At 42.9% G+C, this 72,089-nt stretch overlaps 1 long non-coding RNA gene across 1 annotated transcript; it reads left to right on the top strand.

Annotated features, from left to right (window-relative positions):
- The first annotated feature begins 16,060 nt into the window (after positions 1–16,060).
- LOC139185160 (uncharacterized) lies at positions 16,061–54,789 on the top strand. The gene is made up of 3 exons (XR_011568688.1): positions 16,061–16,235; positions 44,381–44,598; positions 54,672–54,789. It is a non-coding gene; the product is annotated as an uncharacterized lncRNA (long non-coding RNA).
- Positions 54,790–72,089: the final 17,300 nt, after the last annotated feature.

Here is a 72,089-nt window from a genome sequence, read left to right as displayed (position 1 = left end):
TAATTCTCCATGTGGCACTAATCACTACCTGAGAGTCTGTTAATACATTTGCTTCTTGAATTTTCACGTGACTTGATCTGCTAGAAGAGGAGCAGGGACACTGCCTACCCAGTTCACCTAGAACAGGTGCTTGGTGTGCAGTGAATGCTGAACACACAAGTATGGAAAACATGGGGTTTGTGCACTGGCCCCACTACTTACTAGTCAGTTGGCCTTGGGAAAGTTATTTAACTTCTCTATGCTTTGGTTTCTCATCACGAAAATGTGAATAATTATAGTTCTTAATTTCTGAGAATTAGACAGGATCATCCTTGCATAGCCCTTCACAGAGTGCCTGGGAAAAAGCAGGACTCAGCAAACACCAGCTATTATCTCTATCAACATGTTAACCTATAAGCACTTGGTCACTTCCCAATATTCACTAGTTTCTCAGCTTGGCTGGGTCCTAAAAGAATGGACCAGCTCATGAAACCAGGCCAGAAAGTAGTGCCTCCTCTTCATCAAGTAAGAAGTACTCCTTTTAGAAGGGTCCTTTCTTTCCCCCTTCCCTTTCTCCTCCTGTCCCTACCAACCCCACAGGACTCAACTTGGCCCTGTACTTGTCACGGAGCATAGGGACCAGAGGTCAGAGTGATGCTCCATAGACAGGACAGCCTAGTGCCCCAACCAGGCTGTTCCACCATCTTGCCTGAGGCTAGGGTCAAGTGGCAGCTCCCTCCTATCTGTGCCACCTAAAAACGGGGCAGGAAAAATGTCCAAGAAGTCACATAATTCGATTTTAGGTATGACAAGAAGAGGAGAAAGGCTAATTTCCTTTGACTGTGCCCACAGTTCAGTATGGACTCAAGCCTATGAAACAGTACAGTGTCAACTCAGAGTTAATACTATGTACACCAGGGAACAAAGCCAGTGGGCCCCCTACTTGGCATTTCCTCAGAGATAGTTTCTCCAGGCACCAAAGGGAATGAGGGACACCAGTCTTCACAAGGAAAAGAAACTGTGTGCCCCTCCAGACCAGAGATTACCTCGGTCATACCCTCTCCTCCCATCCACCCCAGCTGAGAGAGCACTACAAGTCCCTCTCCTTTCCAAAGCAGCCAGCTGCTTGGAACCTCCCACCAAGACCCAGCTGATGCTCTTAGCTGATCCAGACACCACCTGGTATTTCCATACATGCAGTGGGGGTTGTTCTGGTGGCCCCTGAGGCCAACACTTGTCCTGTGTCACTGCCAGGGAAGAGCAAATGCTGTTTCACAATAATATTGACTCTGCAGGTCAATCTGTTTCCCCATCAAGTTGCTATTCTTACTTCGTCTACCTTGTGGCACTGTACTCTCCCACTGCAGAGAAGTTCAGCCCCCACCTGGACAGACATGTATCTGTCTACCAACAGCAGAGAGAGGAGAAGGCTCTGGACCTCAGCAAGTGCTCACAGGTCAGACATGTGACCCTGTGAGCCCTCCACAGTGGTTCTAACCACCTCCTCCATCTTTCAGACACCCTATCTCTGGCAGGAAAAGACTAGACATTTGTCAAGTCTAATTTGGGTTTCCTTATGAGGCTGAGACCAGGATTTGAATTCAAGTGTTTATTTGGAGATGACCAGCACACAGCGGGGGCTTCCCCGGGAGCTCAGTGGTAAGAATTCACCTGTCAGTGCAGGAGATGTGGGTTCAATTCCTGAGTCAGGAAGATCCCCTGGAGAAGGGAATGGAAACCCACTTCAGCATTCTTGCCAGGGAAATGAACAGAGGAACCTACTCCATGGGGCCACAAAAAGTCAGACGTGGCTAAGCGGCTGAACAGCCAGCAACAAGCATACACTGTGACAGAGCTGGAAATTGAAACCATCAGGCAGTAAGCCAGTTAAGGGGCATCACTGAGAAATTTATGACTGCACATAGCTGAGGCTCCACCCCACGGGGACCATCTTCAAGACTATGTAGAAACCACCTCAGAATTGGTCATTGTAAGCAAGGAAGCTAGGGGAGTCACCCACCAACTCCTGTCCCTCATTGGCTGAGGGTTGTTCCTGGAGTGTTAATTCCTCAGCATTTCAAGTCTTCCCCCAGAAAGCACTACCAGAGAATGTTCTCTGGCAGAAAGCCCAGACGCCACAGGCCTGCACAGGATCTTTCCGTGGGCAATGTTCAGGGTGGGGAAAGGAGGTTTGGGCCCAGCCGAACAATTCCTGCTCCATCAAGCTTTCTAATGACCAATAATGGGCTTCTTAGAACAATGCCCCGTGGGTAGAGGCATTTGAAGCAGGGCAAAGGCTAATAGAGTTCTACCAAGAGAATGCACTGGTCATAGCAAACACCCTCTTCCAACAACACAAGAGAAGACTCTACACATGGACATCACCAGATGGTCAACACTGAAAACAGATTGATTATATTCTTTGCAGCCAAAGATGGAGAAGCTCTATACAGTCAGCAAAAACAAGACCGGGAGCTGACTGTGGCTCAGATCATGAACTCCTTATTGCCAAATTCAGACTTAAATTGAAGAAAGTAGGGAAGACCACTAGACCATTCAGGTATGACCTAAATCAAATCCCTTATGATTATACACTGGAAGTGAGAAATAGATTTAAGGGACTAGATCTGATAGACAGAGTACCTGATGAACTATGGACGGAGGTTCGTGATATTGTACAGGAGACAGGAATCAAGACCATCCCCAAGAAAAAGAAATGCAAAAAAGCAAAGTGGCTGTCTGAGGAGGCCTTACAAATAGCTGTGAAAAGAAGAGAAGTGAAAAGCAAAGGAGAAACGGAAAGATACACCCATTTGAATGCAGAGTTCCAAAGAATAGCAAGGAGAGATAAGAAAGCCTTCCTCAGTGATCAGTGCAAAGAAATAGAGGAAAACAATAGAATGAGAACAACTAGAGATCTCTTCAAGAAAATCAGAGATAACAAGGGAACATTTCATGCAAAGATGGGCACAATAAAGGACAGAAATGTTATGGACCTAACAGAAGCAGAAGATTTTAAGAAGAGGTGACAAGAATACACAGAGGAACTGTACAAAAAAGATCTTCATGACCCAAATAATCACAATGGTGGGATCATTCACCTAGAGCCAGACATCCTGGTGTGCGAAGTCAAGTGGGCCTTAAGAAGCATCACAATGAACAAAGCTAGAAGAGATGATGGAATTCCAGTTGAGCTATTTCAAATCCTAAAAGATGATGCTGTGAAAGTGTTGCACTCAATATGTCAGAAAATTTGGAAAACTCAGCAGTGGCCTCAGGACTGGAAAAGGTCAGTTTTCATTCCAATTCCAAAGAAAGGCAATGCCAAAGAATACTCAAACTACCGCACAATTGTATTCATCTCACACGCTAGTAAAGTAATGCTCAAAATTCTCCAAGCCAGGCTTCAGCAATATGTGAACCATGAAATTCCACATGTTCAAGCTGGTTTTAGAAAAGGCAGAGGAACCAGAGAGCAAATTGCCAACATCCACTGGATCATCGAAAAAGCAAGAGAGTTCCAGAAAAACATCTATTTCTGCTTTATTGACTATGCCAAAGCCTTTGACTATGTGGATCACAATAAACTGTGGAAAATTCTGAAAGAGATGGGAATATCAGACCACCTGACCTGCCTCCTGAGAAACCTGTATACAGGTCAGGAAGCAACAGTTAGAACAACAGACTGGTTCCAAATAGGAAAAGGAGTACATCAAGCCTGTATATTGTCACCCTGCTTATTTAACTTATATGCAGAGTACATCATGAGAAACACTGGGCTGGATGGAGCACGAGCTGGAATCAAGATTGCCGGGAGAAATATCAATAACCTCAGATATACAGATGACACCACCCTTATGGCAGAAAGTGAAGAGGAACTAAAAAGCCTCTTGATGAAGGTGAAAGAGGGGAGTGAAAAAGTTGGCTTAAAGCTCAACATTCAGAAAACGAAGATCATGGCATCCGGTCCCATCACTTTCATGGAAAATTGATGGGGAAACTGGCTGACTTTATTTTTCTGGGCTCCAAAATCACTGCTGATGGTGACTGCAGCCATGAAATTAAAAGACACTTACTCCTTGGAAGGAAAGTTATGACCAACCTAGATAGCATATTCAAAAGCAGAGACATTACTTTGTCCACAAAGGTCTAGTCAAGACTACAGTTTTTCCAGTGGTCATGTATGGATGTGAGAGTTGGACTATAAAGAAAGCTGAGCACCAAAGAATTGATGCTTTTAAACTGTGGTGTTGGAGAAGACTCTTGAGAGTCCCTTGGACTGCAAGGAGATCCAACCAGTCCATCCTAAATGAGATCAGTCCTGGGTGTTCATTGGAAGGACTGATGTTGAAGCTCAAACTCCAATACTTTGGCCACCTGATGCGAACAGCCAACTCATTTGAAAAAACCCTGATGCTCAGAAAGACTGAGAGCAGGAGGAGAAGGGGACAACAGAGGATGAGATGGTTAGATGGCATCACCAACTCAATGGACATGGGTTTGGGTGGACTCCGGGAGTTGGTGATGGACAGGGAGGCCTGGCGTGCTGCGGTTCATGGGGTTGCAAAGAGTCGGAGACTGAGTGACTGAACTGAACTGGATTTCAAATTTCTCATCACTTCCTATAAATCCTTTCAATAATCCTTAAATAGTCATAGTTATAGAAATCAGACTCTTTATGATATCTTTGAAAAAATAATTAATAGACATGAAGTAAAGTTGTTCAAACAAGTGGCCCAAGATCCATTCTCCCTGGACTCACATCAGGTCCACAGCGCTCTGAGTAGATATTTTGCTGTGGACACTTTGGAAGGAGGTCAGACCTCATCAGTTTTCCATGGAGACCAAGCAGGAAAAAAGATACAGGAGCCTGCTTTGTAAAGCTTTGAAGTTCAGATTAAAAGCTCAGCAGGGAGGCACACACCCTTCTCCCAACTATAGGGCAAAGTGAGCTCAGGAACTAGTGGAATAAACTGGCTCTTAATGAGAAAAAAATAATCTCTCCTCCCAAGTACCTCTCCACCCACCCATCTGGACATGCCCACTCTCATAAGCCCTGGGCAGGAACAGGCTTACTTTGAACAATAGAAATCATATCAGGGGAAATTTTCCTGGAATTCAGCCATGGAAAAATTCACCCAACTACTATGTGATACCTTGATCCATGGAGCTCCCACCCACCTCAGGCACTCTGTAACTCCTATAAAGTCTTTGGGGAACATCCTGCTGTAGCTAAATACCATGTTTTCTCTGCCGACAAAGAAGAATTTTCCACAGGCATTGCTGACTCTGTTACATTCTCAAAAGTGGCAGGTGACTCAGCAGGGAAGGTTCCAAAAGAAAAGGAACAATCTCCTTATTCCTATGCTATAGCCCAAACTGAGGGTCAACTCTTTATCAAAGAGATACAGGAAGTCAAGGAATTTTCTGCAGTTTAGCCTGGAACAAAATTACTTACCATCAGCTCACCCAGGTGATGATAAGAGGGTCACAAGATGCACACCTAGGAAGTCAAGAGTCTTGTGTTCTGGTGACTCTTACTAACCAATTTTATGGCTTCAGATGAATCATTTGACCCTATCAAGACCTGTAAAATGATAGATAAGTCAGAGATGGCAAATAGAGTCAGCTGCTAGAACAATGCCCCTGCACCTAGAATAGAGACTTGGCAACCGATTGTTACCTGCTAAATTATGTCTGCTTTTTTGTAAAATGAGAACAAGTGAAGTGAGTCACTTTCCTGCTGCATATGCAAAGCATGGAGGCATAGATGTTCCCTCTGGCCAAAAAGTTAGTTTTCAATACATTCATCTACTGTTTATTATCTCTCAAGGCTTGAACTTGGAGACATAAATCTTCAGAAATCTCTAGGCATGAAAAGATGAGGTCTGAATTCATAGCAAGTAGCTCTAGTTGTTGGGGGTTGGTGGGCCAACAATACTTTATTTGTCCCAACAGCTTCTAGGAGGCCTTAATTGTTATTCAGGCTGGCTTCAATTAAAACCCCCAGGGCAGTAAATAACTACATCAGTGGATTTAACAGGAGCCTATTGGGCTTCCCCGATGGCTCAGATGGTAAAGAACCTGCCTTCCAATGCAGGAGACCAGGGTTTGATTCCTGGGTGGGAAAGATCCCCTGGAGAAGGAAATGCAGCTCACTCCAGTGTTCTTGCTGGAGAATTCTATGGACAGAGGAGCCTGATGGGCTATAGTCATGGGGTCGCAAAGAGTCAGACATGACTCTTTAGGAATCAAAGAATCAGAGAGGTTGCTATAGAAGGAAGGGGGATGGTTTCATCTAAGGGCTCCCCCAGTGCTGAAAGAACTGCTCCTTCAGTTTAGTTTCCCCACCCAGTGCTCCCACATCCTCTGAGAACTGTCCGCCTGGGGGAGCAGAGACCGAATGCAATTATTGGCACCCTATTGACACAATAGTGTCATGCTTTTTTACTAGCCCAACTTCCCTCAGGAAAGGAAATGTGAGACAAAATGCTAACTTGCCCAATCCAAGTAAAGACACTGTTGGCAAAAGAAAGCTCTTTGTCAGCACCAGGCTGACCACAGAATTGTTCTTGTCTACGGCAGACAGAGCCTGCTGCATACCAAAGAATTTGCTCCTCCCTGTAGTGTAGACTTGTTCCTAGGAAGTGGCTGTCTAGCTGGAGACAACCTGGTGATCTAAAAATCAAAGAGCTCGGCATAAGTGCAGAGGGTTTTCAGTTAATAGTCGCCCAGTTCAAGAAACTCATCCTCTTGCCAAAGGGGGCCAATCAAGAACATGAGAGGGATGGATGTGGTTCAAAAGCAGATGTGCTTCTCTACTTGTTCTTCCCTTATTTACTGGCCTGGTATCAATGGTAAGGCCATGTTCAGTTCAGTTCAGTTCAGTCGCTCAGTGGTGTCCAACTCTTTGCGACCCCATGAATTGCAGCACACCAGGCCTCCCTATCCATCACCAACTCCTGGAGTTCACTCAAACTCACGTCCATTGAGTCAGTGATGCCATCCAGCCATCTCATCCTCTGTCATCCCCTTCTCCTCCTGCCCCCAATCCCTCCCAGCATCAGAGTCTTTTCCAATGAGTCAACTCTTCGCATGAGGTGGCCAAAGTATTGGAGTTTCAGCTTTAGCATCATTCCTTCCAAAGAACACCCAGGACTGATCTCCTTTAGAATGGACTGGTTGGATTTCCTTGCAGTCCAAGGGACTCTCAAGAGTCTTCTCCAACACCACAGTTCAAAAGCATCAATTCTTCGGCGCTCAGCTTTCTTCACAGTCCAACTCTCACATCCGTACATGACCACTGGAAAAACCATGTTAGGACCCATATAATGAAAATTACCAGAGCTTCTGTCAACCTGGATCTCTAAATGCCTACAGGAGATAGAGCCACCCCACTTTTAGCCAATCAGAGGGAAGTCCTAAGAAATAAAATGTTTGCATTAAATGGCTAGTTTGTTATAGCAGCTAGATTACTCTAACTAACCCACTATTCTTGACCAGAAGAGCATGAACTCATTCAGTATACTCATGGCAAACAACAGCACACTTTCCTCCCCAACTAACATTTCATCCTAAAAACTCTAAAGAGCCCCAGAATTCAAGATTATTTCCATAATAAGCTTGATCAATATGTGCTTTTGCTTCCAGGAATGCATTCTATCTAACCTGTCACCCAAACTGAGATGGGTCAGCCCTCCAGAGGAGTGGAGACTTCATTAGTTTAGGTTTACAAAGTTTCTGTTTGTAAGGATGCCAACTTGCCAGACATCTTTGCTTTTCTCCTTAACATGCATCCTATAATCCTTTGACCTTAGCTGTGTGACTCTGACCTTGTCAAATCTGCACACACATCAGGCTGTAAGAGATAGTGTCTGAGTCTTTCCAAGTGGCCTCAATGTGCCGACAACTTCACACATGGTCAAAATTTCCTCTCCCGAAGAGGCTTACCTTGGACTCACAGCCACCCCTCCACTACTCTCCAATAAATCCCTGTGCAGATCCCCAGCCCTAGCTGCAAGCTCACAGTTTGGTATCTTCTATGCTGAGTTCTCAAGAGGCAAAAGGGCCAACAGAGGTACCAAGCTTTGAAAATTCACACCAGGAAACCCCTTCCTCCCTGAGCAGTCATGCTAGAAGCTACCTACAAACTCTGCTGAGTCTTGATGGTGTAACTATCCTGTAAAGACAATAATATGCCAGAACCCATTCCCTCATCTTGAGATAACTGACTGGGTGCATCTCTTCCCAACTCCATATTCAGTGATATCACACCGATGGCTTTAAGTCAGCCCTGGGGAAAGCACACCATGGATGTTAGCACACACCACATTTCAGGGCTTTTTATGTCCCAGAGGACAATTATTAAACATTTGCAGAACTGCCCAGCCAACAAAGAATCAGTGGAATGAGTTCTGTCTGGCCACCCCCTTCTTTCTCGGAAAGGACACAGACAGAGCACCCGTCTCCAGAGCAGTGACAAGGCCCTGGTGGCTGTGCTCAGTGACATTTGCAGGGCCTTGTTCTGTATCTGATGAGAAAGGAGGCTAAGGGACGGTGACCTCCCATGGCAAATCGTGGACAGAACAATGCTGAACCAGTGCAGACAAAGGGGCTTCAGGAGGCAGACTGGTCATTCTGGATGCTACAAAATGGATCCTATCTCAGTAATCAGATTCTAATTACTCACTCTGCCACTCACCTGGCCACTCTGCAGCTCTGCTGAAGGAGGAGGAGGAGAGAAGAGGACCAAGCTCATTGTCAAGCTGTCAAGCCCAGGGCTGGGCATTTCATGTGGGTTAATGAAGTTGACCTTCACATGGTCCCACGTCTTAAAGTTAGAATACCCATTTTTTCAAAGCAGGGAAATGAGGCGTCAGGAGGTCAGAACAGTAACCTGCCCAGGGGCACACGGTGGTAAGGAGCCTGGCTACAGATCTGGGTGTGTCTGACTCCGGTGCCTACATTACTTCCATTACACCACACTGCCCGCGAGCCTTGTTTTATTTATCTGTGGAACCACAGGAAAAGAAATACTCACCCTGCCTCAGGGGAAATTAATGACAGATCTGTATTTTTTATTAACAACTTTGTTAAGATATAATTCACATACCATAAAATTCTCCCCTTTAAAGTGTACAATTTGGTGGTTTTTAAGATCTTCAGAGTTGTACAACCATTGCTATTATCTAATTCGAGAGTATTTTTGTTACTCCAAAAAGGAAACCCCACACCCATGAGCAGTCACTCCCTCTTCCCTCTCTGCAGCCCCTGGCAATCACTAATCTGCTTTCTCTGTGTGTGGACCTGCCCCGCTCTGGACATTCATATGAATGGAATCACACCATATGTGGCCTTTGGCATCTGGCTTCCTTCATTTAGCATAATATTGACAGATCTGTTTTTTAAAGTTCATGGAGGCTACAGATGCAATCCACCAAGTTGAAAGGCAAACATATGCAGCTGTTTTCAAATACCAATAAGAACAGAAGCAAGGCAGTGAATGTGAAGTATTGGCATCAATGTGTTTTTTAATTCAATTGTATAGCATTAATTGACTGTCTAGTTTATGCCAGGCACAACACAGACACAACCCCTGCCCTCAGAGAGCTTACATTAATGGTGGGGAGAAACAGACCCAAAAGTAAATAAATAAACACAATAAAATTAGAAATATTAGACTATTTCAATTGTGCGTACAGAAAAGAACAGATTTGGAGGAGGCCTTCTTAATGGCCTCCAGAGTACGTTATATGTTTCTTCATTTATCACTTCTCTCTTTCTCTCCCTCTCTCCTTCCCTCACTAAATGCCCAGCTGTGACCCAGATGCTGTTCTAATGCCCTCTGTGTGACCACATACCCAACAGCAGAGTATTCCCAACTGCCATGCCACTGTCCACCTCTGAAGGTCAGTGGGCATCCTTCCCACCATGGACAAGAGACCATCAGGCAGCCACCTTCACTTATGCTACGAGAGGTCCATCTTCTCCTGGGCCAGGCTCGCTTCCTCTCTGAAGTCCTGAGGTCTTCAGAGGTCCCCTGAGGAGAGAGGGGAGAAGTTCCTTCTTCCTCATCTCTTCCTGCCAGAGCAGCCCTGGAAACACCATCGCTCCTAGCTCCATCCTCCCCAGGCCTCCTCACCCTGCCCGGCATACATGCATCTATCAGTGACCTGCATGGGTTCTTGCCAAATATCTCCAGGCATAACATTTGCCTCAGTCTAAAGCTTTCTGGAGCCTGGTGAGGTTTCCCCTCACCTCCACAGCCTGCCATTTAACAAATTACTATCTACTTCAGGTCTCCTGCCACTACTGAAGCTGTCTCTAAAATACTAAACACTTTCCTTAAGCCTGCCTTTATTCTTATAACTAGAAACATTGCAACTTTTCTTCCCAGGTAACTTCACCATCTCAAATACCAACAAGAGTTATTAGGCCATAAGAACCTACACTTGAGTGTAGGTGGAGCCTAAAGAAATCCTAGTTTTCTTCCACAAGGAATATATTGCTTTTTCTACCACATACATACTGCTATATATATAGTTAATCATGGTTTCCAAATAGCTTTTCTTATCATAGAAGTGCTTTGGATCATTAGAGAGAAGATAGAAAATATTGATGAGAAAAGCTGAGACTCCTTTTCTAGTGGTCAGGTTCTAAGAGGGCCCAAAGCTCCTTCCTCCTGGCAGTCACATCTTTTGAAATTCCCTCCATGACTATGGGCTGAACCTAGAGAATCACTTATATAGAGCAGAATATAGAAAAAGTCATGGATATCACTTCCCAGATTAGATGTGCAGAAAAGAGTTAATACAGCTGGCCTGAGACTGTCATCCTTAGAAAGGGCTGCTTGCAAGTCTGGCCCTTGGCCAGCATCTGGGAGCCTGGCTTTCAGGAGGAAAGGTTCCTACTATTCCCTGATAAGAAGGGCTCACTGTGACTAAACTGTTTGTGCAAGCAATATTTTTATGCTAAGCATCAGCCTCCCTTCCAAGAGTCTGGACTCTTGATATCAGCCTGGCAGAGGGCGGCTACTTGACTAGCCCTCAGTAAAAACTCTGAGCATCGAGACTTTACTGAGCGTCTCTCACAGGCAGCATTTCATACTCACTGTCACAGCTGACTACTGGGGGAATTCAGGGTGTCCTGCATGCCTCCACTGGAAGAAGACTCTTGAAAGTGAGAACGTGTGCCTAGTTTCCTCCAGACTTCATGCACATTTTCCCTTTGTTGATCTTGCTTTGTAGCCTTTCACTGTAATAGTTTACGGTCTATAACTATAGAGAATACGACTATGTGCTGAGTCCTGTGAGCCCTCCTATCCAATCATCAAACCTGGGGTGGTCCTGGAGACCCCCAACGTAATAGGCTACCAAAAGACTAATATTTCTTTTCCTCTCACACACACGTGTACACACACACATACATTCTTCCCTTGTTGAACCCTGAGATGACTAAGACCCAGCCACAACCTTAACTGCAGCCTTGTGAGCAACCCTGAGTCAGAGGACACCCGGTTAAGCTGCATCTAGATTCCTGACCCATAGAAACTGAGAGATAATAAATGCTTACTGCCTTAAGCTGCTAAATTTTAAGGTAATCTGTTACACAGCAATAGATGGCTAATATACCTGCCATCTAGAGGTCATTGCTGATTATATCTTGCTAAGTTGCTTCAGTCGTGTCCGACTCTGTGCGACCCCATAGACGGCAGCCCATCAGGCTCCACCATCCCTGGGATTCTCCAGGCAGGAACACTGGAGCGGGTTGCCATTTCCTTCTCCAATGCATGAAAGTGAAAAGTGAAAGTGAAGTCACTCAGTTGTGTCCAACTCTTAGCGACCCCATGGACTGCAGCCTACCAGGTTCCTCTGTCCATGGGATTTTCCAGGCAAGAGTACTGGAGTGGGGTGCCATTGCCTTCTCCGGATTATATCTTAGGGTATGTCTCTTCAAGGGGTTTAGATATATATTTTTATATATATCATATATATACATGTTATGTAGTTGAAACTGAATTTTTTTTGAAACATTCTTTGTAAAGAGCAAAGACATAGGGCAGAGGTATAATATTTCCTATTATTACTACAAGGAATGTTTGCATTACAGAATGATAACTGGTGTTCGAATTGTCTCTGTTCTGGGGAGTAGGGGAATAGAGGAAAGGGTCTCTTCAATGGCCTTTTGGTCATGCAATAATAAGATCTCATCCTGAAATGGGGAGGTTTCTGACACGAAGTTAAATCACTCAGCATAATAGTCTAAATGTTGTTATCCTCAGGGTAGGTGCAATTAATTTCTACAAAGTATATTTCCTATAGCTAAGGCCTCAGAGGGATTGGTGGCAAGGACTCCTGGGAGGGGAGATAAGCTTAAGGACACTCTAAAGAAGAAGTAATAGCTAGTCCTTGCAAAATGGTAACCATTAGGAAGAAAAGCAGAGAAACAATCAATAAAGGATACATGGATACACAAGTGAGACTGAACCAAGCACCAGTTTTCTGGGAGCAAACATCTAGTATTCTAAGTTTTCCTTTCTTGGCTTTGCCACTCCCGTATATTATACCCAAGTGTTCAGGAAAGTTGTATTAAGCATCAAAGCTCAGTATTACTTATGTTTGAGGGAGTTAAGGGAACCAATTATTGCCCATGTTTCTGCAAATCTTCATGAGGGAAGAGATATCAGCCTGGCAAAGCTGGCTTCCAACAGACAAGGGAGTCTGCAAAGGGGTGAAGCTCCAAACTTAAGTGATGCAAGACAGAGGAGGGAATTTCCTAGAAGAGAGATCTCTTACAGTCAACTGGATGGGGGCTAGAATCACAGGATGTAAAAGCATATGTAGCTTCTTGAGGGTAGAGAAAGTTGGAAAGTCAAAGTTATAACAGGTTGCAATCAAATTGAATACACTTTATAGCCTGCTTAAACTTCTTAGCAATGTACTGTATCCAAAACTTTGTCTACAATGCAATTTGTATGGCCTGCTAAGTACTCTGTCATATGGGGAAAACATAATTTATCTTACCAATTTTCTATTGTTTCACATGTAGGTCATTTTCAGGTTTTCATTACTATTATAAACAACACTGTAATGAACATCCCTGTACTAAATAAATCTCTGTCCATAAGTATATCTTTGTTTTTTAAGAATGCATTGTTAAAAATGGAATTGTTATATCAAAGGATACGTACATTTATAAGTTTTTGATGTATCTTTTCAAATTGTTTTCCATAAAATTTTACCACAGCTCCCACAAAGCCATCAGAGAGAACATAGGCCTGCCAACACCTCAATTTCAGGTTCAAGCCCCCAAAAGTGTTAGAGAATAAGTAACTAAACTAATTAATAATAATTTTGTTGGTTTAAACCACTCAATTTGTGGTACTGTATTATGGCAGTTCTAGGAAACTAACACAGACAGATTCCTAGTTAGGGATTAGTATGAGAGCTGAAGTTGTAGGAAATGTACAGATATCCTTCAAGAAGACTCAGAGAGAAGGGAGGAAAGATCCAAATCTGCATGACAGCAAAGAGCCACATGTGATAAGCAAGCCAACAAGCCAGAGAGGGACACTGGACAAGAGATCAGGAAAAGGGAAGGAGCATTTGGTTTGAAAAGAGGACAAGGTACGCAGAGATGGAGGGGAGATTGCTGGTCTGGGTGGTGGGTGGATGGAGGACAATGTTAAGAAATCAAAGTGGGAGAACTGTGAAGAGGATTGGGTTGTCAATAAAGACAGATGCTCTCAAAATATTGAACAAGATGCAAAATCAGAGAAACTCTTACAAGCCAAGTGACCACCACCATATCCCCCCAAAAAGAAACTGAATATCAAAAAGGTCAAGTGCCATCTCCAATATCAGTTAAAAAGTTATTGACTCCAAGATACATTAAGTGAAAACACTAAATTCCAAGTTAACATATGGAAACTCAGAATATACACCAAACTAATGTAATGATTCCCTTGGAGGTGACAGGATGGCTTTCATGTTCTACATTACATATTCTGAAATAGGTGACGTTTTTCTTCAACCACATTCATTTTGTTACCTCCAATTTTCTCCCCAAATAAAATTTTATTTCACTAGAGGTGGTAGCCCCATTTTTACTACTTTTTGGACGTGTATTCACAAGAGATGGTACATCTTTCCTGAAGTACTTCACCTCCCTAAGAGAAGGCCTCACATGCTAGGTGGCCAGGCTTGAAGAAGGAACCATGGGAAGGAGATGTTGAGTCCCCTGGTTGAGAGATAGTATAAGAAAGCAGAGCAGTGTCCCATAGAGCACAGGTTCAGGATGGAGCTTCATTTTTTTCCATTATTTTAAAAAATTGTTGTTAATTGTTAAAATGGATATATTTTCTTTTATGATGATTTTCTAGGGGAAAATATACAAACTTCTGATCATGCACCACCTCCTATAATGTCTGCAATATTCTTGCCAAAAATTAAAAACCTTAATTTAATCAGAAGGAGATATCAGATAAACCCGAACTCTTGTACATTCTATAAAATAACTAGCTAGCAATCTTCAAAAGTATCAGTCTTGCAAGACAAAGACTGACTCCAGGTTCAAGGAGGCTAGGGAAATATGACAACTAAATGTGCTTTGGGATTCTGGGCTAGATCCTGGACCAGAAAAAGGACATTAATGGGACAACTGGAAAAATTCCAATGACTTGCTTTTAAATTAAATTTGAATTTAATTCTATGAAATTAACCTGTAGATTAACTGATGATATCATATTGCTGTTAATTTCCTGGTTTTGATCTTTGGGCTATGGTTTCTAAGTTACTAATATAAAAAGCTGAGAGAGGGATATAGAGAAACTTCGTAAGATTTTTTCAACTTCTTTGTAGTCTGAAATTACTTCAAAATTAAACAATAAAAAAAAATAAAGATGTAAATATTTATCAAGTAGGGATGCCTGTTTTCCTCCACCACCCCCTTTTCTTTCTTCTTCAAGGTACCACCTCTGTCCAGCTATCCTGGCTTCTCAGAAGAAGGATAGTGTAAGGGAGGTATTGACAAAAGAAAAGAAATAGTTTTGTTTTTTTTTTTAGGCCAGGACGTCCTCTTCTGGGGAGGAAGAAGAAGACAAGGATTTTAACATGCAGTTGCCTCCTATTAGGGGGTGAGGGAGTGAGGTGGGAACAGAGTGGGCCTCTGTGACAGAATACATCATTGGAGCTGACCAGAATATTCCAGAGTGGTTTATTAGAATTACATTTCTGGGGAAGGTCAAAACTACAATTAAGTCAGGTATTAAGTCCAGATTTGGTATAGGCGTCAATTCAAGTGATATCAGTTTGGCTTTGTGGTTTTTCTTGTTAACACCAACCTTTCAAGAATAAACAAAGGCAAGTACAAGCTTTAGGGATACATTTACCATCATCCAAAGGCTGTGGAGAACAAGCTAGGGTGAGAGGTGCCCCCCTCTCTTCTTGGGGACATAGCCGCACAATCCCAGCAACTCCAGTGGGCCTTCTGTCTTCAGAACTCTCTAGACTACTCTGCAGGCACCAGGCTTTATATCCCCACTTACTCCCTTTAGGGGCTCAGGTTGCCCTTTCTAAGGACTCCTTCATCATGCTGAATTTTGGTGACCGCACAGGATGGGCCTGTTGGTTCTGCCACTCAGAAAACCTCCAGCGGCTAGTTTTCCTTCTCATGCGTTCCCAGCATCAAAGAAGAGAGGGCTTCTCTGGTGGCTCAGACCATAAAGAATCCACCTGCAATGTGGCAGACCTGGATTCAGTGCCTGGATTGGGAAGATCCCCTGGAGAAGAGAATGGCTACCCACTCCAGTGTTCTGGCCTAGAAAATTCCGTGGACAGAAGAGCCTGGCGGGCTATAGTCCATGGGGTTGCAGAGTCGGACATGACTGAGTGACTTTCACTTTCACTTTTCAAAGAAGGGAAAACGTTCCATTCCCCATGGTGAGCTATCTGCTGCCCAGCATACACATGGCCTGAGTACCAGGAAAACCACTCCTCCTCTTGCCTCCTAGTCCTCATCCCAGATAGCCTTGGGAGGGGCCACTGAGAGGGCACTGGGGGATGGCAAGCCCCAATCTGCTGCTTCTTGAGAAACCTGGCACTGAGGGTCTGGCCCAAATCTTCAGGAAGCACTGCTTAGCTTCTTGTTTCAGACTTGGGCCATGGCCATCATTCAAGACCACAAGTCCTACTCTATGAATGAATGAGCTTTGGCATCACACAGAACTGGATTCCAAACCTGACTCCTCTACTTACTGTGTAAGTCACTTAACTTTTCTACCTATAAATTGTCATTCCTTCTGTTCTGGCTTCTAGGGAACCCTGAGCTAAGTCTATGATCATATCTAGGAACTCTGCCAGTGTGCGTGCATTTCTGATGACTTAATGTTGGCTTAAAGCTCAACATTCAGAAAACTAAGATCATGGCATCTGGTCCCATCACTTCATGGGAAATAGATGGGGAAACAGTGGAAACAGTGGCAGACTTTATTTTTGAGGGCTCCAAAATCACTGCAGATGGTGACTGCAGCCATGAAATTAAAAGACGCTTACTCCTTGGAAGGAAAGTTATGACCAACCTAGATAGCGTATTCAAAAGCAGAGACATTGCTTTGCCAACAAAGGTCCATCTAGTCAAGGCTATTGTTTTTCCAGTGGTCCTGTATGGATGTGAGAGTTGGACTGTGAAGAAAGCTGAGAGCTGAAGAATTGATGCTTTTGAACTGTGGTGTTGGAGAAGACTCTTGAGAGTCCCTTGGACTGCAAGGAGATCCAACCAGTCCATTCTGAAGGAGATCAGCCCTGGGATTTCTTCGGAAGGAATGATGCTAAAGCTGAAACTCCAATACTTTGGCCACCTCATGCAAAAAATTGACTCATTGGAAAAGACTCTGATGCTGGGAGGGATTGGGGGCAGGAGGAGAAGGGGACAACAGAGGATGAGATGGCTAGATGGCATCACCGACTCGATGGACCATGAATTTGAGTGAACTCCAGTGAGTTGGTGATGGACAGGGAGGCCTGGCATGCTGTGATTCATAAGAGTCAGACACAACTGAGCGACTGAACTGAACTGAATGTTTCTTCCATGCTTTGCCGTCATTCCTTGTCTCTGCATCAAGCTTTACTGTTTTCCTTTTGAATCCTAATCACTTTTGTTAACTACCTCCAATCCTTTAAAAAACAGCAGGGAGTGAAATAAATAAACTGAACTTCCCTGAGACTGTATTTCCTCATCTAGAAAAGATGGTGATAATAATCCCTACTTCACAGGCTCACGGTGAGGATAGGTTAAGTCAGCCCACATGATGGCCCAGCAGAGAGCTTGGAAAAGGGCAGGGAGGGTCTCACCAGGGGCTGGGCCCTCCCCACCAACCTTGCCTCCTTTCAGCCACATAGAAAGACCTTGAGCACTCAGGTTGTATTTCACAGAAAAATATTTATTGCCGATTGCTTTTGCCCAGAATAGACTGCTAGGGTGTGAGCTTGTTGGACAGTCCTGGGTTGACCATCTGCGAAAGGCCGGCATGAGCAGGAGAGGGGCAGGGGTGTAAGAGGAGAACATTAGCGCTGTGAACCCAGGGTGAGTCCCACGAGGGTGTGGGTACATTTCCCAGTATAGATCGCCCCATTTAATCATGCTGCAGAAGTAGTCACAAATCTTACTTCCTACTATTTATTGACGTGGTCCTCCACCCTGTTTTCAATACTAGTTAACCTTTTTGCCATCGGACTATGGGCACAAGGCCCAGAATTCCTTCCACAGCAGGTCACAAGGCTCTGTAAGGCCTGTTGCCCCGGAATTCTCAGGGCTAGCCCTCATGTTCTTTCTGGAAGGTGCCCTGGTGTGTGACGTGGAGGGAGGTGGTGGGGAAGAATTTCTTCTGGGTTTTGCTTATAAGCAAACTGGAGATAGGAGAGGGGTAGGAAAAAAAAAAAAAAGGAGAGGGGTAGGAGGGGAGGCCTGGAGGAGACAGTGCCACATCCACTTCCGTACCTACAGGGTAGTTTGGGAGTTGATTTCCCCGGGTTCCTTTTCTCATAAAATTGCACAAAGCCTGGAATGAAAACGTTCCTCCCTCTCCAAGCTCTGAGCTGACAGGTATTGTCCTAAAACTCAGTGGCCCAGACATCACCCAACCACGTCAGCCACCCCAGCTTCAGGAAAGGCCTGAATAAACAGGTGAAGCAAGCTTCATAGGGACAGGAAAGCTTTATAGGTTTTTCATTAAGCGTGTTTAAGTGGGGTAGGATACACGTTTCTTTCATCCACAGTGGAGCTAAAAATCTCCTCCCCTGTGATGTCATCTTCTGACTCTTGTCATCCTCCAAGTACAAACTAGAGGGGGCATCAGTGACTTAGGCGACAAGAAGCCGGCAAGGCCTCCAAAGATGCAATGAAGCTGCAGTGGTTTTCTCTTCATCTGGGCTTCCTGGTAGAAAAACATTCTGCACATTTAAACACTTATCACTTAATCACATTAGCAGGTTGGGACTTTATAAAAGTGTAAGGTCACTCCTGGGCCATCCTGAACTGTCTCAACAAGGAAAATAATCAAAACATGTATTAGCCCTACAGACTGGCCGTCCAGGGTACAGCCTTATAGGAACATCCTCCCTGTAACTCATAAAGGAGAATTCTTAGACAGATGTGGGCTAAAACACCAGTGGGTGTCTTGGCGACATTATAAACTTAAGACAGGGCTCCAATGGCCTGTGAAGTCAGCAGACAGGACAAGGAGAATTACAGCCCATCATTCAAAGCCCAGCAGGTTGACCATCTGTTATTGCCCTTCGCCATAGGGAGCCCAACAGCTGAGGTTTTTTAAAATCATACTCACCTAAGCCTTCCATTCTGCACTAATTCTTTAGCACTCAGCAATTTATAAAGCCAGAAGGCAGCTTAACATCCCCATGGGCCCCACTTTCAAGTGCAAGAAACTTGAATGCCAAGAAGGGCTAGCCACTTTGCCAGGTTTCTATCACAACCTCCAAATTCTAGCTCTGTGCCTGGTGTACGGGGAGCTCTGAGTCTTTGGAGAAATCTAAGAGCAATGAAAGCAAGTGAAGGGCAAGCATACAGGACAGGAAAGACAATCTGCAAGAGAGATGCTGAATAACTGTGGAAGGAGGAAGAGACTAACTCGTCTGGTAGATGTACGGTTGCTGCTGATATGGGGAAGACCTCCCAAGTGAAGGGCAAGCTTACAGGACAAGAAAGACAACCTGCAAGAGAGATGCTGAATAACTGTGGAAGGACGAAGAGACTAACTCGCCTGGTAGATGTATGGTTGCTGCTGATATGGAGAAGACCTCCTTTGTGCAAGTGCTGTTAGTCCTGAGCAGGGGGCTGTTAGAGTCAGAAAGGCTTTTAAGAAAGAGACAGGCAAACACTTTCTGGAGCAGTTGAAGCTCAGACCACAGAGTCTAGAAACTGGTGCATGCCACCTTTTCAAGACTCTTAGGAGTCCACAGTTACTGATCTTAGCTTATGGTTTCCTATATAAAAACAGAACAAAGAAAACAGCCCTTAAAAAAAAACTCAGCAATAGCTTAAAGATGGAAATAACCCAGATGTTCATCAACAGAGGAATGGATAAACGAATTGTAGTATATCAGTAGAATGGAGTATTATTCAGCCATGAAAAATAATAGAGTACTACTGGGCCTTCGCTGTCAGTCCAGTGGATACAACTCTACCTTTCCATTGAAGGTGGCCTGGGCTCCATCCCTGGAGAACTAAGATTTTGCATGCCACACAATGCAGCACAGTCAAAATAAATAAAGTACTGTTATATGCTACAATATGCATAAAGCTTGAAAAAATTATGCTAAGAAACCAAACACAAAAGAGCATATATTGTATGATTCCATTTCTATGAAATATCCAGAATAGGTAAGTCCATAGAGACAGAAACACGAGATTAGTGTTGTTGCTGGGCACAGGAGATGCGGGAGGTGGGAGGGGGGCAGAGAATGGGAAGTGACTGCTTAAGGGGTATAGGGTTTCTGTCTGGGGTGATGAAAATGTTCTGTAACTAGATTGAGGTAATAGGTACACAACATCAGAAATGTATAAATGCCACAAAGTGTAAACTTTTAAATGGTTGTGTGTTATATGAATTCACCTTAATTTTTTTTAAAATGTTATAGCACCACTCCCATGATCTTCATGTTTTAGAGAGAATAGCTGCTAGAGCAGAGGAGGGAGGTGTGATGGAAGCAGGAGAAATTCAAGCATCTGATGACACTAAAAGCATCAGAGGCCACACTGGGCAGAGGGGCGCTCAGTACAAATTTCACAGGCTCTGTGGTCCAGAAAAAGGCCCTGGGCATATTCAGTGAAAAGACTATTAGCAGGTCTTCCCTTGCTGGGTAAGGGCTTGAGAAAACATATTTTGGCCTAAATCCAGACCCTTTCTCGGTGACCCAGCCAAAGAAGGGGTGGCCCTGACTGTCAACACTCAGGACAGCTTTGCTAGACAGAGACCTCACTTGCATAACACCACTGAAGAAACAGATAGACCATACAACAGGTGGGGCAGAGCCCAGAGGAAGCTCCAGCCCCTTCTCAACTTCCTGACGGGGAGGAGGACATGCCACTGCCTGGACCGGGCCTCTCCCCATATTCAGAGCACACAGCTCAGCAGAACCTGACTCGCCCCACCCCACACACACCATCTCTTACAGGGTCAGGCATCTCCTCTTCCCTGTCTGCCCCACGAGCCATGAGCACCCACCCCAAAGCACCAGAGAACAGTGGCAGTAACTGAAAAGTTATTACAGGGAGTTTAAAGTCATCTGTCTCAAGATGCTTTATGGTCTTTATTTGATTTCATTTTGAATGACTTTTTCTTTAAAAAAAAAAAAAAAGATTTTAGGTAGAAAATGTCAAGCTCTTGTCTTCTTGGCAGTGTGCTTTCCATTGAAATAAAAAGCCTGAGTAAATAGATGCAGTTATTTTAAGAGAAAATGTTACAAAACAACATTTATAGCTCTAAAAATAATTTAAAATATTTATAAAATCTGACATATACATAGACCCAAAATGTCTGAAATGAATAATCTGACTTTTCTATGTTCTCCATGGCCACGGCTGGGAAAAAAACTGTTTAAATAATGAATATAAATGTTTGGAAAGTCAATTTTATGACTCTGCTAGACTAAATTTCATAAATGATGAGAATTACTTAACAATTCTCAAGAGCATGGAGTTTAGTAACTACACAGTGTATTGTGCCTAGATTTTATCTGAGGACTTTCCTGTTATTTGCCAGTTGAGTGGCTCTTGTTTTCCACTGCTGATATAGCAGGGATGTAGGTAGATGCGTAAGTGGGTAGATTGATGATGATAATGACAGTATAGATATTTTTAGGTTCTTCAAAAATTCTAGTTCTTGCCCTTTTACAACTGCTTATTTTCCCTCTAACTTTCAGGGAATGCAAGTTCTCCTTAGACTAAATTAAATGCTAGATGCAAAGAAGAAAGTAGAGTAGCTGAGATTGTCATGGTCAGGTCAACCTGACCACTTCATGTGGCAGACACTGTTGATCTTGGAGAGAAGAGAAAAAGGAAGGGAAGAGGCAGAGAGAGGTAAGAAAAAGACAGAGAGACAGATGGGAAGGAAGGAATGGAAGGAGCAGCGGTTTAGTCACTAAATCCCCCTTTTGTGACTCCAGTGACTGTAGTCTGCCAGGCCCTTCTGTCTACGGGATTTCTCAGGCAAGAATATTGGAGTGAGTAGCCTTTTCCTTCTCCAGGGATCTTCCAGATCCAGGGATCGAACCACGACTCCTACTTGGCAGGCAGATTCTTTACCACCAAACGACCTGGGAAGCCCAACAGAAGGAGAGGCGGAGAGAAAAATACTTTATTTTCCCCTTGGAGTCATGTTAGAACCTCAGAGCTGTGATGACCATTTTGTCATCTTGACAAAAAAATGCCAAAAGAATTAAAGAATCACCAACTCAAGGGGTTGAGTTGCTCAGAAACTGCCAGCCACGAACTCCTTATTAAGATTAAGTTTGCCTTTGTTTTAAACAGCTCAGTCTGGTTGACCGGCAGTTTGCAGACAAAGCAGCCCACCCAGTGGGCGTGGGCAACATGTGTGACACAGGCTTTGAAAGGAATCCTCAGAGCTTTTCTTCAGACTGTGCCAATGAGTGTCCTAAGGAGCAAGAAAGAGAATCAGGGCTGGCAAAACTAGGGAGACTTCTCTGTCTCTGTCCGCTGTGGTTTGTAGTTTAGATATTAAAATATATTCTTCTGTAGCTACAATTTTTCTGCTTTGGTATTTCTACTCCTATTTCTAAGGCACACATGTATGCTATTATAGAAAGTATAGCTCATTTAATGAGACCCAACAAAATCTGCCTGCCGTGAAAAGCCTTCTGTGTTCCTACAGAGTCAGGGAGGATGTGAGAGGAGTGTTTGTAAGTATCCCCAGCTTTTCAGAGTGAAGAGAATGTCGTCCTGCTGAGTCTACTCAGGAGGCCTTTGCCCACAGTTGCTTCCTGTCTCGCTTTATCAGCACCTCTATGGGTGACAGGCAACAACAGTTGCTAAAAACTGCCCACCTGATACATCCTGCTGCTGCTGCTAAGTCACTTCAGTCGTGTCCAACTCTGTGCGACCCATAGACGGCAACCCACCAGGCTGCTCTGTCCCTGGGATTCTCCAGGCAAGAACACTGGAGTGGGTTGCCATTTCCTTCTCCAATGCAGGAAAGTGAAAAGTGAAAGTGAAGTCACTCAGACGAGTCTGACTCTTCATGACCCCATGGACTGTAGCCTTCCTCCATCCATGGGATTTTCCAGGCAAGAGTACTGGAGTGGGGTGCCATTTCCTTCTCCATGATACATCCTAGGGCTTCGCTATTTAGTTATTTTATGACTATATCAGATTGATGTCTAACTTGCAGGTGAGCCCTTGAGAAATCTATCAATAGTTTGGCTCAGGGACTCCTTGGAATGGGACACAGTCCTACCCCTCAAGGAGTTTATATTCCATGGAGGAAAAAGTATCTACAATGTATGGGACATAGATTACATACCCTGAACTGTGCTGAATTTAAATATATAATCTCATTGTAAGTAACCTGACTCAGTGTCTTATGCAAACACACAGCACGAGAAATGTGCAGAAATGTCACCTGAGCCAAACTAATCAAGGCACACTCACCAGCAGTGAATTTGTACAATCTCAGGGTAAGACCAGCTTCCCTGGTGGCTCAGATGGTAAAGAATACGCCTGCAGTGCGGGAGACCTGGGTTCAATTCCTGGATTGGGAAGATCCCCTGAAGAAGGGAACAGCTACCCACTCCAGTATTCTGGCCTGGAGAATTCCATGGACTGTAGAGTCCACGGGGTCGCAAAGAGTCAGACACAACTGACTTTCACTTCAGAGTAAGACCAAGGGGTATAATCTGGCTGGGCCATTCTCAGATGGCTCCATAGGAACAGCAAGAATCTGATCTGTAGCAAAGTGGACTCTGCACTGATGATGAAGTGGAGGGCTAGAGAATGGCATCTAGAGAGACTGCCTGAGCAATGGTGCTCACGGGAGGAGGGAGCCACCACGGGGGTCTCAGAGGAGGCCGTGGGCCTGGACAGAAATGAGAAAGAGCCTAAGTTAGTCTGAGAAACTTTTCCTCTGAAGTTCTGAAGCACCATATCCCCCAGAGAAATTTCTTTCCCTTGTGTGTGAGGCCCAAAGGGCAGCTGCCTCTAAAATCATCAGGAGAGTTGATAAATATATGGATTTCTGAAGCCTTTCTCTGACCTACCAAATCATAACTTGGGAGGTTTGAGCCTGGAAAGACTCTAATGAGCCATCTTGGTGAACCTCATGCAGGCTAAATTGAGAACCCCCACCCCAGATGATGGCCCAAGCACCAAGTCAAACATTTATTCATTCAACAAACATTACTATACACCTCCATGTGCTAAGCCTAGTGCTGGGAAATGAGTAATACAAACTACTCTCATTATCCTCTCTGCCATGAGCAATAAGAGAATCAAGCATACGTCTATTCTGGGAATAAACTATATTTCCAAGGTCACCGAAGTTTTGGAGAAAAACTATTCTAATTATGGCTTAATTGATAGAAGGAAGACCTGGGACCCTCATGGGCTCAGATTCAAACACTAAAGAGGTCCAAGTGAATAGCTCTGGAGGGCTATTCTGAGCTTCATTAAAGGACGCCCCTGCTGCAAAGAGTTTGTCTCTTTTTCTCTCCTTTAAAAGTGTGAACACAAAGAAATATCAAGGAAATGCAACTGGGAAAATGAGACTGTTTTTAAAAGTCATTTGCAGAACTGGACAAAAACAGAGGAAATTGTGTGACCGAGTCCACCCCTGTACTGCAAATCCCTGCTCATTTTCCTTCTGATTTCTTCCTCAAAAGTAATATTGCGAGGTAAGGACAGAGTCCACCTCGCTGTAGATGGTCCTGGTGTCATCCCTGAATAACACACTTGAGCAAACCAGAAGCATTCAGGCAGGCAAAATGAATCCCAGGAGGTGGCCTTCACAGTTGGGAACAAGTCTGACTCATCCAGTAAAAAGAAATATCTAACCTAAAACATATGCATTTAGATACAACTCTATAAAGCCAATGCTAATTAATCCTCCTGCTCATATAAAATGGCAAAGGAATTAACAATATTGCCAAGTCTGAAAAAGTCTTTTAATTGCACTGCGGTTCTTTCCAAGCAGCAGGCATCTGAGTCACACGTGGCCGTACCCCCCACACCCAGGCGGCTTCGCCCTTCATGCAAAGCACTTGGCACTCAGGCTCACAACCATGTTTTGTTGAAGCCTGGTACACATCTCCCCCACAAACTGCTCAGAAACCAGCAAGGTAAGTCCTGTTTACCTTTGTAAAAGATCAACTGCTGAACATTGCAGGTACCCTAGGAACCCCTTCAAGTCCCCTCTGGCATTTACCTTCCTGTGAAGTTATTTTTGTTTGTTCTTCATGCTAGGAAAGGAATTGATTTGGATTAAAATTGTGGGCTATGGGCATTTGCCTTCCATTTGGGAAAGGTCATTAAATACGTTCTTAACGTCGAATTGACTGAACTTTCCTTTTTGATTCCAAGACTAAAATGAAAAGCAAGGTTAAGTTAGATTCTCTTTAAACACAAACTCTGGAATAGACTCCTGGGCATACTGGATGGAACATGCTGGTGCAGCACTCAGACCACTGCTGCTGAAGGTGAAGGAGGTCCCAGGAAGCCCACAACCCTGTCTTCCACCCCTGCTCAGGCAGAGGGCTTCAGAATCTCACTGGGATGTGAGGGCACTCTGACACCGGATTTTCCATCTTCCCCAGCTGAGAGCCTCCAGATTGTTCCAACGCCCAGAGACAGGGTTATTCTGCCGGAGAATTAGGACTCAAACCTTTCTGGGAGACCCCAGCTAAAAAAGCTCTGACTCATCATCACATGCATTCTGCAAATTACCAGGTTAAATGACAGAATAAATAGTTATTGAGCACCTAGTGTATATGGGGCAGTGCTGTTCTAGGGGCACTGGGAGGCACGGATGAATCAAAGATTCTGTTCTCAGGGAACTTAAATTCGGAAACAAAGAGGAAGAAGGACAAAGGGTATTTGAATAAATACACATTATCACTACGTTTGGGGTGGGAGGGTAGCATTGATGACACTCGAGCTTTCCAAGTTATTCATCACATTTGGAAGTTTCGACAACATGAAGTTTCTGGACTTCTTCCCAGGAACAAACAACTAGTTTTGAAGCCCTCAAGGCTTTTGGAATCCATGTTCTGCAGTGATGGTTCTGTTTAAAAAATACAGGGCTGCTGCTGCTGCTAAGTCGCTTCAGTCGTGTCAGACTCTGTGCGACCCCATAGATGGCAGCCCACCAGGCTCCCCCATCCCTGGGATTCTCCAGGCAAGAACACTGGAGTGGGTTGCCATTTCCTTCTTCAATGCATGAAAGTGAAAAAATAAAGTGAAGTAGCTCAGTCGTGTCCGGCTCTTAGCAACCCCATGGACTGCAGCCTACCAGGCCCCTCCGTCCATGGGATTTTCCAGGCAAGAGTACTGGAGTGGGTTGCCATTACCTTCTCCGAAAATACAGGGCTAAGGTTCATGAAACTTGAAAGTCCTGAAGCTCCCTCCCTCTAGACCGCCGTCATGGAATTTAACTAGGGAGCAAGGAATTAAACAGAATCCACTGTCTTCCTCAAACCTGCCTCCCCTACCATTATTCTCCTGGCCCCCACTCTGCCCCTAACCCAGATTATTTTATAAGATAAATCAAAGGGGAAACCACATTAATAGGAAGCCCCATCTCGGTCAAAGCCACCGTATATAGTTGTATTCAACTTCGTCTATGTGGATGGTGACCCTAGAGCTGTTTTGGATACAACCTGCCAGTGTACATGCGTCCCCCAAAGGAGCAACTTGTTCTCGGGCCATTCCTGGCCATGGTTTCCACAAATTGGATCAGACAGAGTTGGTGAAGCTCTCAGAAACTTAAGGAATCCTTAACCTGGGGAAGCCCAGCAAGAAGAAGAGCTCTAGGAACATCTCAATTGTCCAGACTGGAGCTGTCCTCAGGGACTGGAGCTCAACTAGGCCTGTTGATATTTTCTCAGATAATCTTGAGTTAAAATTTTTAAATTGCTCCATTCTTCTGAGAATTATTTCTTGACCTTCTTAGCTAGAGGAGCTTCTCCCCACCCATTTTTCATTACTTTATACCATCCTAGTTTTGCTTCCTTTATAATACCATAATTTCTTAACAACGTATTTGACTATTTAGTTGCATTCTTCAGTCTCTTTCCTCTAGACCTTGATGGCGAGCTCCATGTCTGCCTTGTTCTCTGCTGTGTTCTCAGCTGAAAACAGTTCTGGATGTGTGATAGGTACTCAGAAAAATGTTTTCTAATTAATGAATGACTGATAGGAAAGGACAAAGGAGATATGCCATAAGGGTCAAGTTACCCTTCATTCAGACATGAGCCCAGCAGAAATGGCAAAGTATGAGCACAATAGTCATATAGTTTGCATAGATGGGTTAATTTAAGTTTTTAAACATATATGTAATTTTGTATCAAAAACTCCCAACTAAACATTTCTTCACCGTCATCTAGTTGAAGGAATGAACTGAACATCCTCTGAGATCCCTTTTGGCGCTAACACAGCATGACCTATGATACACATTTGGTGAACTAATCCATTTCCTGTCTCTGATCTTTGATCTCTTTAAATCAGAAACAGGGCCAGTGCTGCAATCAATTGGAGAGAGGAATAGTTTATTTCTAAGATAACTGAAAACAGGTCAATACTGACATTTTTGAGAAGCTCCTTGATAAGACTGCTCTGACTTAGATACACACATTATAATTTCCTTATAATGTCTAAAGCAGGATGTGGTTCAGCTTAGGTATGTGTCCTTGGAGATGTCTATCAGTGAGCTCTGATTAGATCGTTACATCATGTTCTCCCAATAATTGTCCTTTGATGGGTCATTATTCATTGGCCACAGTGACCCAAAGTACTTTTCTCTCCACCTGTTGCCTGAGCATGCTGCCTCTTTCCCCTCATGTAGTGGGCATTTTTTGTTTGGACCACTCAGCATATATTTCCTTTATCTCTTGGAAAGAGAAGTTTAATTCTCATTCAACTATCTACCTCCACCATATGCATGGGAAAAACTGGCCATACTCCTAGCTCTATGAGTGAACCTTCACTAATTTAAACAACACACTGACTGAATGTGCTCAGAATGGATAGGGACATTCCTGGTTATATCATCCTGCAGTTCTAGTGAGAGGAGGGAGATGTCTTCCCTAGTGAGTTACTGTTGCTCCATCCCTGACAGCTAGATTTCAGATCTGCAGAGTTCAAAGCAAAGATCCAAATCCCAGTCCTAAAGACCAGAGAGCTCTACCCCTTGGAATGGTCAGTTTGATAGTAAAGCCTGAATCTAGTCTCAAGGTTCATGGGATAAGGCAAAAGAAGTAACAATTCCTAGAAGAGAACACCACCAAAAATACCCCATCTTAGTGTTTTAGTGTTAGTCACTCAGTCGTGTCTGACTCTTTCCAACTCCATGAACTGTAGTCCACCAGGCTCCTCTGTCCATGGAATTTTCCAAGCAAGAATATTGGCGTAGGTAGCCATTCTCTTCTCCAGGGGATCTTCCTGACCCAGGGATCAAACCCCAGTCTCCAGCATTGCAAGCAGATTTGTTACCATCTGAGCCATCAGGGAAGCCCCTATCTTAACCACTCATAAAAATCAATTCAAAATGGATTAAAGATTTAAATATAAGACCTCATAGCTATAAATTCCTAGAAGACAACATAAGGAAGAAGCTCCATGACACTGGTCTTGGCAATAAATTTTTTGGATATGGCACAAAAAGCACAAGTAACCAAAGCAAAAATCAACAAATAGGACATCAAACTAAAATCTTCTGCACAGCAAAAAAAAAAAAAATTAAAAGGAACCTATGGAATGGTATAGAATATATGCAAGCCATGTATCAGATAAGAAGTTAATGTCCAAAATACATAAAGAACTCATACATGGTACATGGTCCAGTGGTTAAGAATCCACCTCCCAATGAAGGGGATATGGGTTCCCTCTCTGACCAGGGAGCTACGATCCCACATGCCATGAGACAACTAAGCCCACGCGCTGCAACTACTGAGCCCACGCACCACAAATAGAGAGCTGTTGTGCCACAACCAAAGATCCATGTGCCACAACTAAGATCTTACATGGCCAAATAAAAAACATTTAAAAAAAAACTCATACAACTCCATAAAAAGAAAAAATATCTGATTAAACATGGGCAGAGGAACTGAACAGACATTTTTTCAAAGAACACATCCAAACAGCCCACAGGTACAAATATCACTAATCATCAGAAAATGCAAATCAAAACCACAATGAGACATTTCCTCACACCTGTTAGAGTGACTGTCATTAAGAAGACAAGAGACAAGCGTTGGCAAGGATATAAAGGGAATCCTTCCACACTGGTGATAGGAATGTAAATTTGGTATAACCACTATGGAAAATAGTATGAAGTTTCCTCAAAAATTAAAAATAGAACTACTATATGATCCAGCAATCCCACTTCTGTATATATATCCGAAGGAAATGAATACAGGATATCTAAAGGATATCTGCACTCCCATGTTCCTTTCAGCATTATTCACAATGGCCAAGCCATGGAAACAGCGTGTCTGCCAGATGAACAAAGATATGGTATATACAATGTATATGTGTGTATGAGCTTAGTTTCTCAGTCGTGTCTAAATCTTTGCGACCCTGTGGACCCTTCCAGGATCATTTGTCCATGGTATTTCTAGGCATGAATACTGTAATGGGTTGCCATTACCTTCTCCAGGGGATCTTCCCTACCCAGGGATTGAACCCAGGTCTCCTGCATTACAGGTGGATTCTTTAACATCTGAGCCACCAGGGAAATCCATATAATGTGTATACACAATGGAATACTATTCAGTCATGAAAAAGAAGCAAATCCTGCCATTTGTGACAACATAGTTGGAACTTGAGGGCCTTATGATAAGTAAAATAAGTCAGAGAAAGACAGAAAAAAAAAGAGCAAGACAAATACTATATGATCTCACTTATATGTGGAATCTAAAAACACAGACAAATAAAGAAAGAAATAAAACTAAAATCATAGACACAAAGAGTAGAATGGAGGTTACCAGGGTCTGGAGGTTGCAGGGAATTGGGAGGTGTTTTTTAAGGGTACAACATTACAACCAGTAGATTAAAAAGTCTTGGAGATCTAATGCACAGCATAGTCATTATAGTCAGTTGCTGCTGCTGCTGCTAAGTCGCTTCAGTCATGTCCGACTCTGTGCAACCCCACAGATGGTGGCCCACCAGGCTCCCCCGTCCCTGGGGTTCTCCAGGAAAGAACACAACAGTAAGATAAATGATAAACTTCAAAGTTGCTAGGAGACTAGATCTTAATTGTTTTTACCACATAAAAACAAAAGAAAATTGTGACATAATAAATGTGTTAACTAACACTACAGATGTAATCATATTGCAATATGTAAGTATATCAAATCAACACAGTGTAAATCTTAAACTTACACATTAAAAAAAAAAAAGAAATACTTATCCCCCCCCCAAAAAAAAGCCTCACAGAAAGACAAAACAGCCAAAGTCAAAAAGGGAATGAAACTAACATATAAAGATGCTCAATATCACTAATTATTAGAATAATGCAGATGAAAACTGCAGTGAGATATTACCTCACACCAGTCAGAACGGACATGGTCAAAGAACCTATAAACAATAAATGCTGGAGAAGATGTGGAAAAAAGGGAACCCTCCTACCCTGTTGGTGGGAGTATAAACTGGTACAACCATTATGGAGAATAGTATGGTAGTTCCTTAAAAATTCAAAAATAGAGCTAGCATATGATCTTGCAATCCCACTTGTGTGCATATACCCCAAGAAAACCATAATTCAAAAAGATACATACACCCCAATGTTCACTGCGGCACTATTTACAATAGCCAAGACATGGAAGCAACCTAAATGTCCACGGACAGAGGAACAGACAAAGAAGATGAGGTACATATATATGCACATATAGTGGAATATTACTCAGCCATAAATAATGAAATAATGCCATTTGCAGAAATATGAAGGGACATAGAGACTGCCATACTGAGTGAAGTAAATCAGACAGAGAAAAATAAAAATCTTATGATGTCACTTATATGTGAATTTTTTTTTAAATGGTACAAATGAAGTTATTTACAAAATAGAAATGGAGTCATAGGTGTAGAAAATTCAAGTTATGGTTAGGGGGTGGGAGAGGCAAGGAGGAATAAATTGGGAGACTGGGATTGACATATAAACACTTCTATATATAAACTGATGACTGAAAAGGATCTACTATATAACACATGAAACTCTACTCAATACTCTGTAATGACCTATATGGGAAAAGAATGTTTTAAAAAGTAGATATATGTATAAGTAATTCACTTGTGGTATAGCAAAATTAACACAATATTTTTTTTTTTAATTAACACAATGTTTTAAATCAACTATAGTCCAGTAAAAAATTTAAGAAGAAAAAATTAGATAACCAACAAGGATGGTGCTACTGTATAGCACAGGAACTCTACTCAATAATTCTGTAGTAACCTAAATGGGAAAAGAATTTGAAAAAGAATAGATATATGTACATGAAAAAAAGTAAACCTACTTTTGAGATGCTTAATTAAAAAAAAAAAAACCTAGCATATAAAGGGATAGCAGTGAACCTTGCCTGGCTGCGTGCCCCCACAACTATATTAGGTCCCCCAGCTCCAGATTCCCCTTGCCTTCACTTCTCAGTATTTATCAGTATATTGTAAACACAAAACTTTCCCTCCATTCCTTCAGTTCCTAAGGATTTTGGACTCCACATTGACTCTTCTTTTTCCCTCATCCTATACAAATAATCCATTAATAAATCCAATTGGCTTTATTTTAAGCATATGTTCCAAATATCACTAGCCATTTCTCTGTAACTCACTACAACCATCTCAGACCAAGCCAGTATCGTGCCTGAACTAATAAAATATCCCATTAAATAGCGTCCCTGAATCCAAACAAACCCCCTCGTTCTCCACATAGTACTCGGGGTAACTATTTCAACACTTAGGTCAGATCCTGTTACTTTTCTGCTCAAAGTCTCTCAAAGTGCTTAACAATGAGAGAAAATTTGAAATCCTCCCCATAGCTCCCTAAGACTATTGTTCTGACCTCATTTTCCCTTCACTCTTTCTGTCCACTCGTGCTGGTCTTGTTGAAGCCTAGAATGCCCTTCTCCCAAACATTGACGTGGCTTGCTCCCTGGCTTCATCTAGATCTCTGTTCAAACACTATGTCCTCTGTGAAGAGCCCCTTGATCAGTTTATCTTAAAAGTTCATTTCTTAGACTTTCTTGGTGGCACAGTGGATAAGAATTCGCCTGCCAATTCAGGGGACACAGGTTCGAACCCTGGTCTGGGGAGATCCCACATGCCTCGGAGTAACTAAGCCCAGGCAGCACAACTACGGAAGCCTGCGTGCCCTAGAGCCTGTGCTTCGCAAGAGAAGCCTCCGCAATGAGAAGCCCACACACCTCAACGAACAGCAGCCGCTGCTCACTGCAACTAGAGAAAACCCACACGCAACAATGAAGATCCAACACTGCCAACAATAAATTAAATAAATAAATAAATATTACTTTTTTAAAAAATGCACAAAGCCCTTTTCTAAAAAGGTTCTTTCCTTTCTATCCTCTTATCTGCTTCACTTTCCTTTAAAGTGTTTACCATTTGTTTGTTTCCTACCTGTCTCCTCCTCCTCCTCCTCCTCCTACTAAGTTGCTTCAGTTGTGTCCGACTCTGTGCGACCCCATTGATGGCAGCCCCCTAGGCTCCCGCATCCCTGGGATTCTCCAGGCAAGAACACTGGAGTGGGTTGACATTTCCTTCTCCAATGCATGAAAGTGAAAAGTGAAACTGAAGTCGCTCAGTCATGTCGGACTCCTAGCGACCCCATGGACTGCAGCCTATCAGGCTCCTCCATCCACGGGATTTTCCAGGCAAGAGTACTGGAGTGGGATGCCATTGCATTCTCTGTCTCCTACTATTAGAATTTAATTCCCATGTGGATGGGGATCAGTGTCAAACTCTGCCTTTTCCCAGTGACAGTTGAAGTGTCAAAGGAATAAACAGTTTAAGACCATGGATCCATTAAAATATAAGTTCTTTTACTACTTTCTCCTTCTTAAATTTGGGCAAATGAACATCTTTGTCTCTGTATTTTCTTCCTGTAACGCAGATGAGATAAAAATGTATTTTACAAAATGAAAAGATGAGGCTTCATCTTTCTAGCTTCGTTATTCAAGGTCTGACTTAACATCTATTAACATTATTTGATCCATCCAAAAAAGTTAATGGGTTATAAAATCTTTTTATAATGAATTTATTTGGAGGACTTTCCTGGCAGTTCAGAGGTTAAGACTCCACGCTTCCAATGCAGGGTCATGGGTTCAATCCCTAGTCAAGGAACTAAGATCCTACATGCTGCATGGCCAACAAGTAAATTAAAATATGCTTTGGAGCCTAAAATAGTTTTATTTTGGCCCTTTACTTTCCTTTTCTCTTTGTGCATTAACTTACCATTTGTATTTCTTCTCCTGCAAAATATTTATTCATGCCTTTTGCTCATTCTAAATTTTGTTACCCATTTTTCTGATATTGAAATATAGTTATTTATTTGCCTATCACATCTTTTTCAGATCTAAACTTTTGGGGAAAATTTTTAATATAAAATTCTAACTTGGCAATTATTTTCTTTCAGCACTTTAAGATCTTATTCCATTGTTTTCTGGATCCCATTTTTTTTTCTCTTGAGAAGTCAAATGTCTTATTGTTGTTCCTTTAGAGGTAAATATATCTTTCTTCTCTACTTTTAAGATGTTTCTCTTTGTGTTGATTCAGATTTATTATATGATTAGACATGGTCTTCATTCTATTTACCCTGCTTGGGTTCACAGAGAATCTTTGTATTTAAGGTTTGATGCATCAGCTTGGGAAATTCTTAACTGTTATCTCTTCAAATATTCTTCTCTGCTTATAGAATTCAAATGTTAGATCTATTCACAAGTCTCTTATACTCTTTTACATATTTTCCATCTTCTTTTTCCTCCAGTCCCCAGGATGGATATTTCTATTCAGCCACTGTATAGCTCACCAAACCTCCCTTTACCTGTATCTTATTTGCTGTTAAACCCATCTACTCAGTTCTTAATTTCAGATGTAGGACTTTTTAATTTCTAAAATTTCCATTTGCTACTTTTCTGTATAGATTTCTACTCTCAATGAAATTCTCCATTTTGTGGGTCACTTCTTGGTCTGCTTTTCTAGATTCTGTCTCCTTCTCTTAGCATGATTTATAACTTTCTATTGAATACTAAAGTGTCGTGCATGAAAAGCTGTAGTGTCTCCATATTATATCACTCCAGAGAAGATACTCTCTATTCTCTGCCAAATGCTATAGCGGCACATAATATCAACCCAATCAGAATCAATTCTTGCTCAAGATTTGTTTTCAGTCCTCATCAGGTTTACAGTATTTTTGGTTCTCTCCCCTACTCCTAGGGATTAGGCCTCCCAGGGATCCCAACTGAGAATCTAGGATGTTTCCTATGCTTCCTCCTCCTCAAGGGACCCTGAACTTAAATTTCTGTCTTCACAGCGCTGCCTAAGATTCCATTCTGTCTCAGCAGCTTTCTGGTTGCTTACTTTGCATAAATTAAATAGGATATATCTTGAAGGGAAAACCGATACAGCATCTGATCCACTGCTCTCCAGGTTTTTGTGTCCTCGACTCCAAGGTTTCTTGCAAATCTGGACTCTATTATTTGTCTCCCTAGCTTCATGAAATTGCTAAAAGCTCAGAAGTCCTCTCTGACCCTTAGATATGAAACTGCTGCCCAGATTCTCAGCATCTTATCCATGTCTATTACATTAAAGGTCTCATGAAGAAGGTAGCAGATAAAACGTGCTTATTCCAATGAGCTTTCTTTCTTTCCAGAATCTGGCCCTTCAAATAATAACAGGCTCAGTATCTCTCTGATGCTTTCAAACAAACCTTGCTTTTGTACTTTATCCACATCCTCTAGGCATTCTTGGCAGAAACTATGGTTTGATACAAGTGTTAGATAGGCTTATCATAGCCAGAGACCTAACATATATGTCTTAAATAATAAATTTTTAGACTCCAAAACAGGTTTCACTAAAAGCATCATGTATTCTCTACAATAAATAATTTGTTAAGGAACATAGGCTGATAGGATATGAAATAATTGTATTTTTCATGTAGAACACAGGAAAACTGTTCACTGGTGGCAGTTTTCTTGCAACAGAGAGCACTTCTGAAAAGTTACCATTTTCATGTTTTCTTCTTCAGGAAGAAAACAAAGCAGGTACTATTTAGTCTCTGTGTGTGGTGGGGCAGTTTGAAGGGTTGCTATGCAAGAAACCCCAGGTGGCTCAGTGGTAAAGAATCCAGTAAAGAATCTGCCTGCTAACGCAGAAGACGCAGAAGATGTCCAAGACACAGGAGAGGCAGGATACTTGGTCCCAAAGATATAGCAACCCACTCCAGTATTCTTGCCTGGAAAATCTGCTGGTGGGGTAGAGTCCATGGGGTCGCAGAGTCAGACACGACTTAATGACTGAGCATGTACACGTGCAAGAAACAATCTACAATATCAGAAAATTACATAAGAACATACATACTGAAACAAAACTCGGGACTCAAAACTTGCATCGAAAATCACATCTTGTTTTATCTAAAATATTTGTGTGAGGGTAATTTTCCTGTTCTTGTTTTTGGTTAACAGCCTCATTTTTTGTTTTGCTTAAGAGACAGTATGCAGTCTGCAACCCTGGAGAGTAATATCCGTACTTTCACCCAAGTACTCTGTCGCTTCTATTTTGCTGCTTTTCAAATTGCTTGAATCCTTTTATAGCTGAAAAGAGTGTGGTCATTCAACCACAAGACCATGCTTTCTAGCTTCCTGAATCTGAAGATGTTTGATAAGAGTAAGGGGTAAAAGTTGTCATCAGCACAGGATGAAAAAGCAGCTCCCGCCTCCACAGAGAGAAGAGCACAGGGATCTTTTTATCTCCTTCTTACAACTTAGTTTCTTCCTATAGCATTGCCAAAGCTCCCTTCACAAACGTTGTGAAAGCTTGTGTTCTCATTTATTAATAATCTAATTTTGCTGGCCTGTAAGTATTGATGGGGCCACAGGTCACAAAAGAGAGAAAACCAACCTCCCAAATGAAATCTTGACTGGATATCTGACATAGTTGGGAGCTATTAAATGATTTGCAGACTAGTACACTAATAGATACCCCCTTACCATCTCATCCTAAGATAAACTTCTAAGGCATGGCCTACTCCACCCACTTCAAGGTTAAAACTAATGATTAAAACAGAAAGTAGCTATTAACCAAAGCAATCTGTTCTCAACCCAAAACCAACATTTGGAAACACTGTCTTAGAAATGAGGAGCCCTGACATATGGGCACCATATGTCCACTGATTAATCCAGAAGGGGTTATAGGAGCCCGAAAAATTCAGTCACTCAAAAATGTTTATTAAACACCTACTGTGTGCCAGACTCTGTGCTAGAGGCTGAGGATATAGTGGTGAACTTAGTGAAGCCACATTACAGGCAAATAATCTATTCAATAGGAGCATTTCACATGGGAGTAAGTGCAATAAAGGAAGTAAAACAGGATGATGTAACACTGAGTGAAGAAGTGAGGCCCAGCTACAGGGTGATCACAAAGGGTCTCCCTGCAGAGGTACATTTAAGCAAGATGTTAAAAACAAGAAAGAGCCAGTCATGCAAATATCTGGGGGGGCAAAGAGTTACAGGCAGAGCAGATCCAGTGCAAAATCCTAACGCAGGAGAGAAGGCACATGAAGGGTATATAGCATATACAAGGACAGGGATGGGGATTATCAGACAGATAGGAATCAACGATGCCAGATCTCGTAGGCCACTGAAAAGCCTTCGCATGTTACTCAGTCTCTCTTTTCTACCTTCTCCCGTCTCTGAATAGCATGTGTATGCGGTTATGGTCAGAATTTGTTCCACAGTGCTCATTAATTGAAAAAGAATACCAATGTACTAGGACGTTGTCACCAGATAATAGCTTCTGGCAATGATAGAAATGCATTTATTTCTCTGAGCCAAAGCAACTGATCCTCCTGGCAATATTCAAGGGCATTGGCAGCACTTGAGCTGGGCCCTGTGATTAATGCAGATTTAATCGGTTTATCTGATGGATATCAGCACAAAGCTTTGACAGTGCCCCTGAGGACCCCAGTGCACTGATTGGTGAGCACAACAGAACCATTGTGTGGCTGAAGCCAATCAAGGCCTGGGCCAGTTCATCCCAGGGGAATCGAACTGAGATGAATAACCTGCTTTCTGACTGGCTCAAGTCCCAGTGACTGTTTGTTACTTTTGCCAATGAATAAAGCTCGTCCACACTCATTGGGTGCAACTGGTTGGCCCTGACCCCGCCTCACGTAATTAATGCCACACTGTGTTGTGAGTTTTCTGAACTGACATGTGGCAGGCAGAGAACTAAATGAGTTCATCACCACCAGGGCTCTGACCAAAAGAGAAAAAGAAGCCAAATTAATGCAGAGTAATGGAATGGCCAAACAGCCAGCTGCTGTCTTCCTACCCTAGCACATTGTCATTCATCCCTGGAAATTGCGTCCAACTGATTATGACAAAGAGGTTCTTGAGATATCCTTCGTGTGTGTGAGGATAGGAAATTTTAACTCCAGCACCTTGGCCACCTTCCACTTGGAATAATTACATTCCATTAGCCAAAAGTTTCTTCTGCCTTAGGCCTTCAGAAATACGGCTGGATGGGGTCTCAGTGTCTCCAATCTCAATGCCTCATCCCAGAAGAATCTTTACTCTTGGTAGTGCTAATTAGAGAAGTTTTTACACACACAAACACACATACACGCAAGTATGTTTTCCCACACACAGGACAACTTTATGCCTACCATTAAAAAGGTATGAGCATATTAAATAAAACAATACTCAACTGGGGGGGTGTATAATTGGGTTCACTATTAGGCATTCATTGCAGACGTTTATTGATTTCTGCACCACAAGGGAGCTCATTATAATAGAAACTTTGCCAGGAGTGGAGCACAAAGAGGACCGGCCCCATTTCCTGGGTTTTTGGGAGGAGGGTAGAGAAAGGGGAGCTGTAACGCTGTAGAAACCAGGCAGCTATATCCAAAAGCAAACTGAGCAGTGTGGGGGAGAAAAATTTTCCTCCTACCTTTCTAGGTTCTTTGCCTGGTGTAATGATCAAACTGACACGAGACAGATTAACAGGAGAAAAACCAATTTAATTTCATATGTACAGGGGCGCCATAAAAATATGAGGCCCAAAGGCAAGTTGGGCAGTTGAGGCTCCTATGCCATCCGGAGCTGAGGAATGTGGTAGGGCCTGGGGCTTCCAAGGGGAGGAGGACAATAAGCAGAGCAGATGTCTGGTAATTAGATGCTTGCCCTGTCATACAGAGAGCTCATTCAGATGAAAAGTTATCTCTGGTAATAGCATTCTTTCTCTCTCTATTATCTAAATTCTTTTCTGTAGTTAAGGGGGAGGTAGAAAGCTCTTCCTGAGTCTCTTGAGCCTTGATTGTATTCAGCTCAAAATAATCCACATGCCTAAGTGGCATATTTTGAGGAAGTTTGTTCTGAATGCTTTCGGGAGATAGAGGTACCCTAGTCAGCTGCTCTCTTAAAGACCTGAGTGTATACATAGGGTATATATATATTTTATACACATATTTAGATACATAGCATATATATATATACTAACATGGGACAGCCCCTGCCCAGTCACCTCTCCACCTTCCAACCAGCAGGCTGAGCTTTTGCATCCTCCCCAGGGCTTTTTCCTTCCACAGTAAGACCTTTGACCACTTTCTTCTACCACCTATATAGTACAATGGCTTTGCCATAGGTCCTGGTTTGGAGTTCAAAATATATGGCACTCAATAGCACTGCAAGCTCCTTTTAATCAATTTTATTAGCAAAGAAAGACCAGCAAGGCAGGGAGTAGATGTTATGTGTGATCACAGTCTTCTCCATGCCCCATTCCTACCCTGTGAGATATAGCAAGATATTAAAGACTAGACAAGATATTGAAGTTTCACCTTCAGAATCCAGGTGCCTCAGCGCGGTTACATTTAAAACACCCAAATGTTCTTTATCGCAGTAATGATTCCACATTCTATGTGTACAAGGTTTGTGGCATTGTACAGGAGGCAGTGATCAAGACCATCCCCAAGAAAAAGAAATGACAAAAGGTAAAATGGTTGTCTGAGGAGGCCTTACAAACAGCTGAGAAAAGAAGAGAAGTGAAAGGCAAAGGAGAAAAGGAAAGATACACCCATTTGAATGCGGAATTCCAAAGAATAGCAAGGAGAGATAAGAAAGCCTTTTTCAGTGATCAGTGCAAAGAAATAGAGGAAAACAATAGAATGGGAAAGACTAAAGATCTCTTCAAGATAATTAGAGATATCAAGGGAACATTTCATGCAAAGATGAGCACAATAAAGGACAGAAATGGTATGGACCTAACAGAAGCAGAAGATATTAAGAAAAGGTGGCAGGAATACACAGAAGAACTATACAAAAAAGATATTTAAGACCCAGATAACCACAATGGTGTTATCACTCATCTAGAGTCAGACATCCTGGAATGTGAAGTCAAGTGGGCCTTAGGAAGCATCACTATGAACAAAGCTAGTGGAGGTGATAGAATTCCAGTTGAACTATTCAAATCCTAAAAGATGATGCTGTGAAAGTGCTGCACTCAATATGCCAGCAAATCTGGAAAACTCAGCAGTGACTACAGGACAGGAAAATGTTAGTTTTCATCCCAATCCCAAAGAAAGGCAATGCCAAAGAATTTGCAAACTACTGCACAATTGCACTCATCTCACACAATTGCAAAGTAATGCTCAAAATTCTCCAAGCAAGGCTTCAACAGTATGTGAACCGTGAACTTCCAAATGTTCAAGCTGGTTTTAGAAAAGGCAGAAGAACCATAGATCAGATTGCCAACATCTGCTGGATCATTGAAAAAGCAAGAGAGTTCCAGAAAAACATCTACTTTTGCTTTATTGACTACGCCAAAGACTTTGACTGTGTGGATCACAATAAACTGTGGAAAATTCTGAAAGAGATGGGAATACCAGACCACCTGACCTGCCTCTTGTGAAATTTGTATGCAGGTCAGGAAGCAATAGTTAGAACTGGACATGGAACAACAGACTGGTTCCAAATAGGAAAAGGAGTACGTCAAGGCTGTATATTGTCACCCTGCTTATTTAACGTATATGCAGAGTACCTCCTGCAAAATGCTGGGCTGCATGAAACACAAGCTGGAATCAAGATTGCCGGGAGAAATATCAATAACCTCAGATACACAGATGACACCATCCTTATGGCAGAAAGTGAAGAAGAACTAAAGAGACTCTTGATGAAAGTGAAAGAGGAGAGTGAAAAAGTTGGCTTAAAGCTCAACATTCAAAAAATGAAGATCATGGCATCCAGTCCCATCACTTCATGGCAAATAGATGGGGAAACAGTAAAAACAGTGGCAGACTTGATTTTTGGGGGCTCCAAAATCACTGCAGATGGTGACTGCAGCCATGAAATTAAGACGCTTGCTCCTTAGAAGGACAAGCAATGACCAACCTAGACAGCATATTAAAAAGCAGAGACATTACTTTACCAACAAAGGTCTGTCTAGTCAAAGCTATGGTTTTCCAGTAGTCATGTATGGATGTGAGAGTTGGACTATAAAGAAAGCTGAGTGCCAAAGAATTGATTCTTTTGAACTGTGGTGTTGGAGAAGACCCTTGAGAGTCCTTTGGACTTCAAGGAGATCAAACCAGTCAATCCTAGAGGAAATCAGTCCTGAATATTCATTGGAAGGACTGATGTTGAAGCTGAAACTCCAATACTTTGGCCACCTGATGCAAAGAGCTGACTCATTAGAAAAGACCCTGATGCTGGGAAAGATTGAAGGCAGGAGGAGAAGGGGATAGACACAGGATGAGATGGTTGGATGGCATCACCAACGCGATGGACATGAGTTTGAGTAAGCTCTGAGAGTTGGCGATGGCATGCTGCAGTCCATGGGGTTGCAAAGAGTCGGACACAACTGAGTGACTGAACAGACTCTGAATGTGTATAACAACAGTGTAATATAGTGCAATGTTTTAATCAAAGACTTGGAAACATGTTAGTAAAAATTAATCTCTGTGGAAGCTTGGGGTTTGGAGTTTTCTTTTTTCTTTTCTGTTTCTCGAATATACTCTTTAACACTCATTTCATCTAGCTTCCCTAAAGTTTTCAGTGTACCCCTAAAGATAAAATGGGTTTGGGGAACCTGGAAGAGGAGGCTTTCACCTATGCCAGAGAGATGTTCCTGGGCAAAAAGGAGTCAAGAGAAAAACAGGACTTCCCTGGGTCATGACACGAGCCTTTGAAGTCTCAAGAAATGATGTTAGGTGATAAAGAGAAAACTACAGGGAAAATTTCTGCGAAGAAAAATATTGAAAAGTCCCATACATCCAAGCAGGTGAGTACAACAAATCTGAAATCCAAATTGAGACTAGAAGTTCAATAAGTGAGCCCACTTCATGGGGAAAAGAGGAGACACAGAAAGGAGAACAGAGCCATTGGCATTTCAGAAGTTGCCTGTGAGAGATACTCAAAGATGGAACAAAGAGGAGCCCAGAGCACATGATATATACAGATGATGCCAAGGTCAACACAATATTTTTGTGTAAAATGCAAATTTCCCCATATTTCAAAAAGTCAAATTGCTTTATTTTACTTGGTTAGGTAAAGTAACAGTAGAGGAGGTCATGTACTCTATAAATTTCACAGAGCTCTCAGGGATAGAAAATGCAAACTACAGGAGGTAATTATCTGTTACAGAACATGGTTAATGATTATGTTCAGAAGATGTTAACAATCACGCTTAGGGAAAAGATTATAAGGCCTTCAAAGGGGTCCCTCTGGGCCACGTGACTGTAATGTGGTCTGAGGAGCTTCTTCAATGCAAATACTTGTTGTCATGGCGACAGGATAGCACCCGCTTGCTCACCAGCACCATACAAAAGCCCCCTACTTTGGCACAATAAACTTTTAGTTCAAGAGAGACTTTATCAGTAACCAAATGTAGAAAGTAATATCCCATATGATTCTATCCAACGCTCAGTGAGGACCTAAAGTTCACTAGAGTGAATCTAATCCTAGGAAAGGTTGGGAACAAAATGGAAGAAACTGAGATGGGTCTAAGAATTCTCACTCCCCCCCCCCCCCCCCCCACACACACACACGCACGCGCACATAGTCTCCTGTTTTTTTCTGAAACTTAACAGTTGCTGCTTATAGAATTGTCCTTGTACTAAGACACATAGTCATTCAGTTTTTTGCTCATTTTTTCTATTTCATTCATAATAAATGTGAGAGCTTTTTAAATATTTGGTGATGCCTTAGAGATAAGTGGTCACCCAGAGTGAGTGATGATTTATGAGGGTCAAGTAATAAAGAATAGGAATTTCATTTATTTTATTGCCTGTTTACCTCCTGGGGAAGAGACAGCTGGTAAATCATTTTGGTGAGTTAGTAAACTGGGCAGCCTTTGTTTGCCAGGCTCAGGAAGAAATCACAGGATGGAAAAGGATCCAGGGGCTGCCTCCTTCACCCGCCCTCTGCAGATCAGCAAAAAATCTGTTAATTCTGCCATTCAGAAACTGTAGGTTTAAAAAATAATAACTGAGTTTCTCCTCTCCATTTTTCCAGTGCCTTAAGGGTCCTCTTATTCTCTAAGTACTTCCTTATGTCTAACTTAAATCCCTCTTTTTTTCCATTTTCACAGTTAATTATTTCTCCTTACTCATGTAGAATCTCTCTGGATGCAAACACAAACATTCTTAGTACTTGTCTCAGTTTAAAATTGGGTGTCTTTGGGATTTCTGGTCAGTTCGTACAGGAACCTCAAGGAATCTCTATTTCCTCCTCTCTAAAATAGGAAGACTCCTTGTCCTCAAAGAGCCAGGTGAGAAAATACAGACATTTCTTTGTTCTTTTACAGGAAGCTCATCAAAACTTAGTCATTTCCTAGAGATCAGCACTTGTACAAAGTGACATCATTATTTTTATGATCAAATAAGTTAGGATAAAAGTGTCTTTTTTCAGAACAATTTTGCACCATAACTTACCATAAATACCTAATGTCACCCTGCCCTTGTGCTCCTTCTTCTGGGATGTGTCCCTCAAGCTGAAACAATAAAGAGAAATGGTGCTCAGGAAAAGTGTGCATCTCCTGCACGCATCTCTTGCAGGTCATCTGTCAGGGCATTTTGCACACACGTGTGTGTGTGTGTGTGTGTGTGTGTGTGTGTGTGTGTTAAATGGGCCAACCCAGGGCTTTAACACTTTTTTAATTAGTTGCCAACATTTTGTACATAGGAAGTTTCAGTTAAAAGTCTGGATTTCAGGTTTTTATTTAAAAATATGAAGATATAACAACCACTGCCTATACTGCCACAAGTGAAGCTATATAGCAGCTGCCTCCTTTAATGGGGTCTTCGCTTTCCACTTTTCCCTAGTCCTCACCAGTCTTCATTGCATTACACCCTGCTCTTAACTTGGGTTACTTGTCTGACACCTTTTTCACAGCTAGCTATTTTGGAGGGGTGGGGGGTGATAAGCCTATATCAGTTCAGTCGCTGAGTCGTGTCTGACTCTTTGCAGCCCCATGGACTGCAGCACACCAGGCTTCCCTAACCATCACCAACTCCTGGAGCTTGCTCAAACTCATGTCCATGGAGTCAGTGATGCCATCCAACCATCTCATCCTTTGTCATCCCCTTCATCTCCTGCCTTCAATCTTTCCCAGCGTCAGGGTCTCTTCTAATGAGTCAGTTTTTCACATCAGGTGGCCAAAGTATTGGAGCTTCAGCATCAGTCCTTCCAATGAATATTCAGACTGATTTCCTTTATCAGTCCTGTATACCCAGTTGAAATCAACTTTCCAAATGCAACTTTTTTTCCTTTTGCTATGAAATCTGCTACTGCTAAGTCGCTTCAGTTGTGTCTGACTCTGTGTGACCCCATAGACAGCAGCCCACCAGGCTCCTCCATCTCTGGGATTCTCCAGGCAAGAACACTGGAGTGGGTTGCCAGTTCCTTCTCCAATGCATGAAAGTGAAAAGTGAAAGTGAAGTTGCTCAGTTGTTTCCGATTCTTAGTGACCCCATGGTCTGCAACCCACCAGGCTCCTCTGTCCATGGGATTTTCCAGGCAAGAGTACTGGAGTCGGGTGCTTATTCTCAAAAGGACGTATCCTAGTGGGAATTGGATAATCAACACTGCCCCATATTCCCTCCCCACTAGCTCCTAACAGACAGCTCTCATAGGGGTCTCCGATAAGAAGTATTAGTGTGAAAGGGTCTTTCCTCTGTCTGAAGTATTCTTTGACCCTCTCTCTACCCACAGGCTGCATCCTTTTCTGAGAATCCATATCTGGAGGAGATTTAAAAAATTAAGCCAATCAAATCACCTCAGAGGACACTCTAGATCCCCTACCTCTTTTCTTCCTGAATGCTGTCATCCCACCTCCCAGCAGTCAAACACACTGGATTTATCAATTCATTTCTAACAGAGAATATGACCAGAGTGGTGTGCTATCAATTCCAAGTTTAGGTTACTTAAAAACTGTTGCTCCCATTTTGAAGGATCACTCTCTCTTCCTTGGATGGCCTGTGCTGGAGGAAGCCAGGTGGCAAGTTAAGAAACAGCCCCATGACGAGACTAACAGGGTAAGAGACAGAGGCCCAACAGCAACCACACGCATGACCTTGGACGTGGATCGCCTCTCCTTTAGATGAGCCCACAGCCTGTACTGACAGCTTGACTGCAACCTCATGAGAGACTGTGAGCCTGAAGCTCCCAAGTAAGCCACATTCAGATTTATGACCCACAGAAACTGTGAGATAATACATGTTTGTTGTTTTTAAGCTACTAAACTTGGGGGTAATTTGTTAAGTTGTTGTTGCTGTTCAATTGCTAAGTTGTGTTCGACTCTGCAGTCCCATGGACTGCAGCATACCAGGCTTGCCTGTTGTCTACTGTCTCCCGGAGTTTGCTCAAGTTCATGTCCATTGAGTTGGCTTTGCTATCTAACCATCTCATCATCTGCCACCTTCTTCTCCTTTTGCCTTCAATCTTTCCCAGCATCAGGGACTTTCCCAATGAGTCAGTTCTTTGCATCAGGTAACCAAAGTATTGGAGCTTTGGCTTCAGCATCAGTCCTTTCAATGAATATTCAGGGTCGATTTCCTTTAGGATCAGCTGGTTTGATCTCTTTGCAGTCAGTTTGTTAAGTAACACTATGTAACCAGCACAGGGGATGCTGAGGCCACTGGTCCAAACACCGTTGTCTAAAAACCTCAGCTCTGATGGAACAGCTTCTTCTTCAGTCTTCTGACTTGTTTAGGCAGGGAAACATTGTTTTTTTTTATATTTCTGGGCTCTAGAATGTTATAGAAGCATCCTTCCAGACTCTTCATCATATTGATTACAGAGACAAGTTCGACATATCAGCACCAGTCACCAAAGAGCCCCAGATTCTCTGCAGGTGGAATGATGAAGGCAAAGTGCTGTGGGTGGGCTGGTCCTCTCCACTGATGCCCAGAGCTGTGTCAACTGTCAGGAGATTGAAGTTCTCTTACAAGAAAAGACACAGGCAATTCCTGCTTCTATGGAGAGTGCAACAGAAGTCAAGACCCAGAAAAACTGGAGGAGTGAACCAAGTATTTCTTCGGCAACACTCACTGTCTCTCCCTTACTCTCCCCTGGTGAGCAGCCTCGGGGGCCTGCCCTGCGCCCTGCGCTCTGGACTGAGTTATCAGTGATCCATAGGAAACTGCCCCGTGTAGGTTCCACCTTCACATATACGATCCACAAGGGCAGGGCCCTTGCCTGTGTTGTTTACTGCTATGTGCAGGCACTTTGACTTGTGACTGGCATGTAGAAGACACTCAGTATAGATTTGTTGAAGTTTTAATACCTCAGAGTGGGACGTGATCGAGGGTGATGACCTCCTATAGCCAGAGCATATATCTTCCACTCCCTTCCCCTCCTCCTAGCATCAGTCTGCTCACCCCTGGAATCTGGATTTGGGGAACACCCCTGATCATCTTAGCTGGGTCCCTGGCGCTGCGGAGATGAGGGGCTGGAAAAGCGGCACTACTCAGGCTCCATTCCTTTCTGCCACAGTGTTCAAAGAGAAGGACCATCCCTCTGCCCAGCAAGGAGACAGATATACAAAGATTCTGCAGGCCACCTCTACAAAGCTTCAAGGCCAAGGTCTCAGTTCAAGGGACACCAAGTAAGGAGATAGAAACACCAGATGGGGTCCTTTGGTGACTGGGTCCAAATGCCTGGTGCCAGAAACCAGAAAATAGCATTTTTTGTATATATAGCAACTGGCCTAGGGCCTCATTCCACCAGCTTCAGAGGGAAATAAATCTTGTTTGTTTAACAGACCCAGTGGAAGAATGTCCTGGCACAATGCCCAACACCCAGTGAGCACTTAATAAATATTTATTGAATGAATGAGAAGGATCTTGAGCCCAGCAATATATTTCTTGGCTGCAAGTGGGGAAAGGTAAAAGTCAGATTTGTGAAGCCATACATCCTCTCTCCTCCCCACAACCCACACACAGAAAAGAGCGAAAAGGAAAGCAAAGAAACGTATCATTAGAGCAGTAGGAAGAAGCCACCTCCGCTCTGCGACTTGGGTCAAAGCAGTTAACCTCTCTGGGTCATAACTGCTTCATTTGTATAATGGAAAATCTGGGCTTGGAGAGCCAGTGCTAAGCTGCTATGGCTCTGAGTTTCTCTAAGGCACAGTCCCTCACACCTAATTACACAGTTTGCCTGCAAAAGGCAAGTGGCCTGTCTTTATCAGAGCAGGAACAAGAAGGAAGAGCCATTGTCTTTCAAATCATGGGGTTGACCTTTCTCTCAACCTCCTGCTTTGTGCAAGCAGTCCAGTTACAGAACAGATATTCTTCTTCAGGGCTATTTTTTTAGTAACATTGAGAAGAGGTTGAAGAGGAAAAGCTTCTGGTGAAAACATGCCCTCCTTTTCAGGTTGTAATTTTTCATGTTCATTACAATGGGAAACCCCCTCTCCAAGGACAGTGCCAAATAAGAGGGCAGCAAGGTTTCTCCACACGGAACTCAGTCTGCTGCTGGGGTGGAAGCAGCTGGTATTCAAGAATTAGGAGTAGATTTACTTTTGAAAGGAGGTAGACAAGGGGAGAGCAGAGAGCAGGGGAAAAAGCCTCTCTGCCTTTTCAGTTTTGTGGACACTAAAAAAATGTCCTTCTGAAAAGAGCAAAAGGAAGAGGTGGGGGAAAAAAGTTTTTAAGGTGAAAAGAAAAAGAATTATTTTTTGTGTGAAAATAAAGCACTTATTTTCAGCATCTACAGTGCTGGTGATCAGCACAAAAATCCTTACTGAAAAGAAGGCAAACAAATCAAAATTTGTGCTAGGAAATTTCAGGAGTGTTTAATAAATGTCACACAGCAGAAGGATTCCATGTTCAAATTAGTTTGGGGACTTTGCAGTACTTCTCAGAGCCTTTACTGTACAAAGGGGCGTGGCGACTGGAAAGAAAGACTTCACCTCCAGCGAGCAGAGTTTTCAGAAGACACTTCGGTAAACACTGCCTTATAACTCATTTCTCTTACTTGAAGGCAAATCACGCAAATGAAAAAGAATTATCCTCTCTAGTTTCAGAAGAAAAAACAAGATCAACACATGTTTAAAATTATTCCTTTGGGAGAGTGGAATTAACAATTTAGTTTCAATACTGAACCTTTGCATAGAAGTTAGAGGGCAAAAGATCCGGGCTTGATATATTGATGCACTTGCTGACAATAACAGCTGTTCCCAAATGAAGAAACTTATCATCAGGAAGACTGAATAACTTGTCTCTGGAATAAAAATAATGGCCACCCCAGATGGAGTGTTTGCTCTGTTATGGTTCTGTGCTAAACAACATTACCTATGTAGATACAGATAGAGAGATATAAAACATGCATGTCTATATGGTATGTATGAATTTATATTTATGTTTATACCCACTTTTCTATTTAATCTTTATAACCCTACATAAGAAGATACTATCACTTATCTTCATTTTGTAGATTAGTAAACTAAGATTCCAGAACATTACCTACTTTGCCCAAGCCCACATATAGAGTAAAAGGCTTAGCATAAGTTCAACTACCAGTCATAAAGCCCTGTAGAAAGGGTTTTGGTATAGACAGAGTGTTCTATGCTGGGAAAGATGGAGGGCAGGAGGAGAAGGGGGCGACAGATGATGAAATGGTTGGATGGCATCACCAACTCAATGGACATGAGTTTGAGCAAACTCTGTGAGATAGTGAAGGACAGGGAAGCCTGGTGCGCTGCAGTCCATGGGGTCAGAAAGATTCGGACACAACTTAGTGAATGAAAAACAATGGGATTTACAGGGTCCAGTACTATTGCCTGGAAAATCCCATGGACAGAGGAGCCTAGTAGGCTACAGTCCATGGAGTCGCAAAGAGTCGGTCACGACTGAGCGACTTCACTTTCACTTTACAAATAGTTATGACTAATTTTCCATCCACCTATATAGACTACTAATAATAGCATTTACAAAAACACTGAATTCAACTTGTAAACATACTAGTGGCTGCTCTGTGCCTGGCACTGTAAAGAATGCAACTGAAAAGAGCAAGGTGATCAAACCAGTCAATGCTAAAGGAAATCAACTCTGAATATTCATTGGAACAACTGATGCTGAAGATAAAGCTCTAATATTTTGGCCACCTGATGTGAAGAGCCAACTCTTTGAAAAAGACCCTGATGCTAGGAAAGATTGAGGGCAGGAGGAGAAGGGGTGACAGAGGATGAGATGGTTGGATGGCATCACCAACTTGATGGACATGAGTTTGAGCAAACTCCAGGAGTTGGTGATTGGCAGGGAAGCCTGGCATGCTGCAGTCCATGGGGTCACAAAGAGTTGGACACAACTGAGTGACTGAACTGAGCTGTCCTGTGAAGCCTCAGGCTTTGCACATAAAGGTTACCATTGAGGCAGAATGTTCTGGATGGTTGTGGGTCTGAAGCTGTTGAAACAGTGAGCTGGAGTGACAGGAAGTTCCTGTGACAAGGGTAACGAGCACACAGAGTGCTCATATCTAATCAGCACTGAGTGCTGGGCTCCATCTTTGCCACATAGCATGAATAGCTACAGTAAAATACAGGGGAAGGTGCCCGCATTAGCTTCAGCAGCATGAGCAGCCAGGACTACACCTGGATGTGAATCAGACCTGCAGAAGTGCCTCAAGTAGGACCAGGGAATCCAAGTGAAGGTACAAAGGAAGGTAGGCTAATTGAGCGTTGAGAGTCCTCCTAAGTGTGGATGCAGGTTGAATCACAGGGAAGGAAGAAAACCTTTTGGAAGACAATCTCCAAGGCATTTAGACTTTTTGTGACGTGGTGGTGGTGTTAGCTGAATCGCCAAGTTGTATTTGACTCTTTGTGACCCCATAAACTGTAGACTTCCAGGCTCCTCTGTCCATGGGATTTTCCAGGCAAGAATACTGGAGTGGATTGCCATTTCCATCTCCTGGAGATCTTCCCAACCCACGGATCAAACTTGTGTCCCCTGCTTGGCAGGCAGATTCTTTACTACTGAGCCATCAGGGAAGCCCTAATTTGCTTGATAACATATCCTTTATTGTTTCATTCTCTCCCTTTCTGACTTTCTCATTTCCTTACAGTGTTTCCTTGGATCATCTCCCAAATTAAACACTTGCCCTCAAATCCTTGTTCAGGGTTGCTTCTGGGGGAACCCTACCTGGACTTGGACTCCCAGGCCCTGGCTACCTGGGCATCTAACTTAAGTATTAAATGACCTAAATGATTCTACCTGAGAATTTTACCCTAGAGCCGATAAAGAGCTAGAAACAATCTAGAATTTGTTCTGAGGCCACTAGCAATGGCCTCCTATGTCCAGCAAGGTGATGGGAAGGACATTTGAAGCCGTCCAGTTTTTTTCTTTACAGATGAGAAAATTGAGGCTAGCAAGGTTAAGAGATTTACCCAGAGGGAGGCAGAGACAAGAGACAGTTTTTCAACCATACTGGTTAGGAGCCAGGCTATTTGAAGGCAGGCCCCTGGGTTTGAGGCCACACTTGCAGTTTGTGTGACTTGTAGAAAGCTATTTAACTTCTTCAAGTCACCATTTTCTCGTTATAAAGTTATAAAGGGCTTCCCTGATGGTCCAAGCAGTAAAGCATCTGCCTGCGATTCAGGAGACATGGTTTCAATCCCTGGGTTGGGAAGATGCCCTGGGGAAGGAAATGGCAACCCACTCCAGTATTCTTGCCTAGAATCCCCATGGACAGAGGAGCCTGGATGGCCACAGTCCACGGGGTCGCAAAAAGTTGGACACGACTGAGCACACATGCACATAAAGCTGTGAGGGTCGAGTGAGATAATCTGTATAAAGCATTTAGCATGGCATTCACTGGGATGCTTTCAGATCTATATAACAGAAGACCCCACTAAGAGTATCCCAAAAATCAACATTAAGGAATTACAATAATAAGCTCAGAATTGGGGCTGCTCTAAGGCTGGTCAAGGAGGTTCTTATGTTATCAAGGACTCATGCTCTCCATGTTCTGCTGTGCCATCTGCAATGTAGTCTCCCCTGAAGGATGCAGAATGGAAGATGACATTCCAGGCAGCACCACCTCTGGCAACACCAATCAGCAGGAGAGCACGTTGGTAGATTCTCCCCAAGATACCCTTTACATCAAGAAAGAAGACATTTCCCAGAAGCCCCCTTATGTTTCCCTAGCCAGGTCTGCATTGCACTCCATCTCTAATGCAGTTCCCTGACAATAGAAGTCCAGGTAGCATGACTGGCTTAGATCAAAGCAATATTCTCCTCCTGGTGGAGGAGTTCAATCACTTCCCTGGAACACACCAGGGGGAGGGGCCAAACAAAAAGCAGGACTCTTCCAGCAAGAAGGAGGGAATGGTGCAGACTGACTGCCAGGTTAGGAGGCAACCAAGTCAACCACAATTGCTGAGTTTACAAAGGTGTTGAGTAAATGCTATTTTTCGTGTGATGCACAGTTCTTTGTGCATCTATAAAATTGCAACTCTTTCTTTGGTTTAAAGCTATTGGCCTTCAAAGGCAAAATTATCTAGTAGTATAAGTTAACACTCTGTCTTAACCATCATTTTGTTTGGTTGGTTTTAGCTTTGTATTTTTTAAGACTTTTTTTTACAGAGCAGTTTTAGATTCACAACAAAATTAAGAGGAAGGTACAGAAATTTCCCATATACCCCTACCCACCCATGTGTAGCCTCCCCATTATCACATCCCCCCAGAAGGGTACGTTTATGACAACTAATGAAACTACATTGGCACAACATCACCCAGAGTCCATCGCTTACACTCAGGCTCACTCTTGGCATTATACATTCTATAGGTTTGGACAGATATATGACATAGTGTTTTCACCGCCCTAAAAATCCTCTGTGGTCCACCTATTTGCCCCTCCCCTTGGCAACCACTGATCTTTTCACTGTCTCCACTCGTTGTTATTCACTCACTCAGTTGTGTCCGACTCTTTGTGACCCCATGGACTGCAGCACACCAGGCTTCCCTGTCCTTCACCATCTCCCGGAGCTTGCTCAAACTCATGTCCATTGAGTCAGTGATGCCATCCAACCATCTCATCCTTTGTTGTACCCTTCTCCTCCTGCCTTCAATTTTTCCCAAAATCAGGGTCTTTTCTAACTAGTCAACTCTTCATATCAGGTAGCCAAAGTATTAGAGCTTCAGCTTCAGCATGAGTCCTTCCAATGAATACTCAAGGTTGATTTCCTTTAGGATTGACTGGTTTGATCTCTTCCCTTGCAGTCCAAGGGACTCGAAAGAGTCTTTTCCAGCACCACAGTTCAAAAGCATCAATAGTTTTGCCTTTTCTAGACTGTCAGTGTTGGTTTGTCCAGCATGTAGTCTTTTCAGTTTAGTTCCTTTCCCTCAGTAGTACGTTGTCATGTTTTACTTTATGCTATAGGGAAGTTTTGTAAAGGGGAGAGGTGGCTATGGAGCTGGGATAACAGATGGAAAAACAGAGAAAGAAGGGCCTGGTAGAACCAGAAAATGAATTTCACAGGCATCCCACTTTTGCCTAGGGCCTGCTCTGAGCTGGGCTTTAAAGAATGGATTTTACACTTGCACTTGTCCTCCTGAAATCCAAATTCCCACTTGTACTATGAGACTTTCAAGCAAAGAGCAAGTCGGAAAACAAATCCCGCTGAGCCTCTTCTAATAGCTGTGCCTGTTAGTGCGTATCGCCCTGGCGGGGGCTCTAACTTACTTTGCTCACCCTGACATGGCTAGCACAGCAGATGATCAGGATGCGAAGTGGCCCATCGAAACATCCCCAGGTTTTGTCACGAACGCAAATCTTAACCCTCAGTGAGCGTCTTTCATCTATCAATTTCTCCACCGTGAAAAAGGACTCTTACCTTGATATTCATCTAGGCCCCTCAGCTGACAGGATCTTTTAGCCTGAGTGTTCTCTGTTCCCCTTGACTCCTAACTCACTTTTTCCCCAGAGAGGGAGTCTGGTTGACCTCACTCACTGGCCAGCCTACTGGTAAAGACCTCCCCCTCAGGTGAGGCACAGCCCCAGCTGGTCAGCAGGAAGTAGGCAGTACAGGGTCACATCATGCTTGCCTGTGTGACTTGACCTGTGAAGAGAGGCAGGCTCCATTCTCTCGAAGGGGATATGGGAGGAGAGGGTGGGGGGCAGGGAACCAGACCAAAGTACATGGGGGACAAAGGCATTAATTTACTCAGGAGTATTTAGCCAGAAGAACTAGAGAAAGGTTCCTCTGGCTTCTCCAAGAGGGAGCTACTGCAGTGAGCAGCAAACATGACATTAGATCTAAGGGATGGTGTTTCTGAGGGACCCAGATTTAGTCTGCCCCCCTCCCCCTTGTTTATATCCATTTCAGGGTTTTCTATGAATCAACAAAGATAACAAACAAACAAACAATGAAGGTAAGAAATGGGAGAAGAGAAGCTTGCTGAGGTCTAAACATGGGAGCCTAGTCTGAAGCTGCTGCCTTCCTCCAGATTTGGCAAAGTAGTCTCTCTAGACTTTTACTCCCTACCTTATTCCTTAGATTGGAACTCAAATTTCTCTCGGTCTTGAGTCACAGAATTATAGATAGAAAAGTGCAAAATACACCACCTTGTGTTCAGATCTAGAAACTGAGACCCAGAGAAGCCCTGTGACATGCCTAACTGCTGGAACTTGCCTTGAAATTAAGTCTTTAGCCTGGCTACTCATGTATTCTGGTGCCAGGGGAACCTCTCCATAGCTGCCCAGAGAAGTCTCAGAGGTACAACAGCTGCATGGGTGCCAAGAGTGTTTGCAGACACCAGACGTGGGAGCCTGGAGAGTGCCTGAGCTTCAAGTGCTCACAGCTGATGTAGGTAGAAGCAGTGTCATCCCAGCCTGACGAGGACCACCTGGAGAAACCAGAGACCCGAAGCGCAAGACACCCCACCTTGCTCACGCAGCCTGAAGATTGATTCAGGGAAGTTACACCGCCCATAGTGTGACATGCAACTGTTATTTCTTGAAAGAGCACCCATCAAAATCACTAGTCATTAAAACGAATCAAGGTAAGGTTAAAAATTACAAAAGTGAAGACTTAATCTAACTACAGTTTACCTGAAGGAAGGGAAGACCAACTCTTGGCAAAACCCATCCCAAAGGTGAATAAAATAATCCAGACACTTAGCCACTGCCCTTCCCCTCTGTTTTCTCAGGAATAGGCAACACCTCTTTGATGGAAGAGACCTGGGTTCAGATCCTGAATCCTCTGCTTACTAGCCATGAAGACTTGGCCAGGCAATTGCACTTGTCTGAAGTTCTGCTCACTGTTCTACATGATCTGGGACTATTGTGAGAATTCAGAGATAATGTACATAAGGGGCCCAGCTCTGGATGGGCACAGAGTAGGTATTAATGAAATAGTCATGAATTTGGCTGTAACCATCATTATTTGACCACTGTGTGCCCATATCTAACCATGACGATCACCAACCTAGACAAGCTGTTTCAACAGGTGAGAAGCAGGCTTTGGCTGGACACAGCTGCCTGGACTTCACATCCCAGTAACAGCACAGAGCCAGCACTGGACACTGGTTGGCTTAAAGCATGGCTCTTCAACCTCAATTGACATTTTTGGACTGGATAATTCTTTGATTGAGAGACCTAACCAGCCTTGTAGGATGGTGAGCAGGATTTCCCAGCCTCTACTCGTTAAATGCCAGCAGTATCCTTCTCTAATTGTCATAACCAAAAGTGTTTCCAGGCATTGCCATATGTTCCCCCAGGGGCAAAATCACCGCTGGTTGTACTGCTGGTCTAGTGACATATCAGGAATGGGTTTCTCAGGTGGGGTCACAGAATCCATCCAAAGTTTCTGGTTACAAATCACCTGCCCAGGGTTACCTTTCTCTGGCAAAGCAATGAAAAACATTCACCTCATATATTTTACAAGCACTGCATTCCAAGGGAGGAGAATGAACTGGGGAAAGAATTTGGTGGGCATGTAGTCTGTGACTACCCACTGCTGCCTGATGAAATGGTAAGCTTTTCTGAAGCTCAAGCATAGACCAGATGTTGGCAGGAGCCCCTTGTTCCTGGTTAAACATTGTAACTGGTCAGCAGCATTCTTTCCAAGGATATTTATCACTCTCCAGTTAAACATACCAAGGCATTGCTCCAATCCCAGGGGCCTATGTCTGCAGAGGGCCCTTTAACAAGAAAATAAAGGAGTAAAAGAATGAATGCAGCCCCCCTTTTTTTTCTTTTTATTTTCTTTTTTTTACTTAACAATTTATTTTCTCACAATTCTAGAGGCTGAAAGGTCCAAGATCAACATTCTAGCAGATTTGATTTCTGGTGAGGACCCTCTTCCTGGATTGTCGACAGCCACCTTTCCACTATGTCTTCATGCTGAGGAAGGAGGGGGGAGCTGGAGGTCTCCAGTGAATTTTAGATGGGAGTATGGTTGATTAATGATGTTGCATTCGTTTCAGGTGTAAAGCAAAGTGATTCAGTTGTACATATACATGTATCTGTTCTTTTTTCAAATTCTTATCCCGTTTAGGTTGTTACATAAAATTGAGCAAAGTCCCCTGTGCTATACAGTAGGCTTTTGTTGGTTGTCCGTTTTAAATACAGCAGTGTGTACATGTCCATCCCAAACTCCCTAACTATCCCTCCCCCGACCCATCCCCTGGTAACCAGAAGTTCATAACCCCTCCTTTTTCATGTCACCTTCTGTTGACCTGTGTGACTCAGGTTTACTAATACATAGGCTCTATAAGGCAATGGCACCCCACTCCAGTACTCTTGTCTGGAAAACCTCATGGACCGAGGAGCCTGGTAGGCTGTAGTCCATGGGGTCGCTAAGTCAGACACGACTGAGCAACTTCACTTTCACTTTTCACTTTCATGCATTGGAGAAGGAAATGGCAACCCACTCCAGTGTTCTTGCCTGGAGAATCCCAGGGACGGGGGAGCCTGGTGGGCTGCAGTCCATGGGGTCGCACAGAGTCGGGCATGACTGAAGCAACTTAGCAGGCTCAATAAATAGTATTTTAAAAATTAGCAGGCTGTGATTGAGACATACCCCTGGCCAGGAATGGGTTCCCTTGGTCCCGCTGGTGATTCACTGTTGGAACCTCTGATGACCTCCAGGAGTACGCAGAGAGGGCCCTCTGAGTCTGCTGTGGCCCAAGTGTCTCAAAAATGTGCAGAAACTAGTTCTTTCCAGGTTCAAGGGGCTAAAGTGATTCCATTGGGAGTGGAGAATTAACCCCCATCAGCCACACAAAGAGCACCCCAAGATTTGATGGGCCCAGAGGGGAAGGTACGAGAAAGGAAGTAGGTGAGGTACAAACATACATTTAGTTTGCACCTTACAGTAAGTAAGACACTTTTTCAAATGTTACCTCCTTTACTTGTCACCACAGAGGGAGCTATCGTCAGCATCACTGACAATAAATTTGGAAAAGTTTGGCCAGCTGAGACTGGTCTTTGCCACACCTGGGCCTCCCAGCCCTGGCTGCAGAGTTAAATCACCTGAAAGAAAAATACAGATGCCCAGGCCCCAGCCTCCACCAATTCAGTCAAAACCCTCACAGTGGAGCTGGAAAAGTTCCCAGGTGATTATAGTGAACATGTGGGGTCTGGAACCACGGCTCTACCACAAGGAGTAAAGAAGGGAGGTGTGAACAAAAGGGCAACACAGTGGGTAGCTGCTGTCGTGTCCCGTTATCCACCCCCAGCGCCGTATAGTGCAAGGGACACTCCTCCCCCACACCCCCCACACCGGTACGTGGCACTAGGAGAGGCCAGGCAATTTTAAGGCATGCCAAATCCACAAATCCTGCATGCCGTGTGATATATCCCAGTAGGAACTGCTTTTGCATAATGGACTTTTCCGAACAGTCGGCACTGCTGTCTCAATTTACTCCTATAGAGCACTGGTTCTCAGGCAGGGGACATTGGACAATGTCTGGAAATAAGACTGCTTCTCACTACTTGGGCAGAGTAAGGAGGTACTACTGGGGATGCTGCTAAACACCTTACAATGCACAGAACAGCCTCCTGCCACAAAGAATTATCCAGCCCTGAACAACAGCAGCAGTAAAGTTGTAACACTGCTGTAAAGAAATAGCAGTCACCACTAGGGTAGACACAAAGCCTTGAAGACTATCCTCCTTCAGGTCAGAAGCCTGTCTCTGACCAGGCACGCTTCAAAGAATCACAGAATCTTACAGCAGGAAGAGACTTCAGAGACAATGAGCCCAACTGAGACTCAGCTGGGTTTTTAGAAAAATCCTAGAACAAAGATATACAGTGTTTACCAAAGCACATTATAATGCATTGCTGGTTTGACTTTCCACCCAGATAGTACATGTGTTGCAAATTAACTAAAAATGGTATTCCTTAATAAGAATTCTTATTCGTTGATTTAACAAATATTTGTTGGGTGCCCAGTGTGTTCAGGGCATGGTGCCAAACTTCCCTGCCAACACTGTTACCCACCCTGGGATAGCCCTCTTAATGTTCAAGCCCGATATAAGATCTGGGTGGGATATACAGACTCAGAACCCAGCAAAATCACCCCCAGCTGGATTTACGGTGATTTTATTGTTTTCTGGTTCATTGGGTAACTTGGCAACCTGGAATCAGGTGTGCAAAGAACTGAAGGAGACCCATTCAAGAATCAACTCTCCCAGGGGCTGCATGGGGCAGCGGGGAGCGGGGAATGTGAGGCTCAGCACAGCCTGAGGCCCAAGGACAGATGCCTAGCATTCCTCCCACTGCCCAAAGACGCCCTCTGTCCCCAACCCAGGCTACTCCAGCTCCCTCTCACATCAGGCAAGTGAGGAGCTGCAGACTCTGGCCACCCAACACCCAGCCACGGAGCCCAGGGCTCTCCTCCTCCCATACTCCGCCTCCTCGCTGCTACACGGTTATTGACAAGAATAAGCGCTCCTCGGTAACTTGCAATGGAAATGAAAACTGCTCAGGGGGAAGGAATTGGGAACGTTTTGTCCTTCAGAGTCGCAAAAGATTTAAATCATTCTCCCTATCGGAGGTCTCATTTACCCTGAGTGGAAACAACAGCAAAATAAAAACCTGTTGAATGGATTGTGCAATAAAGGGAAATGAATGCTGCAGAGGCAAACTGGTAGGGGCAAAGAGGAAGACACGAAGCCGCCATGAGGAAGCCTGTGAGTGTGGGGTGCTGGACTCAGGGTGATGCTGGAGGCGGCGGCCAGGGGCCACTCTCCTGCTGGCTCCCTGAGAGTCCCTGTGCCTGTGACCATGGCTCTCCATGCCAGCGGTCACAGTTCCCAGCCACTCTGCCCACCCCACAAAACTCTGGGCTCAGCTATGCTGCTGAAACCTGGCCAGAAACAACTGTCCCTGATGTGAAGCAAGGGCTGGCCAGAGTCATCTGCATGGCGGGCCTGTGATCTCAGCAGACACCCCCAGTATTTCACCTGACTCTCTGCTCCTTCTTCAGAACTCTATCTGGAAGTTATTTCCTCAGAGATGTTTCCTCTAATCCCATAGCTTCATCCTTGCACTCACAAATATTTACTGAATGAATAATATATTGAGCAGCCCCAAAGGTTAGGTGCCCTATGGGGCTTTCCCAGGTGGTGCTAGTGGTAAAGAACCTGCCTGCCAATGCAGGAGACGTAAGAGACACGTGTTCAATCCCTGAGTCAGGAAGATCCCCTGGAGGAGGGCATGGCAACTCATTCCAGTATTATTGCCTGGAGAATCCCACAGACAGAGGAGCCTGGCGGGTTATGGTCCATAGGGTTGCAAAGAGTCAGACATCACTGAAGCAACTTCGTAGCAGCAGCAGCAAGGGCGTGTGACCTCCCACAGCAAACCTCTTCTCCTTTTTAACAATAATGATGGTAATTAACCACTTATATAATTATTTCATGGGGTCCATGAAATAATTCCCACCCCCAACTCTCCAGCCCTTCCAGAATGTAGAGCTACAGGAGAACAGGAGCCAAATCTGTCTGGTTGACTCTGCTCCATCCCACTGTTGGTGCCTCCCGGGTACTGGGACATAGTGAGTGAACAAGTGAACATATGCGTGAGCAAACAATCAAAGATATTCTATTTCTCAATCTAAGTCCTCAAAAATCCAGTACTTATTTTTTCCTTACAGCATATGTCAAACTGGACGAGCCTCATTTCAAGAGCTTGCAGCCACACATGGTTACCATACAGAAGAGCACAAGACTGGGCTCCACCAGGGTCTTACCAGCGTTCTGGTTTGCTGGTAAAGTAGGAGAAAAAGCTAGCTCTGCTACAGCAGAAGACAGGGCTTTCCAGATGGCTCAGTGATAAAGAATCTGCCTGCCAAAGCAGGAGACATGGGTTCAATCCCTGGGTCAGAAATATTCCCTGAAGAAGGAAATGCAACCCACTCCAGAATTCTTGCCTGAAAAATCCCATGGACGGAGGACCCTGGTGGGCTATAGTCCATGGGGTCTCAAAAGAATCGGACACAACATAATAACCAACCAACCACAGTGGAAGACAACACAGCCCTTACACTTCTGCTCGTTAGACAGCCAGGTCGAAACCTGACTCTGCCACTCACTACTTGCCCAACCTGGGTAAGTTATGTGACCTCCCTGTACTTCAGTTCCCTCTTCTATAAAGCGGAGGTATTTAAATAACAGTATCTGCATTGAGAGAGAGATAGCAAAAACGACGAGCTAAGACCCATTAACCCTTAGAACAATGCCTGACACATAAGCTTACGGTAGTATCAGCCATTGAATATCTTATTACATGTTTCTATCACATATAGATATTCACACTCCACTTCCTGCCACAAGAGACGGGAGGCAGCCTGAGTTACCCCACATCCCATGGTTACAACAAAAGAAAAACCAGTATCCATGTTAGAATTGCATTCTGAACACATCAGTTACCAGCAAAGCCCACTGGGGGCCCCAAGAAAAGAAAGCCGGAGTCTAGGTGATAAGGTCTAACCTTTTCCTTTGTGTGTCATGTAGGTCTCTTTGCTCTTAGGGTGCCAAGTCCAGAGGCCTCGCACTTGGCCCTTCAGCCTGGAGTTCCCGTTTATAACAGGACTGTGCCAACATCTCAGCTCCAGGGCTGTGTGCAGAAAAGCTGGCCGGGACATTCAGTTCAAGATGGCAGTGGAGAGCCGTGTGCAGAGGCAATGCTCTCGGCCCCGCAATCTAGAGCCCGAGCAGCACAGCTGCGCCTGATACCACACTCCCTCCACCCACTCTGTGCTGGCGAGATCCCTATAAAGCAGCCCCCACTACAGTCTCTCTGGGAGAGCGTGAGCTTTAGAGGCCACGCTCACACCTCTTCATTCTTTGATCAAAGACTAAAACCTTGAGCAGAAGAACTCAGTCTTGTTCTGTTGGCTTGAGCAACACTGAGCAGAAGGACCTTTGTTAGGGACCCACTTGGGTCAGTAACATATTCCTTCATGTATCATAGCAAATGAGACTGATTGTGGATGCACAAATTGTACAGGCTAGTAAAAAATTTAAATCTGCATAGAAAATTTAGACTCTGCCATGACACACATTATCATTGGTGAGAACAGGAAGTGCTCATTTAAAGAAAAACCTTGAGCAACTTTCTACAGGTTGTTTTAATGTAGTTCTCACATCTGCTAAATTTAAATTAAAAAAATTAAATCTCATCCTACAAGACAGACAGGTTGTGTCCTTTGCAAGCCACCAAAGAAAGCAAATGATCTTTACATTTGATTTCCTCTCTGGGGCAAAGAGTTGGTTTTAGAAAGCTGAGCATTCAGCAGGTTCCAGATGCAAGGCAGATGCTGGAACCCTGGCTGCTGTCATTATGGCTTTGGAGCAGGGGGTGCCACATTTGGAACGAGGTAATAGCACCTACCTTGGAGAAACATTGTGAAATTCAATTGAAATAATATGAATGGCAATGCTTGACCCAAAGTAGGTATTCAATCAGTGTCCTTAGGGAAACACAATCTAATGTCTGGATCTCATTAATGATGCCACAATCTCATTAAAAACACTTCTATAATGAACTAAAAATGTGTTCTAATTCTGCCCTTTTTGACTATGCAGAATGATTCTAATTTCTTCTCCAAAAAGCATTCAAATATATGAGAGTGACCTTTCATGCCCTCCCCACCAAACTTCTCTTTTCCACCTAAACACCGTCAGTTTCCTCCAATAAGACAAGAATTTGTTGTCTTCAAAGTAACTAGAAGCATCTGGGCTCTGGTGGGTCCCAAGATACACCTCAACACATCTCAGCACCGATAATATGCCAGTAGTCCTGGAGGATCCCAAACTCGGTCCTGTGGGATCAAGTTAACCTCATGGTTAACCTAATGCTTTCTTCTTCATATAAAATTCAAGGAACTTTCTCCATATGCTCTCCCCACCCCCAACACTGACTGCAGACACTGCTTTGTTTAAAAGAGCCTGTTTCAGGACTAATATGCTCTTCACAGTTGAAATCCAGCCCTGAACCTTTGAAGTGACATTTATTGTGGTCTTGGGAAAGGCTCAGCAGAGGTGAGAAGTGACAGCTGAGGGTGATAAATCAAATGCAGCTCAGTTTTCATTTAAGGGCAAACTATCATCCAGTCAGCCTGGCTGAGTCACCAGCCAGCTTGGGCAGCTTGAGATTTCTTATGTAAATGGTAAACGGATCACTGAATGGTGACAATTTCTTCAGCTGCTAGGATGAGCCGTCGGCTTCTGTTCTCTGCTCAAACTTGACATCTTAAGCTGCTGGTTAGAGGAGAGTCGTGTTAACAAAAACATTTCAGGACTGATCATAATCATAAAGCCTCTATTAGAAATGATTCTGTTTGAACAGCATGTTCACAACACACCTTATCTCCTCTGCTTCCCAAAGCACTGGATGGGACGTTGTAATACTCTAGCACTGACTGTCCAGTATGGTAGCCACTAGCCACATGGGGCCACTGAGCACTTGAATCTGGCTTGTCTGAGATTTTAAGTATAAAATATTACAGGATTTCAATGATTTCATACAAAAAAATTATAGAATACCTTATATAACCTTATATATTGATTTTACATTGAACTGATATTCTGGATATATTGAATTAAGCTAAGCAATTATTAAAATTAATTTCACCTTTTCTTAACACTTTTTTTCAATGTGATTACTAGAAAATTTTAAGTTGCATATATTATTCATAATGTGGCTTCTATTACATTTCAGTTGAACAACGCTAGTTTGGAAGCTAGATGGGAGCTGGAAAATCCCTCATTTCTCTGATTCTTCCTCTGGGTTCAGACTTAGGGAAAAAGGGACCTACTTCAGAACCTATCACTCACTTTACTGTCTATTTATTAGTTAGACTAGAGGAGTGGTCCTCAAACTTCAGTGAACATAAATGCTACAAACTGAACTATGAAGCCCCAAGAGTTATATGTTGAAGCTCTAACTCTCCCCCTCCCACCACATGACTGTATTGGAGATAAGGTCGTTAAAGAGGTGATTAGGGTTAAATTAGGTCACAGGGGTAGAGCTCTGATCCAATAACACTGATACTCCTGGGTATATATTATAGCTGGAAAAACCAAAAACACTGATTTGAAAAGATACACTCCAATATTCATAGCAGCATTATTTACAATAGCCTAGATATGGAAGCAACCTAAACATTCAACAAAGATGAATGGATAAAGAAGAATATATTTGTGTGTGTGTATATGTATATATAAATGTGTGTGTGTACATATAAACGTACATACACAATAAAATACTATGCAGCCATAAAAAAGAATAAAATTTTGCCACTTGCAGCAACACAGACGGACTTGGAGGGAATAACGCTAAGTAAAGTAAGTCAGAAAGATAAAGACAAATACTGTATGATATCGCTTATATGTGGATTCTTAAAAAAAATACAACAAACTAGTGAATATAACAAAACAGAAGCAGATTTGCAGATATAGAGAACAAACTAGTGGTTACCAGTAGAGGGGAGGGACAGCAGAGGGCTGGGGAAGCAGGAGGTCCCAACTATTATGTATAAAATAAGCCACAGAGATATATTGTACAGTAGGGGGGAACATAGTCAATATTGTAGAATAACTATAAATGGGGTATAACCTTTAAAAACTGACCTGTAACTTACACAATATCATAATCAACTATACTTCAGTAACACAAAACAGAAAAGGAGGAAACGCCAACGCTGTGCTCCACCATGTGAGGACGCAGAGAGAATGTGGCCTTCCACAAGCCAGGAAGAGAGTCTTCACCAGAAACTAAACCCTGATGGAAACTTAATCTTAGATTTTCCAGGCTCCAGAATTGTGAGAAAATACATTTTTTGTTATCTAAGCCACCAAGTCTGTAGTATTTTGTTATGGCAGCTTGACCAGACTAAGGCAATAAGCATCACCTGGGGAGCTCATTAGACATACAGGTTGTTGGGACCTGTTCCCGACTCTATTAATCTGAGATAGACCTGGAAATCTGCCTCTTTTTAACAAGCACTCTAAGCATTCTATCTATATTTTGATGTGCCCTAGTCCAAAAGAAACATTGTTATCTAGACTCCTGTTGGTGCTGTTACAGTCAGACTTGGCGGCCATGAACTGAATTCCTAGTTCTACCACTCCAGTATGCATGCTAAGTCACTTCAGTTGTGTCCAACTCTTTGCAACCCGCCAGGTGCCTCTGTCCATGGGATTTTCCAGGCAAGAATACTGGAGTGAGTTGCCATGCCCTACTCCAGGGGATCTTCCTGCCTCAGGGATCAAACCCAGGTCTCTTCTGTCTCCTGCATTAGCAGGTGGATTCTTTACCACTGGCGCCACCTGGGAAGCCCTACCACCCCAGCAGTGGCAAACCAAATTAGCTTGATTATGAGCACCCCCTTTTGGTAAAACATTTTGAGCATGCAACCGGCTGAGCACTATACTTAATAGATTACATATGCCCAATGGGGCTTCCCTGGTGGCTCAGTGGCAAAGAATCTGCCTGCCAATGCAGAAAACAGGGGTTAAATTCCTGGGTGGGGAAGATCCCCTAGAGAAAGAAATGGCAACTCACTCCAGTATTATTTCCTGGGAAAAAAAGACAGAGGAGACTGACTAGCTATAGTCCATGGGGTTGCAAGAGTCAGACAGAACTTAGCGACTAAATAATGAATCATTTACTGAAATATTAACAAAGTTAATTTTTGCATAAAAACACAGGTACAAAGTGAAGCTGTTTTCTTTTGAGATCCCAATGGATCATCTTTAGCCTGTGGAGGCCTCTCACTGAACAAGTTATAACACTTTATATATTATATGAAGTTCTTGCTTTTGCCCAAGCTATTCCCATTCTGCCTTCTCTGCACTTAGAAAATGCCTATTTATTCCTCAGGCTTCAACTCATAAATCTCTTCTGAGCTGCTTTTTCTCCCCTCCCCCTCCCACAGACAGCATTTCAGGCCCTCTTTGCAGCACCTCTATGGACTTACCACACCAAACTGCAAATATTTGTTTAACCTGTCAGCTCCTTGAGGGCATGGACTGTACTTTATTTATCTGTTTCGCCTGTGCCTTGCACACAGCTCCTGGCACAAGGTATGCATTTTTTTTAATGTTTGTAAAATGAGCAAACCAATGAATGAAATGCAATTAATCAATATTTTCAGCAAGTCATTGCCCTTCTCTGCAGAAGTAGAATCATCAGAGTGTGTGTGAGAAATAACCCACATAAAGGCGTGCAGCATGAAGCTATCTGAAGCCATGCTGGGCTTTAACTTTGGGTTTACAAAAGCACGTATAATTCACGCCAAGCTGAGGATGAAAGCAAAGTGAGCAGTCTAAGCCACACGCAACTTAAAGAGCAGAGAAGGTTTTGGGTGTTTATTTTTGTTTTTGTTTTTTTTTTTTTTACTGCTATTTTTAATTATTTATTTGTATTAAAGTCAGGATGCTCCTGGCAAAGGATTAATGGATGGTTTGTGAGAGATCTCAGTGCATCTTTGTGAGGCAGGACAAAGATGGATGGGAAACAAGAGGGCTTTTAGAGGCAATATAATCTGTGAGCTACATCCAGGTCTGTATCACACAAAACGAAGGAGTCACTTGGTCCAAGCTCCAGAAATGTTACAGTTCAAAGTATCATCTTTAGGAATTTTAAACCTGGCTTGGCTGTGTAATGACAAGTGTCCTTCCTCTGTAAAGTCTAAACCTCACTAGTTAGAAGTTGGTCTCCCCATTCCTTCTCGTGCATTCTATTGTCTCTGTCTCAAGCTTCCCCATCAGGGGTCATCATGGGTGGCAGCAGGAACCTGGCTGGAAGAATTCTCTTGGGTGTGCTTTCTCATGTGCTGGGACCCACAGGAGAAAAGAAATGCTTTGTTACTTCCCTGTTTACATAAAAGCTTTTCCTTTCAGCAGATACTCGAAAGAAACCAAATTGTACATAATCCATTTATCTTCTCAGACCCACTTAAAAAGATTGACCCTATGATATACTAGAAAGTAAAATATACATCTGTTTATGAATCAAAAGTGATTTATGAATCACTTTTTGAGGTGATTAGCAAGCAACATTAGCAAGTAGAAAGGTTTCTATGTTGCTCCCCTAAGAGTAGGGTTGCCAGATTTAGCAAATAAAAATATAGGACACCTGGTTAAATTTGAATTTCAGATAGACAATGAATAATTTTTTGGTATAAGCATGTCCCAAATATTGCATGTGACCTGCATTTTATCTGGAAACCTTACCTGAAGGGGAAAAATTTCTATAAAACCCTCATGGGGAAAATCTCTCTCTCTTGTCTCTTTGGAAATGTTGATCACTAGCTGAGAGGTATATGTTAATAAAAACATACATCTGAAAAAAAAAATATGTCTGAGACCTCAGATAGCTGAGTTCTCTTTCAGTTCACACTCTCATTGACTCATCAGTGTTTCATCCCAAATACGAGTATGACTCTCCTGGTAGCATGTTTTCTTTGTAGCATAGCAGATTTCTGAAGATCAAATCCGTTACCTGACAGGAGGACCTGATGCAGGTAATTTCATGTAGCAGTGGCAGATACAAGACACTCAGGAGGGATTTCTGTACTAGCTGAGCCTTTCAAAATGTGGTTGTTACCGCCTCTACCTATGTTTAAAGGCTGTTCTGCATCTGACTTGTTGTTGCTCATTTATTAATATCATATCTTGTGCATGCTTCCAAAATGGAAGTATTTGCATTAAAGAAGAATAAAAATCACCAAAAATAAATATCATGTGAGCTTCCTGAAAGCTGAGGCAGAAAATGAAATGCAGCACGTTACATACCTCTCGCTGCTGGGGACACAGCACTGCTGCCTTCTCAGAAGAACTGAAGTTCTTCCTGGCGTTAAATTCCAACACACACATGCAAAAATGTGCTCGTCCAGCTGCCCATTCAGAACTGTCTTTCCAGAACTTTCAGAACAAGGTCATTTGTTAAGAATTCTGCAACAGAAACAAGACTCTGCCCACAAAGTCAAAGTCCTTTCATTGGGAGATGCCTCTTCGGGAAGCAGGCAGGGTACTAGCATAGTGTCAACCCCAAACAAGCGGAAGTTAAAGAAAAAAAGCTGGCGGCGCTTGGTCACAAATGCGAAAGTCGGCTTAATTTAGTTCATAATGAGAAACACTATAGAGCCTAAATAAAGGCTCTCCACAAAATGTTCTTCATTCTTTTCATTCATCAGTGTAAACAGGTGGCTTGGTTTCTTCTGTAATTCTTCTGAAGCTAGTGAGACAAGATGATAAAGTTCCAAGACGATGCTAAATTACTAGGGCCCCTTATTAGAAAGCAGCATTTTTCTTTTCAGGGTTGCTGCTGCTGCTGCTAAGTCGTTTCAGTCGTGTCCGACTCTGTGCGACCCCATGGACTGCAGCCCACCAGGCGTCCCCGTCCCTGGGATTCTCCAGGCAAGAACATTGGAGTGGGTTGCCATTTCCTTCTCCAATGCAGGAAAGTGAAAAGTGAAAGTGAAGTTGCTCAGTTGTGTCCGACTCCTAGCGACCCCACGGACTGCAGCCTACCAGGCTCCTCGTCCATGGGATTTGCCAGGCAAGAGTACTGGAGTGGGGTGCCATTGCCTTCTCCATTTCAGGGTTATGTACCACCATTTTTTTTTATTCATTACTGATGTAACATCAAGCTGTGAACTTTTACAAGGCTGAAAATAATTCATGCAACCAATCTTCTTTAACAAACTAATCATCTCGCTCCTTCAGAAAGTACAAGATATGGAACACTGGTGATGATTATGAAAAATAACAGTATTTATAAGAACCCACTGGGCTCCACACTATAGCTAAGGAAACTTTAACTGTGTTTAATGATCTTAACACTTATATTCTCACTGAAATAGGGCCTGCCACATCATTTTAGGACAGAAGTTCTCAAACATTTTGTTCTCAGACCCATTTACACTCTTACTAAAATTATTAAGTACCCCCAGAGAGCTATTGTTTACATGTATTATAAGGATAAATATAGCCAGGCTGGATGAAGCCTGTTGATGAAAGTGAAAGAGGAGACTGAAAAAGTTGGCTTAAAACCCAACATTCAAAAAATGAAGATCATGGCATCTGCTCCCATCACTTCATGGCAAATAGATGGGGAAACAATGGGAAACAGTAAGAGACTCTATTTTGGGGGGCTCCAAAATCACTGCAGACAGTGACTGCAACCATGAAATTAAAAGACGCTTGCACCTTGGAAGAAAAGCTATGATCAACCTAGACAGCATATTAAAATGCAGAGACATTACTTTGCCAACAAATGTCCATCTAGTTAATCAAAGCTATGGTTTTTCCAGTAGTCATGTATGGATGTGAGAGTTGGACTCTAAAGAAAGCTGAGCACCAAAGAATTGATGCTTTTAAACTGTGGTGCTGGAGAAGACTGTGGCGGGTCCCTTGGACTGCAAGGAAATCCAACCAGTCCATCCTAAAAGAAATCAGTCCTGAATATTCATTGGAAGGACTGATGCAGAAGCTGAAACTCCAATACTTTGGCCACCTGATGCAAAGAGCCGACTCATTGGAAAAGACCCTGATGCTGGGAAAGATTGAAGGTGGGTGGAGGAAGGGATGACAGAGGATAAGATGGTTGGATGGCATCACAAACTCGATGGACATGAGTTTGAGCAAGCTCTAGGAGTTGGTAATGGTCAGGGAAGCCTGGCGTGCTGCAGTCCATAGGGTCACAAAGAGACTGACATGACTGAGTGACTAAACTGAACTAATTATAAAGGATCAATATAATATATTGCTATATTAGAAATTAAAGCTGAAATTTAAAAAATACATTTGTTAACCTTATTAAGAAAAAAATATAATACACATGAACATTTTTATCAAACACATTTGGAAAATTTTCATTTTCCAAAATGAAAACATTAGTGAGAAGAGTGGTATTACTACATACTTTTGCAAATCTCTTTAATGCCTGGATAACTGGATTGTCATATTTGTTTCAGTATTTGATCTGTTCCAATAGTCATGTCATGTAACATCTGGAAAAAAAACCCGTACATTCATGAGAGAATGAGAGTGAAAAAGGAAATAGCAACTTAGTATTATTATTAAAATCATTTTGACCTCACAGACCTCCTGAGTGTGTCTTGGAAAGTACTAGGGTTCCCTCAACACATTTTGAGAACCACTGTATTTGCATAAGACTGACTCCTATAATAGCATAATTAAGTTTACTATTTAGTGAAGAAGGACTAAGATTATAAGAGTAATTAAAAGTTCCATTCTATATATATATAAGCTAACAGAAGTATAAAACACAGTATCTATTTTAAGAGGCTCAAAATTTATTTTGCAATAGAGCAGTGGGGTGTGTGCATTACTCTTCAAAACATCAATTGCTTCTCTTACAAGCTTCTCCTCCAAGCTTCTCCTCAATGGGCCCACCCAATAGATTCTTTCTATGGGAAGATTATACTTTTCCCACCTGACTATGTTCATGTCAGCCATCTGACTCACTTTGGCCAACAAAATGTGAGTGGAAGTGACATGTGCTACTTCTATGCAGAAGTTTTAATGACCATAAATGGATGCTTTAATGGATAGATAATTCTTCCATCCCTCATCTCCTCTCCCACGAGACTCACAATGTCCCAGGAAATAGCTGTTTCTTCAGCCTGAGTCCTGAAATGAAGGAAACATGGAGCAGAGAGGCAGTCAATTCATGAAATACAAGCAACCAAACAGTCCACTGAGATTTTTGGAGTTATTTGTTACTGCAGCATAACTTAGCCTATGGTAACTGATAAAGGTGGAATAAAATAAGTACAGAAAAGCTTACACATCAAAGAAGTGTCATAATAATTATTCCCATGTCAATATCCTCAATTTTTCAACAAATATTTAATTAAATGTAACCAGCATTATGGAGTCAGGCTGTATGCTAGACACTGAATATCCAGGGATGACTATGATATTCTCTCAGCCTGGAAGGAGGTGATAGAAAGCACAGCTTTGACATTACCAACACGGGAAGCTTAGCTCTCTCTGCTACACACAGCTGTATGACCTTGGGTAGGTTTCTCTGGGGAGAAGGCAATGGCACCCTACTCCAGTACTCTTACCTGGAAAATCCCATGAATGGAGGAGCCTGGTAGGCTGCAGTCCATGGGGTCGCTAAGAGTCAGACACGACTGAGTGACTTCACTTTCACTTTCTACTTTCATGCATTGAAGAAGGAAATGGCAACCCACTCCAGTGTTCTTGCCTGGAGAATCCCATGGACGGAGAAGCCTGGTAGGCTGCAGTCCATGGGGTCGCACAGAGTCAGACACGACAGAAGCGACTTAGCAGCAGCAGCAGCAGGTTTCTCTGAGCCTTGTTTTCTCACCTGTAAAATGGAGATGATAATACCTACACTTCATATGACTATGAGGATTACATGATATGATTATGTAAACTATGCAGCAGAGAGCCTGGCATCGTGTGTATTTACAATCAAGATTATTTTCCTTCTACCTTTGTCTCCCCATTTCCCACCCCTCCTCCTAGATGAGGGTCTTGGGATTCTAAACTTAGCTCTATCTACTGGATTTCTCAGTTTTCTGAATTTTAGTCTCTCCAAAGATTAAAAATTGCATATGTACAACATACATATACACACACAAATATATTCATTTAGTCTGTCACTCAGCTTATTAAATACTATACTCATTTTACAAATGAGAAAACTCGAGCAATGAGAGGTTGAATAACTTCCCCAAATCATATGTCAGCACATATATATTTAATCTCGTTTTCTTAATGGCTGATAATATTCAACAGTATTAACAGATTATGATTTACTTAACCACTCCCTTTTTGATGGGCATTTGTAAGATGTGTTATGTGTTTACTATCACAACAAAGAAACGTCCTCATAAATATCTTTTTACACATCTATAAATACATCTTAAGATAAATTCTTAGAACTGGATTGCTAGATCAAAGAGCACAGAAATTTTAATTCTGATAGGTACCATGAGACTGCCTTTTAGAAAGTCTTTGTGGTTTTATACTCCTGTCCCTGCCCTCAGGAAATGAACATGCCCTTTCTGGAGAGCCTTATCTACATTTGCCCCTAAACCTTCAGCAGCTGTGTCTCTGGATCTGGATCATGTTCCCAAGAACACTCTTATCAGGTACTGCTTAGGAAAGCTGCTGCACAGACAGAACCCATTTTGCTTGTGTGTGTGTGTGTTTGTGCGCGCGCGCGCGCGCGCGCATGCATGCGTGCCTGGTGGGTTAATGCCTTCTTCCTCTGCTCTCACACACAATGTATTTGGGACATCTGGCTGGAAGTGGGCTTTGTTCTGCTCTGAACTACACAAGAATAGTTTATCTGTCTGAAAGGTAACTTGTATATTGATCCAGAAACATTGCAGGAGTGTAGCTTTTTCATTGATTATTTGATAATGGGTCATTTCATTTCTATCTACTTCTGATTTCTCTAACTCAGACAAAAAACCAGGTAACCCTGAGAGCATAATTCATCTCAGTGAAAAGCATTTGCCTGCCAATTCACATTAACTCAAAAAATGACTCTGCAAACCTTTAAGTCATTCAGAGCAATACATTTCAGAGAAGGCTCTTCCAACCTGCCTTATTCTTAATATTTGGACAGGACACTAAGACAGCATTTAGTTTGAAGCAAATTGCATATTTTTTTAGAATGAGGCAAAAGCAAATTTAAAACATCTTTCAGTGAAGTGAGCCCACATTGACAATAGCACATGTAATTGCTTCCATTGTATGTTCTTAGCTAATTTACAACTACATTCATTGAATTAATAATGATCAGCTGGGAGTCACAGAGGCCTGATCCCCAGGGTTCCATTCAGGGGCTGCTGGCCTGATATTTAAATATTTATTGATGTGAATTGGGTGACAGAAAGGGATGGACCCAGCCAGAAATAAATTCAATCTGCTTGCACAAGCATCTTAGCCAAGATGCCTCCTTAGGCCACATAGACTCAATACCAAGAGAATGAGAGGTGAAAAGAATATTGAAAATATTTGAAACTGAGATATTGAGACTTATGATTTCTTTGCTTAGTTAAAGGTAAACTCTTTAAACATCATTTTTTTTAACCAATTTGCTAACTAAAAGATGAGCATTTTCATCTTTGAAATCTCAACACTGCTTTCCTGGATTCTGAACTTTTCTTCCTATTTTAAAAATCATCTGAGGGCTGCTAGGCACTAGGCTTCCCTGATGGCTCAGATGGTAAAGAACCCACCTGCAATGCAGGGTTTGAGCTCTTGGTCAGGAAGATCCCATGGAGAAGGGAATGGCTACCCACTCCAGTATACTTGCCTGGAGAATTCCATGGACAGAGTTGCCTGGTGGGCTACAGTCCACGGGGTTGCAAGAAGTCGGACACCACTGAGTGACTAACACTTTCACTTTCTTTTTCAGGCACAAGCATTAGATCTGTCCAGAGACTAAACAGAGGCCCAGAGGGAAAAAATGAAAGAGGTGGAAGGTAAGGGTGGGGGAAAGGGAAGAGAGGGAAAAGAAACTGATTAAAAAGAAAACACTGAGGGGATGGGGATGACAAAAGATCCTTTTCAACCTGTGACCTATCTTATCAGCACTTATAAACATTTAATTATTATCCATCCTCCTCAAGGTGATCCAGCCAGCTGCCTCTACTTGAGCAATAGGAAAATTGCAGATAACTTAGCTATCAGTGTTAATCACCTTTTGGAACATGTAATTAGTCAAGATATGCCAGGTTATGCTGCAGTAACAAAGAATTGCAAAACCTTAACCACTAAAAAACACAAAGTTTATTTCATGCTCATGCTACAAGTTTATCTCAGGCTGCAGGGCATTCTGCTCATCACAGTCACCCAGGACACATAGGCTGACAGAGTAGCCAATCGCCCCTATAGAAGGAGAATCTTGTGTTGGCAATTAAATGATCTGGGTAAGTAAACAGCACTGATGACTACCACAGGGGTTGCACTTAAGACAGGTCTGGCTTTGGATCCCTTCTCTGATTCTCACTAACCATATGAACTTGAATATATCATTTAAACTCCTGGAGGCTCAGATTCCTTATGTGAAAAATGGAAATAATACAATTTACTCATGAAGTTACTATGAAGAATAAATGGGCTGATAAGTACATAGAACCTAGAACATACTTGGGGCTGAATAAATGATAGGTTCTTGGTTCTTAATCACATTAAA

This window comes from Bos indicus, chromosome 10 (assembly GCF_029378745.1).
Source record: "Bos indicus isolate NIAB-ARS_2022 breed Sahiwal x Tharparkar chromosome 10, NIAB-ARS_B.indTharparkar_mat_pri_1.0, whole genome shotgun sequence".
NCBI lineage: Eukaryota > Metazoa > Chordata > Mammalia > Artiodactyla > Bovidae > Bos > Bos indicus.
Note: the sequence above shows the minus strand (reverse complement) of the source record. Positions and strands in the feature narration are given on the sequence as shown.